This window comes from Protopterus annectens, chromosome 2.part1 (assembly GCF_019279795.1).
Source record: "Protopterus annectens isolate FY-2018-M chromosome 2.part1, PAN1.0, whole genome shotgun sequence".
Classification (NCBI taxonomy): domain Eukaryota; kingdom Metazoa; phylum Chordata; order Ceratodontiformes; family Protopteridae; genus Protopterus; species Protopterus annectens.
Window position 1 is genome coordinate 1,050,996,773 of NC_056729.1, and position 72,089 is coordinate 1,051,068,861.

Sequence of the window (72,089 nt, forward strand, 5' to 3'; positions counted from 1 at the left end):
TATATCTGTATAGATATATACACATATACATATCGACATACATAGATGGATATGTATATGTACATATATATTTTATATATATATATATATATATATATATATATATATATATATATATATACATATAAACACTCAGATATATACATAATGAGAGCAATACATGTCTACACATATACAGATAGAGATACATATGCACATATACATATGGATATCTACATATATATTGACAGTAGTAGGTATATCAGAATAGATATGTATGTATGCACATATAGTTGTACATATCTACATATATACCAACATAATTAGGCATAATAGTACAAATAGAAACAACTCTGATCCAAAACAATACCAAAACAGCAAAATCTTCAGAAGTCAGGAATCGAAAAACATCATCTGGCAACCAATGATAAAACTTGTAAGGATATTTATTTTGTCTCTACATATAATGTAAAAAGTGGAGACATAAATGATGTAGTGGAACATTTTTGGAAATTTTTAGTGAAAGACAAGGTGTTGATGCACATTTTGCCACAAAAACCTTTATTCTCCTATAAAAGAGGAAGAAATTTGAAAGATATGGTGGTACATGGTAAATTTGTAATGCCAAATTTTGTTTACCAAGACCACTAAGTGAATTTGGTACAAGATGTTGCAGTAGATGCAGTGTTTGTAGGAATATAGTTAGAACATTTAATTATATTAACAACATTAGGTTCACAGTAAGAGATAGTTTTACCTGTAGAAGCAAGGGAGTTGTGTATGTTTTACACTGTCCCTGTGGATTATATTACATAGGTGAAACTAAAAGAGAGTTTCGTATTAGGTTATGTGAGCACATTAGAGACATAAGACATAAAAGGGAAAATAAATTTATTGCCACACATTTTAGTATTTATCATAATAGTGATGCTTCATTTTTAACAGGAGCAGTTTTAGAAAGTGTGAAATGTCTTTGTAATGATGAAAATGCTTTGAAATGTAACTTACAATATAAGGAAAGTATTTTTATTTTGAAATACAATACAATGACACCCTATGGACTGAATAATGAAATAAACTGGAGGTGTCTGCTTTAAAACTTTTTTGAACATAATTGTTTAATTAATTGTTTAATTAATTGCTATGAGTATATATATATATATATATATATATATATATATATATATATATATATATATATATATATATACATTCTTTCAGTGTGAATGTATACTCTTGAAAGGTGGTTACACCGAGGCGCTGGAGAATAAAGAATTTGCTTTTGGATTTGACTTTGGTTCCTGTTTTTCGATTCCTGACTTCTGAAGATTTTGCTGTTTTGGTATTGTTTTGGATCAGAGTTGTTTATATCTGAAGGTGTGTGGAGTGGAGTTTGTGCAATTATCCAGGGATGTCGACTGATCCTAATTTGGATATTCCCAAGGTTTTTCGGGAGAACACAGCTTTGCAACAAGGTACTGTAGGGGCTGAAAGCTCTGATTTATTCTGCTCAACAGAGAACTATTGAGCAGTTTTTTTCAGGTTCTAGACCTGCTGTAAATGTTTCTGCACATGTTCCTGTGGATGCACGTCAACCTGAAGTGAGAGACTGTCAATTTTTTGATCAATTTTTGCAAGAAAGAAATAAAAGAGTGCTTGACCCTTTTGTTTCTGTGGGACATAAATTTCAAAGTGTGTCTCCAGAAATCAGAGAGCTGTATCAAAAATATGACAGGTTGATTGAGAAAGAGACAAGGGTGCACTTTAACATTTTAGGTTTGCAAAAATATATTAGCTTGAATATTACACCTAGAGGTCTTAGATTCGTATAGAATCCTAGTACACCATTTGACTTGAATTGTGCTGCTGATAAGAAATTTAAGGAATGCTGGTTCATAGCAGCACACAAGTGTGTAATAGAGTGGCTTCACATTCTGTTGGAAAGGGACCAGCTCAGACATCAGTCTCTTAAACAGGAGCTGGCTTCCCTTTCACATAGTATTAGTTCATCTGTGAGTCTAGAAAATATGAAGTCTTTCATGGAGAAGACTAATGACAGACTGAATAATCTAGAGAATGAACTTGTAAAACAAAAGAAAACAAAATTAATACATGATATCAATGAATATGAAGCAGGGACTGCATTTTCTTACCCTCCTAATTGGACAGAACATAAGCGGAAACAACGTAGGAGGGTAAGATTCACTGATGCACCGTTGTCTTCTTCTTTTGCTTCTTCAGGGGAAGAGTTTAGGTCGGACACCAGTATGGAATTTCCGGAATTATCTAGACCAGCACAACCACGTAGGATGCAACAGAAGTTTAACAATTGAGGCTTGCAGCATCAGGAATGAACATTTCAACAGGGACAGAAACGCCTGAGAAGTTATGAGGAAGAAAATGTCTCTGTTCAGAAATTCAATCAACCTGACAATTTTCGTCAGAATCGGAGGTATGGACAACAATATAACAACAAGAAATTTAAACAGTAATGACTTTAATGATAAAAGTATTGTTCTAAATTTATCTGGTTGTGATTTGTCTGATGAACAGTTTGCTGTGTTATGTTTAGGTTTAAAGTTTATACCTACTGTTTTTCCTAAAGAATATTTGATACAGCAAGATATTTTTAAATTTCTTAGGAAGATAAATTTGAAAGTTCATTTTAGCAGGGACCAAGGATGTTCTAATTCTGCACATGGAGCCTTTTCTTCATGTGAATCTGAGGATAGTTTTTATTCATGTGATGAATGTATAAGTAATGATGATGTGCAATTTCCTATTGTTGGCAATGCAATAGATATGTCTTATGTAGCTTCTTCTAACAAATTTATTCCTCCTTTTATTAACCAGAGAGCTATTCATTATGGCTCCATGATTAAATTTGAATGTGAGAATATATATAGAAACATGAAATTGAATAGATGTAATAGTTTATATAACTTAACTTATAAAGAATGGAGTGCTTTAAAAGAACTATGTGACAGGAAGGATATTATTATTAAACCTTCCGATAAGGGAAACAAAATTGTTATAATGAATGTTGTGCAATATTTTGAGATGTGTATGAATCATTTGCAGGATAAAACAACATATGAAAGAAGCAATATGATTCATTATCAAAAGGCTGTTACAAAATTTAAACACATGTTGGACAGGGGAGTCAGGCTGGGTTTTTTTACAGAGAAGGATGTGAGGAATAGGTTAGATAATGATAGAAAGGACCTAGCTGTATTCTTTTGTTTACCAAAAATACATAAGAACTTACATAACCCCCCAGGTCGACCCATTATTTCAGCCTGCAACTATTTCCTACATAACACTGGTTTGATTTTACATAGAAAATTTTTACCATATGTAGTTAAATCTCCAGTTTATATCAAAGATAGTATGGAATTTTTAAACAAAATATCCTCTATCTCTTGGAACAACAAAATGTATTGGTTGGTTATGGATGTTAAGTCTATATACCTCTATTAGACATGATGATGGCCTCAATGCAGTGAGATCTTCTTTAAAAGACAACCCTTCTGTTGATTTCTTAGTAGATTTGTTGGATTTCTGTTTAAAGAATAATTTATTTTTAATGATGTTTTGTATCGGCAGAAACAAGGTACAGCAATGGGGGCAGCTTTTGCCCCCATGTATGCCAATTTGTTTATGAATTTTTTTGAAAGGAAATTTCTATTTGAGTTAAATTTTATGAAATATAATGTGTTATTTTATTTTCGTTACATAGATGATTTGATTTTTATTTGTGATGGTGGTTTTGATTCAGTTAATGAATTTTTGACAGACTTACATGGTAACCCATTTGGGTTAGAATTTGATGGAATACAGAAGGGAAACAAAATAATATTCTTGGATCTTGTTTTGGAGGGTACAGAACATGGTAAAATTATATCAAATATTCATAGGAAGTTTATAGATGGTAATCAATACCTTCATGCATCTAGTTGCCATCCTGTACATACTTTGGAAGCTCTCCCTTATGGGGAATTGGCAAGGGTATCTAGATTATGTAACACACAAGAAAATTTACAAAGGGAATGGGATATCACACATAATATGTTTTTGAAAAGAGGGTACAGTGTGAATATTTTAAAAAATGCACTTATGAAGGTAAAAAAGGAGAATAATATGGTAAGGAATAAATGTAATAAGGGTGAACATCACCATTATAAGAAATATCATCTGGCAACCAGTGATAAAGCTTGTAAGGATATTTATTTTGTCTCTACATAAAATGTAAAAAGTGGAGACATAAAGGATGTAGTGGAACATTTTTGGAAATTTTTATTGAAAGACAAGGTGTTGATGCACATTTTGCCACAAAAATCTTTATTCTCCTATAAAAGAGGAAGAAATTTGAAAGATATGGTGGTACATGGTAAATTTGTAATGCCAAAACTTTGTTTACCAAGACCACTAAGTGTATTTGGTACAAGATGTTGCAGTAGATGCAGTGTTTGTAGGAATATAGTTAGAACATTTAATTATATTAACAACATTAGGTTCACAGTAAGAGATAGTTTTACCTGTAGAAGCAAGGGAGTTGTGTATGCTTTGCACTGTCCCTGTGGATTATATTATATAGGTGAAACTAAAAGAGAGTTTCGTATTAGGTTAGGTGAGCACATTAGAGACATAAGACATAAAAGGGAAAATAAATTCATTGCCACACATTTTAGTATTTATCATAATAGTGATGCTTCATTTTTAACAGGAACAGTTTTAGAAAGTGTGAAATGTCTTTGTAATGATGAAAATGCTTTGAAATATAACTTACAATATAAGGAAAGTATTTTTATTTTGAAATACAATACAATGACACCCTGTGGACTGAATAATGAAATAAACTGGAGGTGTCTGCTTTAAAACTTTTTTGAACATAATTGTTTAATTGTTTAACTGCTATGAGTATAGATATATATATATATATATATATATATATATATATATATATATATATATATATATATATATATATGTATCCATTCTTTCAGTGAGAATGTATACTATTGAAAGGTGGTTACACCAAGGCGCTGGAGAATAAAGAATTTGCTTTTGGATTTGACTTTGGTTCCTGTTTTTCGATTCCTGACTTCTGAAGATTTTGCTGTTTTGGTATTGATTTGGATCAGAGTTGTTTCTATCTGAAGGTGTGTGGAGTGGAGTTTGTGCAATAATTGTACAATAGGATGTGCATAGATATATATGTACATATATATATATATATATATATATATATATATATATACACACACACACACACACACATATATATATATATATATATATATGTGCGTGTACATACGAAGGGATGTAAACATTGCCATATATAAGTAGCACTATGCAGATGTGTATACAGACATATGTATGAGTATACATGTGTATTTACATGTAGACATATATAGACCTGTTACATGTATATAACCATATTCCTGTCATGTGTAAACCTCATGGTTGTGTATACCCTCCCAGATGTATCTCACCATATGTATCTGCTATGTGTACATTATGATAAAATAACATATGTGATACTACAGTCATTAATAACAATGACTACACAATTTAGGAAGTAAAGGCAATTGTTCAATACTACTCAATTTGTGTATTGACAGCTATATTGGTAAAACAGCTGTCTTCATGGTGGCCATGGAGTAGTGGGTAAGTGTAGTGACTGTAGTGTACAGGGTCCTGGGTTTATGACCTGCAAGGGCTGTTTATTTTGTTGCTGGGCAGAACAAGGGCTGTCAGATACAAAGTAGTTAAGGCAGTTTGGAGCAGCTTTAAGTGGGTTTGTGTGAGTTTATGTGAAGCTAAGCAGTGTTAAGTTATGGGTAAACGTACAGGGGCTTACACAGTGTAGGCTTCACTTACCAGTGTGCAAATCATCTTAGCTGTTATATTGCACCAATGTTGAGACTTGCTAAGTATGGCTTAGCCCTGGTAACTAGGTTGCACCACTCAGTCTGATAACATAGCAGGGTAATGACATCTGTAATAAATGTATGTAATGCCATGTACAATACATGTGCCTATGAGCTGTCATTACAGTAGCAAGGGCTGTGAGTGTCATGAGTGGCACACAGATGTAAATGAGGCCTGTACAGCACTGTTATCCATGTGAATGTGTTACATACAGGGGTAGTAGCCCAGGGTACATGCTGTCACACTGACATGTATTGTATCATGGCAGTACTACTGTTGACAGTGCTTACCCAGGCAAGAGCAGAGTGCTAAATGTAGAACTGACAACAGGCACACCTGCAGGCATAGCTGGACTCTGAGGCCTCCCTGTTGTATCCCTGGTGTGTGAGCTGTGTCACAGTATATACCCCTTACTGGGTAATGGTCCATCATGTGGAATGTAACTGTAGACTATGTCTGTACAGCACATGTTACTGAGGGCATCTAATATGTAGTTATGGCATACATATTGTTTTCAGACATCTATCTGTCAACACACTCATGATAGTGCATAGCTACTTGCCAAGCTGATGACTGTCAGTCCATGTACAGATGTGCAGATGCCAGGTATCCAGCTGGGATATGTACAGGCAACCTAAGCTTGATTGACACTGACATGTCTGCCCAGCTGTGTAAGAAGTGGCACATATAGGAGATGTCGCCCTGTATGCACCACATGCCACAGGTGCCTCCACTACACTACCACAGTCAACTGAACATGCTTGGGTATGGGTCACCATCACAGACAATAACCATGTGTTGTAATACATGATGCATACATGTCAACTTGATCACCTCAGTGGCCATGTGCAGGAGGCACCTGCAGGATTGGCTGATGCATGTCATTCACACCCTGAGGGTCACACCAGCAGTTTCTTTTGATAGATGCCCACTCCCACCTGGCAGGTGGCAGGATAACACTGTACACACAGCCCCTGCACAACCCATTTCCCCTTGGACAATAGCTAGGTATACATCTATGACCACCTACAAGGATGCACACCTGTACTGACACATGTGTACGTGTGCATGACTGAGTGTAACAGTGTCTGTGTGTTACCCTACCTTTACTTGGGAATTCCATGAGGGCCTTCACAACCAAAGCAACACCCATTGCCATAGTCAGTTGTGAATGTTGCTGTATGGGACATTACATGTACCCTGTTAAGCTCCCCTCCATACCGGCTACATGAGCCTTGCAGTACCAGCACAACAGTGTTTTACAAATGGGGTGATAGGCATGGGATACCCATTGTGTTCTGGCATGTGTGTGTAGGTGTGCATGGCCGTATATCTGTAGGCAACAGCATTCCAAGGTCACATACTCCTATTAAAATACCCATTGTCACACAGGAGTGCAGATAGTGTTGTTGCTGCCCATAGGTGAGGCATGACAATGTAACACCCCACTACACATGTGGCATGTGCATGAGATGCATATCCCTGTAATACCACTGGTGTGTAATACTATGGGTTGTATGACAGTTGCAGCCAATGTGTGATGGTGGGTGTGACAGAGTGTCATCATGGGTTTTAGGGAGTGCAATATCCACTGGAGGATGTGGGTGCTGTGTACACTGTCATTACACCAAGGTACATCCAGTATATGTCCCATGTACGATATTATTTTCACCACTGTCACCATCAACCATACAAATAACTGTTACCACAAAATAAGCCAGTTATGCATGTGATGTGTGCAGCCTACCTGTAACACATTGGACAAACAGTCAGGTTAGTTAGCAGTGATAGGACCTGGTATCTAGGAAGGGTGTCTGGCTGTTATGTGTCTGTAAATGTGTATATGATGGTATGTCACACTACGTACTGCCAAATAGACCCATCACATCCCCCATTAGCATACTGTAACATGTAACCTGGGATATGCCTCACCCTAAATGCTGTGTGGTGTGTGCAATGTAAGCCACACACTTCAGTATCACTACATAGCTAGGTAGGGGCTACTCTTAGTGTTGCCAAGTAACAGAGTGCATGGATATGTCGATGGGTCTACATCAGCTTACATGGTATACACACCTCAGCAGGCCACCCATCCATGTGGCACGGGCAATAACCAGTTTAGTAACCTGTGACATGTGTTCAATTGTACCCCAGATATGTCACAGCCATGGTGTCGCCAAAGTGATATACCCCATTGTGGAATATGACTGCATACCATCCTCGTGCTGACACATGTACACCTACAACACAAATGGATAACATTATAGAGACCACATCCAATCAGTGTTACTAACAGCTATAAGGCATCATTGCTGGATGGCTACACTACCTGCCATATATGCATTACACTCTACTCCCTACAACATGTTACAGTGAAGTACTGTGGTACACTGTAGTACAGTTACCATGTGCATCAGAACCATATCAGCCTATCCCTGCATTGATGGTATGGTTGACAGGGATGTGGCACATGTATCATATGCACAGGGCATCCTAGTGCTGACACATGTATACCTACAACACACATGGATAACATTATGGAGACCACATCCAACCAGTGTTACTAACAGCTATAAGGCATCATTGCTGGATGGCTACACTATCTGCCATATATGCATTGCACTCTACTCCCTACCACATGTTACACTGCAGTACTGTGGTACATTGTAGTACAGTCACCGTGTGCATCAGACCCATATCAGCCTGGCCCTGCCTTGATGGTATGGATGACAGGGATGGGGCACAGGTATCTTATGCACAGGGTGTGATGTTGGTTTACCAGAGGCCAAGGGTGTGCCATACATTTGACACCATGTGTGTGGGTGAGGGGTGTACTGTGGAGAGCTGGGCGAGGTGATGTGGTGTTTGTAGGTATGAGGTTGCCCTAGGTATGTTTACATAGTGTGTGGGTAAGTATGCACACAGTTCTGCTATGTGGCTGCCCTACACAGGTGTTTATGGACTGCTGCAGACCATACCTGGCAGAGTGTGCAATTCACTGCCTTCGGCCATGGACTCATGGACTGTGTCTGCCAGGGGTTCTGCGGGCATGTCCAGGTACAGTCCTCAATGTGCTACTCCCACCTTCTGTTGACAATTGTTCGCTGGTACCAGGTCCTTCCTGGGACTGGCCAGGACCACATGCACGTGGCCTGCTGTAGTGTGGTGTGGACAGCACAACCCCTGCACTGCCGGGGCTGCTACTGCCACTGCAGGATCCCCTTGGTGGCCTAGCATGTCCATGTTGACTGCCAGTTGTTGGTGTTGGTGGCCCGTGTCCAAGTGGGCATCTCTGCATCCCTACCACATGTTGGAGCATGGACACACCACTGCCAATGAGGGCCATCTAACATGCATGGGTGCATTGCTTCACAGGTGTGTAGTGGTTGACTGTGCCAGAAGGCTGTACAAGGCTAGTTGAAGGGTATACCTTGGCATCAGGCCAATGACAATGGTCTTCAGTGTGGCCAGGGGTGTAGTGTCTGGATTGGCCCACACAGGTGGGTAATGTATTCACCATCCAGTCATCTGGGTTACTATTGTGTGTGGCCAGTGCTGTCCAATGCTTTCCATGTATGTGTTCTATAGTCCATGACATGGATGGTGTCTGGGATGTGCACAGGTCCCACATGCATGTTCTATGACATGTGGAACTGTACCCGGGTTGTCTGGGCCATGTTGTGTACACAGATTGTTATCATCAGATGTGCCAGTCCTGGCCTCATGTGGTGGGAACTGACAATGGACACTAGGTTGACCCTGCACCTACATTGACAGCATGATACAGGTATTCCCTGGCGTCAGTGGCATCTGTCCATACAGGGCATGTGTTTAAGGCATGGCATGTCCTTTATGGGTCACATTTGATGGCACTACAGTTGTTGCAGCTTTCCAGTGGGGAACTTAGTGAAGGTGCACTGTCTGCAATTATGTGCCTATTGTAGAGATGAGACATGGTGCCATGTTCTCTGTAGTCCTCTGCAATCACACCATGGTCACTATCTTTGTGCAATATGCAGGGTTCTACAAACTAAGTGATTGTTGCCTAGGCGAGTGTGTTTGTGTATGAGACATGGGTTGAGAGCATTCTCTGGGTAATACAAGGGTTGCCTAATTTGTTTACGAGGCCTTGATGTCACATGTAGGGGTATGGATTGGCAACCACAGCCTCTCTGCTGTTTGACATCTGTTATCCTTGTAAGGTGGACATTGTGACATATAATAGGCCCACCATATAAGAAATTTGCAAAACCCACTGTGCAATGAGTCCAGTTTTTACACACTCACAGCCAACTCCATACAGGATACGAGTGACAAACACAGACAGGCACACACACACACACACACACACACACACACACACACACACACACACACACACACACACACACACACACACACACACACACACACACCACATCTCACAGTTGCCATGTCTGGGACTGAACCTCCTACCTAAGTAGTACATCACACTACAGCATTATGCAGTTATAGCACATGTCGCAGAAATTACTGGATTGCTCTTTCCCCAAAGGTGTATTTCAAGGTGAATGACATCAGCAGACTTGCCAAAGAAGGGCAATGGAGGTTGTATTGACCTTGCATGGCCTCAAAAGTATTGCTTCCTACACTCACACAAACACCCATGCTTCCCATGTCTGGGAATAGAACTCCTACCTAACTAGTTTATCAAACTACAGCATTACACAGTTATTGGACAAACCATGGAGATTACTGGGCTACCCCTTCCCCAAAGGTGTATTTAAAAGTGAATGACATCAGCAGGCATGCCAAAGCAGGGCATTTGAAATTGTAGTGAGTGTGACTAACCTAAAAAGCACTGAGCTCTACACAGCCAAACACACACTTGCCATGTTTGGGATTAGAGCTCCTACCTAACTAGTTTATCACACTATAGCATTACGCAGTTATAGGATGTGCCACAGGGATTACTGGGCAACTTCTTCCCTAAGGTGTATTTCAAACTGAATGACATCAGCAGGCTTGCCAGAGTAGGGAAATGGAGGTTGTAGTGAATGTGCATGGCCTAAAAAGCATTGCTTCCTACACAGACAAACAAACACACACACATCCATAGTTGCCATGTATGGGAATAGAACTCCTTTCTAACTAGTTTATTACATTACAGCATTACGCAGTAATAGGTCTCTACCTAACTAGTTTATCACAATACAGCATTACACAGTAATAGGATGCCCCACAGAGATTACTGGATTACCCCTTCCCCAAAGGTGTATTTCAAAGTGAATGACATCAGCAGGCATGCCAAAGTAGGGCATTTGAAATTGTAGTGAGTATGACTAGCCTGAAAAGCATGGATCCCTAGACAGACAAACACAGTTGCCACATCTGGGATTAGAACTCCTACCTAACTAGTTTATCACACTACAGCATTACAGTTATAGGACGCACCACAGAGATTACTGGACTACTTCTTTCCCAAAGGTGTATTTCAAAGTGAATAACATCAGCAGGCTTGCCATAGTAGAGCAATGGGGAGGGCAGTGTGTGTGCATGGGCCATAACCCATTCATCTAGAGGCGCAGACACCACACTCAAACACACACAGGTTTATATTCCACAGGTATGTGTATACAACTGCTAGATGACTACTGCCTTGTACAGTGATGTTGCACAGTTAGCACTAGCACCACAGAGTCTAGAATGCTGATGAATTCCAGAGGCAAATGTCTACAGTGAGTGACATTTACACATCATGTGGTTGTAGCCATTTGGCTGTGTGCTGGGTGGGACAGGTCTCATGATGGAAGGCTCTTTGTCACTATCACTCTCTTCCACACATCTATGTATGTGTATTTTTGGCATATTATAGTGTGTTGTTCTTGGATATATGTGTGTATTCCTATCCAATGTGTGTGCAAAGCATGACTGGTGCATACTGAGTAGTGTATGCACTAATATCTGCAACTGTCAGATATATATGGTCCACTGTTGTTGCCAGACATGGGCTTCATTTCTTTAAGTGTGTGAGCATGCCCAGTATGACCTTTCAGTATTTTGTAGTCTGAGGTTGCCTTAATTTCTCTAAGTGTGAGAGCATGCCCAGTATGACCTTTTGTATTGAATGTGTGAATCCATTCCAGGTAGATTGCACTCCAGTGCAGACTTTTGGGTTCTACACCTACAGCTAGCAAACTGTTTCTGCAGGATATATGTAGATCAGTTGACAATATGGGATCAAAATGGGCAAAGTATATTAGGTTACTGTAGGTAATTGTGTCTGTGCTGCTTCTACTACATGGTCCTGGTGTTAGCAGAGATATTCAGACATGTGTACTGTTATACACTGTGATGTTTTATGTCATCAAGTACTGTCAGGTAGACATATTTGCTTGCAGTGATGTCCTGGGGAACACAGGGTGAATGCAGCTGTGTCCAGTATTGTGGTCAAATGCTTAAATATTCTTGCAAACTCATGCCATTCTGGAGGGGGGTTGCAGACGCTGCTGTGTCTGTGTAACTGGATCAGCACCTTGGTACAGTGGTGGCAGAGGATCCCATACTTTGACATCCATCAACATGACAGTATGGCCTTATCTTGCTGTGGCAGTACCTCACAGCTGTACAGATTTACACAGGTAACCCAGAGGCAGGGATTATAATTCAGGACATTACCCCTAAATATTGTGGTTTACGAGCAGGTTTGTAGCCACCCATTCTTGTATTTGCAGCCAGGGATAGTATGTGCACACGGCTGTGTTTTGGACTTCACACACTCCATGCTACCCACGCTCCCACCCTCACCTCTATTATTCTATCCTCTTCCATACATTATGCAAACATTCTCGGATACATTCCCTATGTGATCACTTCATCACAGCAGCATATTGGCATTGGTCCACAGTCCATGCAGTAGAACATAGTGGACATGTTACTGTGGTTTGTCTACATGGCCTTGCATATGGGTTCTGTAGACTGTGTTATGCTATTATTTGGGAGTCCATGACATAACATACATTGGCAGTACGAGTGACACACAGGCCTTTGGCAAAGAACTGTAGGCCATTTGGTAGTAATGCAGGCCAGCTGTAGCAGGCTGCTGCATTCAATCAGTCCTACAATCCCAGACTGCAAAACAGTATATTCCCCTGGGGTAAGAGGTTAGGTGTGCTAGGTGTTCATGCCAATACTTTCTGTCATTATTGATCCAGTGGTGTGGATGCTGGTAGGGTGCTGTTTACAGCTAAGGACACACCTGCATGGGACACCTGCTCTGCATGCTGCATTCTTTCGCTATTGCCATACACAGGTGGGGGTCATATTGTACTCATTCCCAAGAGCAGGGATAAGACCGGAGAGGTACCTGTGGGTGGTGGTTGGGTGAGCTGGGTGCATGTGTGCTATGGACACTACTTGCATCTAACTCACAGATATGCATGGGGCATTCCACTTATTCTGGCTTGTGCAGGGACATCAGCTGTTTCTCAATACATCATTCCTATGACCTTTGTGGTCTGCCAGTGTTTGGCCAGATGGGTTCTGTAGACTGTGTTATGCTATTATTTGGGATATTATTCTCTACTACAAGCCCAGATAATGTGCTGCAAACCTGTATGGTTATTTCTAAGGGTGTGTCCATTTGACAGTTACACATTATACACTGTCTCTCTGAGGTACTTCCCCCTGTGTACTGCTTGTATATCTGGCCCAACAGTCATGCCATGTTCATCTTTCAGATGGTGACACATATTACTTCCAAACATTTACAATGGCTTACTGCTAGAATGTGTTATACTGGGAAACATTGTATTAGGCACTGCAGTTGTGAGGACTTGGCCCTGTCATCGGCATTACTGGGCAATGGCCACCAAGACAAACCTCACCATGCATACATACTGACCAGTCTCACAGTCTACAACACACATCAACATAGGATTTGGAGGCACACCCTGACTGTTACTACACTACATCATAAAGGGGGCACACCAGACTGTTACTACATTTGAATCGGGGCACATCTGACTGTTACTACATTTCTACATAGGATTATTTCTACATAGGATTGGGGCACACCCTGTATTTTCATGTCTACATACAGGAGGCACACCTGACAATTACTACATTTCTACATAGGATTGGGGGGCACACCTGACTGTTACTACATTTCTACATAAGATTGGGGGGTACACCTGTGTGTTATTACCTGTCTACATAGGAATGGGGGGCACACCTGACTGTTACTACATTTTTACATAGGATTGGGGTGGGCACACCTAACTGTTACTACATGTCTACATAAGATGGGGGCACACCAGACTGTTACTACATTTCTACATAGGATTGGGGGGGCACACCTGTGTGTTACTACATGTCTACATTGGATTGGGGGGGCACACCTGACTGTTACTACATTTCTACATAAGATTGGGGGGTATGCCTGTGTGCTATTACCTGTCTACATAGGAATGGGGGGCACACCTGACTGTTACTACATTTCTACATAGGATTAGGATTAGGAGGTATACCTGACTGTTACTACGTGACTACATTGGATTGCAGGGGCACACCAGACTGTTACTACATTTCTGCATAGGATTCGGGGGCACACATATGTGTTTCTACATGTCTACACAGCAATGGGGGGCACACCTGACTGTTACCACATTTCTAAATAGGATTGTGGGGGGCAAACCTGTGTGTCACTATGTGTCTACATAGGAATGGGGGGCACACCTATTACTAGATTTGAGAGGCATACCTGACTGTTACTACATTTCTGCATAAGATTGGGGAGGCACACCTGTGTGTTACTACCTGCCTACATAGGAATGGGGGGCACACCTGACTGTTACTACATTTCTACATAGGATTGGGTGGGCACACCTAACTGTTACTATGTGTCTACATCAGATTGGAGGGGCACACCAGCCTGTTACTACATTTTTACATAGGATTGGGGGGCACACCTGTGTTTTACTACATGTCTACATAGGAATTGGGGGCACACCTGACTGTTACTACATTTATACATTGGATTAGGGGGCATACCTCACTGGTACTACGTGTCTACATTGGATTGGGGGGCAAACCAGACTGTTACTACATTTCTACATAGGATTGGGGGGGCACACCTGTGTGTTTCTACATGTCTACATAGGAATGGGGGCACACCTGACTGTTACTACATTTCTACATAGGATTTGGGGGGCACACCTGACTGTTACTATATTTCTACATAAGATTGTGGGGCACACCTGTGTGTTACTACCTGTCTACATAGGAATGGGGGGCACACCTGACTGTTACTACATTTTTACATAGGATTGGGGTGGGCACACATAACTGTTACTACATGTCTACATCAGAGTGGGGGGAGCACACCAGACTGTCACTACATTTCTACATAAGATTGGGGGGGCACACCTGTGTGTTTTTACATGTCTACGTAGGAATGGGGGGCACACCTGACTGTTACTACATTTCTACATAGGATTGGGGGGGCACATCTGACTGTTACTATGTATCTACATTGCATAGGGGGACACACCAGGCTGTTACTACATTTCTACATAGGATTGGGGGGCACACCCGGCACTTGTACACATTTGCTGTGACTGTACTGGTATGTCAGGTACTCCATTTCATTCTGTATTCTAACCTATCATGCTGACAAGAGGCATATCAGTGTACTACAGGTCTTAGGTTTTATTGACCTACATTTCAGTTTCTGACTTCTTACCCTTCAGAACTAACATCCCACTGCCTGACTTGTTGTAGTCTGTCTGTGTAGGCCTGGGGGGAGTTTACCCATAGCCATCATTCAGAGGCCTTAGCACAGCCTTTGTTTGTGTTTGTCTACACCTGTCCTGCTGGCTGAGACTGTTGTTGGGTATGTGAGCCTCCCTGACTGGCATGTGTGTATCACATGGACACACATGTGGCCCACCACATTTTCTGCAGTGGGTTTTGTCACCATGTGTAGGACTGGCTACTATGGTGACACCAGAATTTGTTAAAGATCTCATGCTGCCACTATAGCTGTCTACTATCTGCTGGCATTCCATTCACCCACCCAATTCCCTTGCATGCTCACATCCATACCATAGATACAAGTAACAACACATACTACTCCATTCTGCAATTGGTAGGAAGAGTGACTTACCTTGTGGCTGTGCCAGTATTGAGGATGGTGCTGGAGGGCTGCCTATGTCTGATGCACATAGTACACTCCCTATACATGGTTGAACACAGGTAGTGTCATGTTTGCAATCCCTTTTATTGTATGTGCGAGTCAGAGAGCGGTGTCATTCCCTGGGTCCCTACTGTGTCAGTGTATGTGCTATGTGTTAACTCTTTGCCAAGGCCAGGGCATACTGGGCATGCATCCTTCTGCTTACTGGGGCAGGCTCAGGTTGTTCCTCCTCCAAGTCACTCTGTGCCTGTGCAGGCCTTCACAATGGTGGGGGGCTGTGTGGCCCTGCCCCATGCTATTCCTGCTGTAGCTGTTTCTGCAGGATCATATTATGTAGCATGGCACATACGATGGACAATTTGAGTACACGTTGCTGGTGAATACTGCAGGGCTCCACCAGATGTGTCCAGGCACTGGAACCATGACTTGAGCATCCCAAACACATGTTCTATTATAATTCTGGTCTGTGAGTGTGCCTCATTATGGAGTTCTTATTCGGGTGTTTGTGCATTTCTGATGGGTGTCATTAGCCACAGCTCCAGTGCGTAACCAGCATCCCCCACTAGGTGACCTTAAGGGATGTCCCCATTGGCAAATCTCTGGTACAGCTGTGTCAGATGCCAGATGTGAAGGTCATGGACTCATGATAGCTTCCAGGGCAGCCAGCACACACATTCATTATAATGCCCTGGGCATCGCACACAACCTGGCAGTTAATGGAGTGGAAGCCCTTGCGGTTGATGTAGACCATACCCTGCTCACTGGGTGGTGCTTTGATGCATATGTGTATGTAGTCTATAGCACCCACTACCTCAGGGTATTCTGCAAATTGGTGGAAGAGATGCATATTGCTGGCCAACGCCTCACGGGTGTTGGGGAAATATATGTGCTCACCAGCATGTGCTGACATGGCATCCAGGAACCGGTGGAGTACCCTGGATGCTGATGCCTGTGAGATCCCCAGTTGGTCTTTGGAAGGTACCTGTGGCTAGTATACTTAGGTCTACACATTCCTTGGTATCCACTCGGATGGGTTCCCCACTGTTAGTTCTGTGTGTCAGGCATGGTCGGCACAGCTCAACAATTTGCTGTAGGAGGTCTCTGTCCACCCTATAGTGCTTCACTATCTCCAGCTCATGTAGTCCCTGGTAGATTACCCTGGGTCTGTACACTCTTCTCCATCTCCTCACTGTGGGTTGGCCGACAGCATTCTCATCCTCACCACCCTCAGCCTCTTCCAAATGTTGATGTATGAAAGTTGCTGCAGCCCCTATCATTTTCTTGTTTTTGTTTGTTAAAATTTCCCCACTTGTATACACCGGTGGTGTAGAGTATGTGGGAAAAACAGAGGGAAAGGTGTTTGCATAGTTTATAGTAGTGTTCTGGGCTGGGCTGGGCTGCTGCCTGTGTAATTGGCTGAGTCTGATATATTTCACCTGCTTGCTATGCTAGTTCTCCTTGATTACCTTCCTACTGCTGTTTTCCCTTCCCATTGCCTTCCTGTTTAAGCCCTGGGGTGCGGCGTGCAAACACAGTGCTCAAATGTGCACAGAGCTGCTATTTCTTGGTTTACTTTTTTTTTTCCCCTTTCAAACCCCGCATATCCGCTTAGGCAATGTAAAGAGTGCTGGGCAGCCTCAGACACACCCCCTTGCTTAGCTCTGCTAAGTTAAGGGCAAACTCGAGCCACAGGGCTCCAATCCGCTTACAGTATGCCTGACACACACCCCTATGATGTCAGCTAACTCTTAGGCTTGAACCATGCTATTTCTGCATTTACACTGTTGGGTGCTGACTAGCATTGAGGGGAAATCTGAGATTCGGTATCACTCCCCTCATTTGCATAGGATTGCCTGCTAAGGCATAGTTACAGGTCCCACACTGAGCCTCCCCCCTTAGCAACCACTATTCACTGACCATGTTGTCTTCTGCCTGCCTTTGAGTATAATGGCAAAATAGTGATTTTGGTTAGAATGCTTATTTCAGGTTATTTTTTTTATGTATTTTCAGCCTGACCCCGTTTGCACGCTGCTGCCCTACTCTTAAACAGTCGAAATTGGCTAAAAAAAAAAATAAAAGTTTTTTTTTTTTTGCAACTGTTTTCTATGCCAATGGCAATATATTTGGCCATTGTCATGGTTTCCACATAATATACATACTTTAGAACTGTCATGGCTCCATTTTGTAGTTTGCAGAAATGTACTTGGTTACTAAACGAGTACATTTCTGCACACTACACTAGTCCTGCACAGCTGGCTGACAGCTTCCTGGATCACAAATTCACCTCATTTGCATGGTGTTCTCCTGCAAATGGGGTAATTTGCATACAAGAGCTGTGTCCGTGCAGGAATAGTGCAGGAGCACTTGTGCACGTCCCTGCAGCTTATTCCTGGATCGCATGATGGCCATATTGATTCCAGGAGCTCCTGCACTATTCCTGCACGTTGTGCAGGGCTTGCTAAATCCGGGGGACTATATTTTAGTACTTATTATGTACATGCTTAGAAACTACAGTTCTCCTAATTTATCTTTTGTATTGTTTATTGTGTTTGTGTTTACATTATTGTATTTTAATATTGTACCTTTGTATAGAGCGTCTTCTGCGTGGAGACATGCGTGAATGGGCGTACCTTCATTGAAGGTTGTGCGTCAGAGCTGGCAACTCAGCACATAAAAAAATCAACTGCCAATCATTAGCGGATCGGAGTTCCACTGTGGTGACCCCTAACCGGGAAAAGCCGAAAGACACAACAACAACAACAACAACCTTTGTACCTAGGTTGTGGCTGTAAAGGATCAGTAGACTAAATCACTTACCTGGTTATCAAATTGTAAAATAAATAAATGTGACTACAAGAAGCACTATTTTCCTAATACATTCTATTTATTTATTTCCACAAATGTTTGGAAAAGGCAGTGGGCAGGATTCACGAAGGTTTGCACGGAGTCTAAGAGTAGTGTAAGACTCCATTCAGCCTTCGCGATCCAGGAACAGCCCAAAGTCCGTGTAAGAGACCAGCTAAAATGTCTCTTACAAGGAGTGGGCGTGGATAAGCTAATCACCTCACTTGCAGCCGAATAGCATGCAAATGAGGTAGATTAGCAATCAAGGAAGCCCAAAGCAGCCCGTGTAAGAGCCGTTTTAGCTGCAGAAATGTACTCAGTTGACAACTGAGTACATTTCTGCAAAAACCACAATGGAGCCATGTCAGCTCCAAATAAAGGGTACATATGTGTCAGGCAGCATGCCAATGGCCAAATATGTGGCCATTGGCAAGGTACCCCGATACAAATAGGAGAAATAAATATTGTTTTTTTCGGCGATCGCCAATGTTTAAACCCAGCGCAGCCCTGCACAAATGGACTGCGCTCTATAAAAACATAAAAATGAAGGGTATAAACCCACAAATGTGGGTTTTATGCAATACATGGATTTACAATGCAGGGACCAGCAGACCAAAAACAACATGGCCACCGTGTAGTGGTTGCTAAGGGGGGAAGCTGAGTCTAAGACATGTAACTAAGCATTAGTAGGCAATCTGATGCAAATGAGTGTTAGGATACTGAATTCCACTGTCACATAGCAAATGAGCACATTCTGAGTAGTGTAAGAGTTACATAAGGGGGGAGAACAGAGTAGGAGATAGGTGACATCATGGGGGGAATGGCAGAAAGAAATGCAGTTCATTGGAGGCCTGAGTTACATGACAGATGTCAGACACATATCATGGAAAGAGGAGTGCCACAACATAAGCATGGGAAAGTCAAGAAATGGAAGGTGTACACTGTTGCCTACACCAAAGTTTCTTGCTGGGTGTGCATGCACACGTGTGTGCACCATGAAGCACGAGTAGGACAGTATGTGCGCGTGTAAGGCAGACTGAGCAGGTTGGAGTGTGTTGGCAGATGTTTAACACTGTTTGCGCTGGTGTGCGCATGTGTAGGGCAGACTGAGCATGTGTGAGCCTGTTGGCAGACTTGTAACACTGTTTGCATGGGTGTGCGTGTGTTTTAACCCGAATAAGCAGATTCTGAACCGTGTAAGCATGTGTGCGCACGTGTAAGCCACTGTGAGCGTGTTTCTGCTGGTATGCACGCTGCTCCCTCCTGAGGAAGCAGAAAGGAAAAAGGAAGCAACAGAATTAGTAGGAAGCTAGCAGGGAATACTGCTGGAGCTAGCAGGTGAAAACAATTAGAAGCAGGCAATTACACAGGCAGAATAGTAGCTCAGCCCAACACTTAAAACTCTGCAAACAGCAGTGCAAGATGTTTCTCACAAGAGACACTGCAAGACAGGAGTAAGCTATTAGAAGAGAAAACTGAAAAAGCTGAACTCAGAGCAGAAATGTTAGGGGCTGCCATAGCTGTCATAATGAGACATAGGCGACTTGCTGAGGGTGGTGACAATGCAGATGGTGCCAGACAACCCACAGTGAGGAGACGGAGAAGAGTGTACAGGCCCAGGGTCACCTACCACGATTTACATGAGCTGGAGATAGTAGAGCATTATAGCGTGGACAGTGACCTCCTGCAGCAAATAGTGAAGCTGTGCAGGCCACGCCTCACACACAGAACCAACAGAGGGGAACCCATCCCATTGGAAACCAAGGTATGTGTTGGCCTAAGAATACTAGCAACAGGTACCTTCCAGAGACTAACTGGTGATATGATGGGGATATCACAGGCATCAGCCTCCAGGGTACCGCACCAGTTCCTGGATGCCATGTCAGCACATGTCAGTGATCATGTATATTTCCCCAATGCCCGTGAGGTATTGGCCAGCAATATGCATCTCTTCCAGCAAATAGCGGAATACCCTGAGGTAGTGGGTGCAATAGACTGCACGCACATACGCATCAAAGCACCAGCCGGTGAGCGGGGTAGGGCCTACATTAACCGCAAGGGCTTCCCCTCCATTAACTGCCAGGTCGTGTGTGACGCCCAGGGCATAATAATGAATGCGTGTGCTGGTTGCCCTGGGAGCTACCATGATTCCCACATCTGGCATTTGACGCAGCTGTACCAGACATTTGCCATTGGGGACATCCCACACGGACACCTAGTGGGGGATGCAGGTTATGCACTGGAGCTGTGGCTGATGACACCCATCAGAAATGCACACACATCTGAACAGGAACACCATAATGAGGCACACGCACAAACACGTAATGTAATAGAGCATGTGTTTGGGCTGCTCAAGTCACGGTTCCGGTGTCTGGACACATCTGGTGGAGCCTTGCAGTACACACCAACTACATGTACCCAAATTGTCATGGTATGTGCTATGCTACATAATATGATCTTACGAAAACAGCTGCAGCAGGACCAGCATAGGGCTGGCCCAAACAGCCCCCCACCATTGCCAAGGCCATCACAGGCAGAGCGTGACTCGGAGGAGGAACAACCTGAGCCTGCCCCAGTAGGCAGAAGGAGGCATGCCCATTATGCCCTGGCCTTGGCAAAGAGGCAACGCATAGCACATACACTGGCTCAGTAGGAACCCTGGGAATGATACCCCCTCTGACTCACTCAAATAATAACAGGGATGCCTAAAATGACATGACCTGCTCACAAACATGTACAGGGAGTGTAATATGTGCATCCGACAGAGGCAGCCCTGCAGCACCACCTGAGTCATGAATGCCATGTGTTAAGTAATGTAACACCATGTACTATATGCACACCTGAGGACCGTGACTAACATCCTACCCTCACCAAGCATCATGCCACAATATGACAATGAGATGATCAAGTGCAATAATTGGCTGAAGTATTGCAGTTAGTCAAAGGGGAACCAATGTGTGCCAGCCTGGGATGACATGCTGAGCATGACATGCTGCTCCACCTGCTAGGACTGGCATGCACCTATCAGTGCAGGCCGTATGGATACTGGCAAAGGCTGTTGTTACCCACAGCGTGCCCTGAATAGGTAAGGCTCGAAACACAAACCTACCTCCATAGGTATCAGAAGGGATAAGAACCTAGATGTAATGCTACCCAATGCCAGAAGTCTAAACAGCAAGATGCATGCAGTCTAAACTCACCCAGTATGGAGAATGTTGATATCTGTGCAGTAACAGAAAACTGGGTCAAGGCTCACAACAGCACCCTAACACTACCAGGTTACACCTCATACTGTGCTGTACAGCCTCAAAACATGGAACAAGCTACAAAAGGAGGGTGACTAGCAATAATTGTCAAGGATAATCACACACCCATGTCGGTACCACAACAAGAAGCAGCATGGACTAGCCATGGTCAAGTAACAGTGGCTAAAACTGCCCCCCAGTTTATAGCCTGCTACAGACTACCATCCCAACACCAGGAACTGCACCTGGCCTATGTTGGAATACATGAATATATCAAGTCCTCCAAACCACATTATATTGGGTGACTGAAAATACCCAGACATAGACTGGGAGCATTATACTAGCTCCAACGCTGTAGGACAAAAGTTCATAGAATCCATAAACCAAAATGCCCAGGAACAATGTATCACTCCCACAAGAGGGGTAAGCATACTGGATACAGGTATGACCCTGACCTTGAGCAGTATCCTACCTTCACCTAGAATGATGCCACAATACAGTGATAAGATGATCAGCTTTAATAATTGGCTTAAATTCTGGTGTCATTCAAAGGGGATCCAATGTCTGTCTGCCTGGGATGACATGCTGGACAAGCCACGCTGCTTCGCAAGGGACGGCTTGCACCTGTCACCCCTAGGCTTCCGGATATTGGCAAAGGCTCTTGCCACCCCCATAGTGCCTTTTTTAGGCAAGGCTCAAATTCTAAACCTACCACCCTAGAACACAAAAAAGGAAAAAACTAAGGGTAATGCTGCTCAATGCCAGAAGTCTCAATCTCAAGATGCACGCACTCGAGGCCCTTCTCAGTATGGAGAACATCGATGTCTGTGCTGTGACAGAAACCTGGTTCAAGGCTCCTGAGAGCACCCCAGCACCATCAGGTTTCGCCTCATATCATGCGTTCCGGCCCCAAAATATGGACAACACCAAGAAAGGAGGGGGGTGTCCATATTCATAAAGGACACCCACACCTCAAGGTTGGTAGCAACGCATGATGCATCGGAGACCATCCAGGTGATATTAACCATAGGCAAGACTGCTCTGCAATTTGTAGCATGTTACAGGCCACCCACCCTCTCAAACTCAGGAACCTCACATGGCCTTCCTGAAAACATTGGAGGAGATAAATGTATCTCCAAACACCATCATACTAGGTGACTTCAACTACCCTAATATAGACTGGGAACACTACTCAAGCCCAAACACTCTAGCCCAAAGGTTCCTGGAGTTCATAAACTCAAATGCCATGGAACAACTAGTCACCATCCCCACAAGAGGAGAAAACATACTTGATCTCATCATCACGAACATGGGATCACAATGTTCAACACCGGAAGTATACCCCTCACTGGTGAGATCAGATCATAAACTAATCTCGCTGGAGGTCCTCATCCCCCCCACCTGAAATAAAAAGACCACAGTGAAAAACTTCTCAAAAGCCGACTTCACACTTCTAAAAACTAGTGTGGTCTCCTTTAAGGCCCCTGAGCCAGTGGTAAACATTACTCAAACCGCTGAATCACTTACAAATGCCTTCTACCAGCACCTACAGGACTGCATGGATCAGGCAATCCCAAACAAAACTAAGACTCTTTGTACCAAAGGCAAGCGTCCAGTCTGGGTGGACCCCAGCCATAAACAAGCTCTACAACAAAAGGAGGAAGCTACTACAAGATAGAGCAAAATCCTTGAAAGGTAAGACACCTTTGATCATTATAAGTAAAAAACTAAGAGCTCTCATAAAATCATCCAAGGCAAATTTTGAGAGAAAAATCGCCAAGGACTCAAAAGACAATCATAAGGCCTTCTTTAGCTATGTTAGAAACCTAGGAGGAAACTCCCAGATATGCTCAGAATTAGTTCAAAATGATGTGAAGATTACTGAACCTACACACATTGCCAACATACTGGCTGACAGGTTCAGTGCAAACTTCTATCCCCCCTCCCCCCAAAAGGAAAGATATCTATACCAGAGGATTGTAGCCCCCCAAACATCTCCAACGCCCAGGTGAGAACTGCTCTCTCCAAGGCAAAAAACACAGCATCCATGGGACCGGATGGTGACCCCAGCTGTGTGCTCCACAAACTCAATGAGGAATTAAACCCACAGTTAGGACAGCTGTTTAATCTTAGCCTCACCTCAGGATACGTACCCAAGGAGTGGTGCACGGCGACTGTGGTCCCACTTCAGAAGAGCGGTGCCTCCACTGACCCTGGAAATTACCGTCCCATTAGCTTGACAAGCCTTATCTGCAAAGCCATGGAGAGGATCATAATGGAACTCATAAATAAAGACATAGAGAACTTGCAGACTTTGGATCCAACCCAGTTTGGCTTTGTCAAAGGCAGATCATGCCTTTTAAACTTGGTTGACTTTTTCGAGACAGTCACCAAGGCCATTGATGAGGGAAAGGCAGTCCATACAGCCTACCTCGACCTGGCAAAGGCCTTCGACACAATACCCCACTCAGGTATCATCGAAAAACTCATCAGTTTGAATGTGAACCCATACATCACAAGATGGGTTGCAAACTGGCAAAGTGACAGAACCCACAGGGTCAGAGTTGCTGGAGCCATGTCAGACTCAAAGCCTGTCACAAGTGGTGTCCCACATGGCTCAGTCCTGGGTCCACTCTTGTTCGGCATCTACTTTTCTGAAGTACAAGCAAACACAGGAGGGTTATGGCTGACAAAGTTTGCAGATGACTGCAAACTGGGCGCCATAGTCGAAAACACATCTGACACAGATATCCTTCAGAAGGGCCTCACAGAAATGGATAACTGGTGCCAGAGCCACGGCCTAAAGTTAAACGCCAAGAAATGCATAGTCATACCCTTCGGGAAAAACAAGGTTACCCCTAGCTACCATATAGGTGGCAATCCATTGAGCACAGAAGAAGTCATCAGGGATCTGGGGACCCAGGTTGACAGTAGCCTTTCGTTTGACACTCATGTTGCTAAAGTAGTTAGGAAAACCTTCTACATTGCCCACCTGATCATAAAGGGATTCACATCTAGATCAAGGGAGGTCATCGTCCCGCTGTACTCATCACTCATTAGACCTATGATTGAGTACAATGCCCCATTCGAATGTATCTGACCCGACACCTGCAGCAGCTGGAAAGGCCCCAAAAGTTCCTCACCAAAAGGATAAAGGGTCTCAAAAATATGTCTTATGCTGCCCGACTGAAAGAACTCCAGCTCCATTCAGTCTCATACCGCTTGCTCAGAGGTGACCTGTGCCTGACATATAAGGCCATGTCAAACCCAGATTTGATGAATATGCTTCACCTCAAAAAATCTAGATCCCTCAGAACCACAAGGGTGGGAGACTTAAACCTTGACACAGTTATTAATAGAATGTGCTGGAGGGACAGATTCATCAACCAGAGACTCCCTATGCTGTGGAACAAAATTCCGGTACATGTGAGGCAGAGCACCTCGCTGGCCTTGTTCAAGAGGAATCTTGACCAATGGATGGGAGATCGCGATATACCCCAGGGATTACTTCAGTGTCACTGCTTGACAGAGGCACAGCAAAATAATAGGCATAGTTTTATTCAAACTAAAGGGGTGGGGAAAGCCACATAACTATGGGCTAGGCTTATAAATGCCCTTGGGCAGATAGCCTAGTATGAACCTATGAACCTATGAACCTATGGATGTGATAATCAGCAACATGGGTACTGGATGGCAAGATGAGAAGTGTATTGCTCACTGGTAAGACCAGACCATAGAGTAATCACACTGGATATACACATCCTGACCACAGTCCCTGGCCAGAAAACCACAGTGAAAAACATGTGTAAAGCAAAATTTGCACTCCTCCAAACTGATGTGGAATCCATTAAAGGTCCTGTGTAGGTGCAAAATATGGGCCACACCTCAGAACCTGTTATACAGGCATTCCATGAACACTGCCAGGAATGCTTGGATTATGCAATCCTAAATTAAAACAAGACACAATGCCATACATGCAGGCATCTGGCATGGTGGACACCAGCCATAACCAAACCATGCAAGAGAATGAGGAAGCTACTACATGACAGAGCAAACATAAAAAAAGAAGTAATCACTGATCAGTAGTATGGCAATAAAATATGTCCATACATACAATCCACTAAGTCCAGCCACAACAAGTTGAATCTGTGAATCTTGAGGCAATGATACACCTGCCCCAAGTACACAGACAACCCCCAACTCCCCCCAAGAAATACAAATATATGTGAGAGATGCAACCATCTATCCAAACTGGAGGCTGAGCTCCCTCAACTCAGTACTCCCAAAACTAGTCAGGTGGAGAAGGTAACCACACACACCACAAACCCAGTCCCACATAGACCTATCACAACTGCAAACCAAAGACATAAACACAGAAAAACATTCCGGGAGGCCCAAATTACAAACACACCACACCAACAGAGGCCTCCAAAGCAGACACCCAATCAAACAACCTCCAAACATAGCACATGCAACACATAGTACACAAAGCTGGTGTGCCAAACAGTCACAGGCCAGAAGGAGAAACAACATGCCTGATACAGTTGTAATAGGTGACTCCATAGTGAGACACGCTGCTGTCCCGCACACCAGACTGAACAAGGGAAAGAGTCCAGTAAGCTGCCTGTAGGCTGCTACAATACGCCACATAACACAAGTATGCAGGTCACCCCAAAGCAAGTAGAAATATGATGCAGTCATAGTCCATGCTGGTGTGAATGACCTGAGATGTACCTCTCCAGACTACATGAAAAGAGACATAGATGAGCTCCCCAATTATGTAGTCCAGGCCGGTATGACACTAACCGTTTGCAGCATCCTACCCTCACCAAGAATGATGCCACAGTACAAACATGGAATGATCAGTTATAACAAGTGGCACAATTACTGGTGTCATTCCAAGGGGATCCAATGTCTGTCTGCTTGGGATGTCATGCTTGACAAGCCATGCAGCTGTTCCAGGGATGGCTTGCATGTGTTACCCCTGGGCGTCTGGATATTGGATAAGGCTTTTGCCACCTCCATAGAGCCTTTCATAGGCAAGACTGAAAAGACTAACCCACCACCCTACAAAACATAAGTGGAAAGAAACATAAGGGTAATGCTGACCAATGCCAGATGTGTAAACCTCAATATGCATGCTCCCGAGGCCATCCCCAGTATGGAGAACATCGATGTCTGTGCAGTGACAGAAACCTGCTGCAAGCCTCCTGACAGCACACCAGCACTACCAGGTTATACCACATATCATGTGTTATGTCCCCAAAACCTGGAACAAAACATAAAAGGAGGGTGAGTATCCATATTCAGCACAGACACCCATACGTCCAGGTAACTGATAATGCACAAGGCATTGGAGTCCACCCATGTGCAACTAACCATAGGCAAGACTGCCGTACAGTCTGTAACATGCTACAGACCACACTTTCACACACAGGAACCCCACCCAGCCATCCTGAAGACACTGGACAGTATGAATGTCCCACCAAATACCAAACAAGGTACTCACAAATTACCACATAGGTGGTAAACAATTATGTATGGAAGGAGTAATCAGGGACCTAGGGACACAAGTGGACAGTAACCTGTTATGTGACACTCACATTGCCAATGTGGCTAGGAAGACTGTCTATATTGGACACCGTATCATGAAAGGATTCACATCTACGTCAACAGAGGTCATTGTGCCCCTATACTGTTCTCTTATCAGACCCATAATCTAGTACAATGCCTCATTTGGGATGTACCTTATCTGACACCTGCAGCAGTTAGAAAGACCTCAAAGGTACCTCACCAAGAGGATAAAGGGTCTCAAATATATGTCATATGCTGCCTGGATGTAGACACCCCAGCTGAATGCAGTCACATACTGCCTACACAGAGGCATTGTATGTCTGTTGTACAAGGCCATGTCCAACACAGGAGTAATGGACATGCTCCACCCCAGAAAACTCAAAGCCATCGGAGCTGTGAGAGTGAGAGATGTCAACCTCAACACATAATGAAATAGGATGTGCTGGAGGGACAGATACATAACCCAGAGGCTCCCCACACCCTGGAACAGAATCCCACTCCATGTTAGGCAGAGCCCCTCACTGACACTCTTCAACAGGAATTTTGCCAAGTGGATGGATGATCGTAGAGTTACACTGGGGGTCTTCACTGTGTCACGTCCAGACAGAGGCACAGCAAAGCAAATCATAAATGGCCATAATATTCACATAGCAAGGGGTGGCGAAAGCCACACACACTCTGGCTAGTCTTACAAATGCCCTAGGGTGGATAGCTTAGTATGAACCTATGAACCTATGAAGATACAAATTGTACAGGACACTAAGGATAATCCCAAGGCTTCCACAACTGATGGTAGGAACCGTGTTGGGAATTCACAGATATGCTCTAAATCACACAAATATTACAAACAACATACCAAACACACCCACATATTGCCAACATACATCCTGACAGGTGCAGTGCAACCCCCCCCCCCCCAAAATGCAAAATATCTATCCCAGCAGACTGCTGGCCCCCTGACATTGCAGATGCTGAGGTAACAGCCAGCATCTACAAAGCAAAACACACAGCAGCAATGGTATGAGATGGTGTCCTGGGCTGAGTCCAACATGGACTCCAAGAAGAATGGAATGCCAAATCACACTACTGCTCAATGTCAGCCTTACCACAGGATATGTACCCAAAGAGCAGTGCACAACAACAGTGGTCCTTCTCAGCAAAGGTGTTGCCTGAGTGGATACTGAAAACTACCACCCCAGAATCCTGAGAAGCTCGGTCTGCACAGCTATGGAAAGGATCAGCATGTATTGCAGACATAAAGATATTGGGGACCTACTGACACCGGACCCTACCCAGTGTGGCTTTCTTAAGTGCAGATCCTGCCCCTAAACATGTTTGACTCATTTGAATCAGTCATTAAGGTCATTGATGAGGGCATTGTGGTCCACACAGCGTAGTTGGACCTTGCAAAGGCTTCTATACAATACCCTACATGTTCATTATAGATATGCTCACCAGCTTAAATATAAACCCCTATGTCAGTAGAGGGGTTGCAAGCCAGATCAAGGACAGAACAGACATGGTCAGACATGCTGCAGCCATGTCAGACTACAAACCAGATATAACTGGCATCCCACAAGGCTTGGTCCTGGGACCTCCCTCGTTTGGTATATATGTCCCATAGGTACAGGCCAACATGGAAGGACTATGTCTGAACATGTTTGCAGAGGACTACAAACTTCCCACCATATCTGACCCTCCAGCTGACATAAGCATCCCACAAAAGGGCCACATAGAAACAGACAACTGGTGCCATAGCCATGTCAGCAAGCTAATTGCAGAAAAGTGTATAGTCAACCCCAGTGGATATACAGTAAGTGCCCACCAATTACCACATAGGTGTTAACCCATTACGTACTTAACATGTAATGTGAGACCTGGGGACACAAGGTGATAAATATCCTGCATTGGACAAACATGTGGCTGTAGTGTTTACAGAAACATACCATATACCTACCTAATCATGAAGGTTGTCAGATCTAGATAAGGGGAGGTCATTGTGGCTCTGCAGTCATCCTTCATCAGCGTTACAATTGACTACAATAGCCCCCGTGGGATGTACCTCAGCAGACACCTCCATCAACTGTAAAGTCCCCAACAGTACCTCACCAGGAGTATCAAAGAGCTTGCACAGACGCCATGTGTTGCCTGATTAAACAAACTGCAGCTACACACACTGCCATACTGCCCACCCAGAGGCAAGCTGTGCCTGATGTATAAAGCCATGTCCAAGCTGGAATCAATAAACATGCTGCACCTTGTACAATCTGAATGGCAGTGAGCTATGCACATGACAGACCTGAACCCCAGCACTGACATACATAGGACAAGCTGTACTGCATGATCCATAACACAGAAGCCACCCCCACTGATGAGTAAACTCCCAGTACAGTCTATCCATAGAGTCGCCCATTGATCCTCCTCAAGAGGAATCTTGATGAGTGGATGGGAGATGGTAGGTTTACCCTGGGTATCACTGTTATGTCACAGGTAGACAGAGGCACAGTATACTAACCATGACATATGTCATGGAAAACTCCACTTACAATGTGTGTCGAAGGACAAACACACTCTCCGACTAGCATTAGAAATGGCCTAGGGCACATCACTAGTGTTTGCAAATGTACACCTATGTTGTGGAATACACTACCAATGTTGGACGAGCCTGGTTTAAGTAGTTCATATCTGAACATAATGCAACATGGTCAGATGTGCACAACTGGCCCCTAACCAGGCTGTTGTGCTCACTATGGAAATGTAAAGTAGTGATAGGACTAAAGCCCAGGATACTGTCCACCACAGTCAAAGTACTGAACCAGTACACTATACGGTACTGCAGTGTTAGGTCAGTATGAAAAGATGTTGACAACTGTATGCAAAGTATCCCATGCAAATCCTGCAGGCACAGTATAATCCCTGTTGTGTTCACACACAAAGCAGTCAGACAGTAACTACACAACATGACACACAACACACAGCCATAAATGTGAGATATTTGTTGAAGTTCACACTCATCCACAAATGTGGTGGGCTGCAGAGTTCAACATATGGAAAGCTCACACTGGGCATGCTCACACACTTTGATAAATGAGACATATGTCAGACAACATGCCATGGGAAGGCTGAACTGGGCATGCTCACACACTTAGGCCAAATTTCAGATTAGCAGTTGGCCACACATATCTGGTACTTCTGCGTGTTATTCCAGGAACCAACCACATTACAGCAATCTGCCCAGTGCACACAGTTAAATTACTACAGAGACATACGTGATATAGTGGATCCCTCCCATATGCAAACATCTTCCACAGATACACAAGTTGTTCATACAAACAGGGAATGCTATGGCAATAAAAACCTGCAAACAGTCTATCAGCAACAAATAATGTGCATTTGACAATTAAACATATGGGTGTGGAGGTCAACACTAGGCTGTTTGCCCTAGGGAATGACAGCTTAGCCAGAGTGTGCTTGGCGTCTGCCTCCCCACAGGATGCACATTCCCCTTTCTAAACACTGATGATGTCAGCACCCTATAAGTACAGCAGGAGAAGGTAAGCTTTCTAGTAATGCGAGTAGCGTTCTCTGCTAATGGGTCCGTCTTTAGTGTCATAATATAGTTAGGTAGGGGTTTGAATCCTGCAAATACTCAGGGTGTGTGGCTCTTTGTGAGTGGAGTTGGTGTGTGTGCAAGCCTGTGGGAGGGAAATGTCCTTTTTGGCAACTGGGAAAACACACTACAGGATGCACATTCCCCTTTCTAAACACTGATGATGTCAGCACCCTATAAGTAAAGCAGGAGAAGGGAATTCTCCTAGTAATGTGAATAGCGTGTTCCGCTAATGCATCTGTCTCAAGTGTCATAACATAGTTAGGTAGGGGTTTGAATCCTGCAAATGATGAGTGTGAGTGGGGTTGGTGTGTGTAAGGGAAATGTTCCTTTTGGCAACTGGGAAAACACATTACAGGATGCACATTCCCCTTTCTAAACACTGATGATGTCAGCACCTTATAAGTATAGCAGGAGAAGGAAAACCTCTCAGTAATGCATATAGCACACTCTGCTAATGCGTCTGTCTCAAGTATCATAACATAATTAAGTAGGGGTTTGAATCCAGCAAATGCTTAGTGGGTGTGTGTGAGTGGGGTTGGTGTGTGTGCAAGTCTGTGTGAGGGAAATGTCCATTTTTGCAACTGGGAAAACACACTACAGGATGCACATTCCTCTTTCTAAACACTGATGATGTCAACACCCTATAAGTACAGCAGGAAAAGGGAAATCTCCTAGTAATGCGAATAGCGTGCTCCGCTAATGCGTCAGTGTCATAGCATAGTGAGGTAGGGGTTTGAATCCTGCAAATGATGTGTGTGAGTGGGGTTGGTGTGTGTGAGGGAAATGTCCCTTTTGGCAACTGGGAAAACACACTACAGGATGCACATTCCCCTTTCGAAACACTGATGATGTCAGCACCCTATAAGTATAGCAGGAGAAGGAAAACCTCCCAATAATGCATATAGCGCTTTCCGCTAATGCGTCTGTCTCAAGTATCATAACATAGTTAGGTAGTGGTTTGAATCCTGCAAGTGTGTGTGTTTGGATGAGGAGGGTTAGTGGGTGTGCAATTTTGTGTGAGGGAAATGTCCCTTTTGGCAACTAGGAGAACACACTACAGGATGGACATTCCCCTTTCTAAACACTGATGATGTCAGCACCCTATAAGTACAGCAGGAGAAGAGAAGCCTCCCAGTAATCCGAATAGCACGCTCTGCTAATGCATCCGTCTTAAGTGTCATCGTGCAGTCTATTAATGGTACCATGATTGAGCCTGTTACCAACACTAAACTATTAGGAGTCACTATTGATAGTAGGCTTGATTTGATATGCATATCAGTCAAACCATAAAGACTGTAAATAAGAAACTTGGTTCCTTGTATAGAATTAAAAACTTCCTAACCCCCACTGCCAAGCTAACCATCTCCCATACGCATTTACTTTCCACATTACTGTATGCCTCTCCTGTGCTCTCATTCCTTAACAAAAGTGAGATCAATAAACTCTCTGCTGCCTATAATCACATCGCCAGATTTGTAGTAGGAGGTCCTTACAGAACTCATCACTGCATTAACCTAAGGAAACTTGATTGGCTAGAATTACCCAATCTTCTCAAACTAAACCAACTCACAGAAGCGTTTAAAATTATTAAGCAACCGGATAAAACCCCCTCCTTGCAAAATCTTCTGACTCCATACTCTAATCTTAGCTGTCTTCGCTCCTCACATAGAGTCCTGGTCCAAACCATCAAATCCAACAACTCTGCCGGAGAAGCCCTCTTTGCCAACTCTATAGGTAAAGTCTGGAATTCCCCCCAATAACTTAAGACTTACTACATCCCAATATCTATTCAAAAATAATCTTAAACAATTTTTAAAGAACATTGGCTGTGCCCATGTAACAACCCAGACTAGTTCTCTCTTACACCCAACTAGTAGTATTCTCCACCTGTTTGACTAGGTGTTTTTTGCCCCTTAGTCTAAATAATTTGTAAGCTCACACCCACTAATTCCACCACCACTGGTACTTATGAAGTCAAGCTCCCCATTGCCTGACTTGACTCTATAAGTAATGGGATATCAACCTAGAATATCAACTACAATGTATCTAAAACAATTGTGAAGTATTTTTGTGTATCTCTAATTCTGTTTATGTGTATCTCGAATTTTATTTACTTGCATTAGGTAGTGTACTTTATCTGCATATAAATGAAAGTGTAACTTTTTCCTCTGTGGAGCTTTTCTCCCCGGGCCTCCGCTGAAAATGGACATGTATCCAGTCGGACCATCCCGGTCAACAAATGTAAAATAAAATAAAATAAAAAATCATAATGTAGTTAGGTAGTGGTTTGAATCCTGCAAGTGTGTGTTTGGATGAGGGGGGTTGGTGTGCGTGCAATTTTGTGTGAGGGAAATGTCCCTTTTGGCAACTAGGGAACACACTACAGGATGCACATTCCCCTTTCTAAACACTGATGATGTCAGCACCCTATAAGTACAGCAGGAGAAGGAAAACCTCTCAGAAATGCGAATAGCGCGCTCCGCTAATGTGTCCGTCTCGAGTGTTATAACCTTGTTAGGTAGTGGTTTGTATCTTGCAAATAGCAAGTGTGTGTGTTTGGATGAGGGGGTTTAGTGTGTGTGCAATTTTGTGTGAGGGAAATGTCCCTTTTGGCAACTAGGAGAACACACTACAGGATGCACATTCCTCTTTCTAAACACTGATGATGTCAGCACCCTATAAGTACAGCAGGAGAAGGGAAACTTCCCAATAATGCGAATAGCATGTTCTGCTAATGTGTCTGTCTCGAATGTCATAACATAGTTAGATAGTGGTTTGAATCCTACAAGTGTGTGTGTTTGGAGGAGGGGGGATTAGTGTGTGTGCAATTTTGTGTGAGGGAAATGTCCCTTTTGGCAACTAGGAGAACACACTACAGGATGCACATTCTCCTTTCTAAACACTGATGATGTCAGCACCCTATAAGTACAGCAGGAGAAGGTATGTGGCATGGACACTGACTGAGTCATATGTGTCCATGCCTCTGACTGACCTGTATGCTTGTGTTATGTGGTGGACCATAGTGCCCCACAGACATATCACTGTGACCTTCACCTTTTCCAGCCTGGTGAGCGTGACCTCACTGTACCGGACAATAAAGGTACCTAACACAACTGTGGCAGGTGTGTTGGTCTAGCCGTACAGGCTGTGACTGTTTGGCACACAGGATTTGTGTGCTATGTGTTATGCGTGATGTGTTCAGGCATAACGTATGCCTGTGGGCCAGCTGCAGAGGTGTCTGCCATTCACATGAGATGCTATTCTTAGGCTCCATGAATGGCCCAGTGTGTTCACGTGCTTGTATTGCTGTCAGTGTAGGTCTAAATCAGACTGGTATTGTAGTCACTGTAGTATTCCATGCCACCTGACAGGTTATGCCAGTACTGGGTTCAGAGTGCTTAGTCCCCAGTTTGGCTATGTGGATCCATCTCATACATGTGTTGTACATCCATGTGTAGGGGAGAGGGCTGACTGTGTACATGTGGCAGCTGTCACATTGCAACATGACCCACATATTCCACAACTGTACCATAGAGGTGACTGACAACTGACCTTTGCACATGCTACCATAGTATTGTGATTGCCATGGTGATTAACAGCACATAGGGCCAATGGGGAACAAGGTACATAGGTTCATAGGTTCATAGGTTCATACTAGGCTATCTGCCCTAGGGCATTTATGAACCTAGCCAGAATGTGTTTGACTGTCGCCATCCATTGTAAATATATCTTGCCATGCCCTTTTCCGAGGTTAGTATACTGTGCCTCTGTCTAACAGTGACACAGAAGTGATACCTACACCTACAATGTCCCATCCACTCATCAAGCTTCCTCTTGAATAGAGTCAATGAGGGACTCTGCCTAACCTGGACTGGGATTTTATTCCAGAGTGAAGTGAGCCTCTGGGTTATGAATCTGTCCCTCCAGCATGTCCTATTTATTTCAGTGCTGAGGTTCAAGTTTCTCAAGCGTGTAGCCTGATGGGATTTGGATATTCTCAGGTGCAGCATGCCCATTAATTTCGGGTTTGACATGGCTTTATACATCAGGCACAGATCGCCTCTGAACAGGTGGTATGCCACTGAGTAGAGCTGGGGTTTCTTTAACCGGTCAGCATATGGCATCTGTTTGAGCCCTTTGATCCTCTTGGTGAGGTACTTTTGGGGTCTTTCCAGTTGCTGCAGGTGTCTGGTAAGGTACATCCCAACAGGGGAATTGTACTCAATTATGGGCCTGATGAGGGATGAGTAAAGAGGCACGATGTCCTCCCATGATCTAGATGTGAATCCCTTCATGATGGGGTGGGCTATATAAAATATCTTTCTAACCACTTTGGCCACGTGGTTGTCAAATGAGAGACTGCTATCAACTTGGGTCCCCAGGTCCCTAATTACTTCTTCTGTACTTAATGGATTACCACCTACGTGGTACTTTGTGGGCACTTTGTTTTTGCCAAAGGGGATGACTATACACTTTCTTGCATTCAGCTTGAGGCCATGGCTCTGGCACAAGTTGTCTGTTTCTATGAGGCCCTTTTGGAGGATGCTTGTGTCAGCTGGAGAGTCGATTATGGCGCCCAGTTTGCAGTCATCTGCATATTTGGTCAGCCACAGTCCTTCCATGTTGGCCTGTACCTCCGATAAATATATACCAAACAAGAGAGGTCCCAGGACTGAGCCTTGTGGGACACTACTTGTAACTGGTTTGGAGTCTGGCATGGCTCCAGCAATTCTAACCATGAGGGTTCTGTCCTTGAGCCAGTGTGCAATCCATCTAGTGACATAGGGGCTTATACTTAAGCTGGTGAGCTTCTCTAGAATGCCAGAGTGGGGTATTGTATTGAAGGCTTTTGCGAGGTCCAGGTAGGCTGTGTGGACCACCTTCCCCTCGTCAATGGCCTTGGTGACTGTTTCAAAGAAATCAACCAGGTTTGAGAGGCAGGATCTGCCCTTAACAAAGCCATACTGGGTGTGATCCAGTGTCTGTAGGTCCCCAATATCTTTATTTATGAGGTCCATGATGATCCTTTCCATAGCTCTGCAGACCAAGCTAGTGTGGCTTATGGGGCAATAGTGTCCAGGATCCGTTGAGGCACCACCTTTCTGTAGAGGAACCACTGTTGCTGTACGCCACTCTTTGGCCACATATCCTGTAGTAAGGCTGGGATTGAACAGTAGTTTTATGTTTGTTTGTAGCTCTTCTTGGAGTTCATGTAGGACACAGCCCGGGACACTGTCTGGTCCCATTGATGCAGTGTGTATTGCTTTGGAGAGGGCGGCTCTTACCTGAGCATCTGAGATGTCAGGGGGCAGCACTCTGCTGAGATACATATTTGCCCTTTCAGTGTGTGTGTGTGGGGGGGGGGTGCGCTGAACCTGTCAGCTAGTATGTTGGCAATGTCTGTGGGTTTGGTGTTTCTATTGACATTTTGGACTACCTCTGAGCATATCTGGGTATTACCACCCAGGTTCCTAACATAACTGAAGAAAGCCTTGTGATTATCATTAGTGTCCTGTGCAATTTCTCTCGAAGCTGGCCTTAGACAATCTTATGAGTGCCTGTAGTTATTTGCTAATACTGATCAGTGATGCCTTCCCTTTTTGGGATTTTGCTGTATCATTTAGTAGCTTCCTCCTTCTATTGTGTAGTTTGTTTATGGCTGGGGTCCACCAGACAGGACGTCTGCCTTTGGAGGATTGGGTCTTGGTTTTATTCGGGATCACATGATTCATGCATTCCTGAAGGTGTCCATAGAATGTGTTTATAGAGGAATCTGTGGTCTGGTCTGTAGTTTCCACAGGCCCGTCTATGTAGTCACCCTGTGCATCAGCAACATGTTAACCTGTACCTGCACTGATGTTACAGATTGCAGGAGGTGGCACAGTTTCATCATATGCACAGGGTGTGAACTTGGTATGCCTGAGTCAGCCACCGATACCACCGATTGACATGTATGTGTATGTGTGTTGATGAGGGACAGCAGTACAAGGTGGGGCAATGTTGATGCAGTGTGTGCGTGTATGCGGTAGCCCTAGGTGTTGTCAATTCTCATGTGTGTATGGATGCACACAGTTCCACCTCATGGCTGCCATATACTGGTGTTTGTGGACAGCCACAGACTGTACCTGCCAGGTCATACAGATCAGTGTCTCTGGCCATGGACACGTTACCTGTGCCTTGCAGGGGTGCTACGGACCATATCCGGTACAAACCCAGACTGGGTACTGTCATCAGAAGCAGGTGTTCATTGACTGGACACAGATCCCTGTCGGGCCTGGCCAGAGCCACGTGCACGTGGTCTCCTGGGGCGGTCTGATGACAGCACAGACCCAGCATTGCTGCGGCTGCTGCTGGCACTATGGGGGCAACCGCAGCCGTGTTGTCATCTGCAATGACTGCCAGCTGCTGCTGTTGCTGGCATATGCCCACGTCGACGCCTCAACCATCCACCATCGCCCTGGCTCATGGACATGTAGTTGTGGAACCGGTCTAATATGTCCCCACAACATCTGTCTATGACATCGGTGAAATTACGGATGGCAGCCGCAATGTCACGCATACTGTCAGTCATGGCTGTGTGACATGCTGTCAGCTCCCTCAGACCCTGTCTGGTGTACCGTTCCATACGTGACTGTGCCTGCATGACAGCCCGAAACATAGCTGAGGTTGTAAGACCTCTGTGGGCATGTCTGACAGGGGCAGTATGCCCACGGATGCTCCCACGAGAATCCCTGGACATCTGTCTGTGTGGTACCATCTCAGGGCCATGCCCATGGCTGCTGTGTGGGGAGGCATGTGCCACAGACACCACATTACCCTGGTCAATGCCCACTGTATGCTGTCCATCACCTAGGGACATTGGTGACAAAGGGTGTATTGGCAGGATAACTGTGCGCATTGATGGGGTTGACAGCTGTGTACTGTCAATTGGCTGACCAATGATGGACCCTGGCATACCTTCCTGTGCCATTACACAGATGTCTTCATTATCAGTACCCATGGCACCTGATTCAGTTTCCCTGCTGCATGACAACAGAGCAGCACCAGAACCTGTGGGAGGGAAACAGGAAACACAGTTTACAATGTCTACACATTACCAGTGATGTACACATCCACACATGCACAGGTCCAGACATGCACACATGCACACATGCACCCATGCGCACATGCGCACATGCACACATGCACAGGTGAACACATGCACAGGTGCACACGTGCACACATGCACAGGTGCACACATGCACACATGCAGACATGCACACATACAGACATGCACACATGCACCCATGCACAGGTGCACACATGCACACATGCACACATGCACACATGCACACATGCACACATGCACAGGTGCACACATGCACACATGCACAGGTGCACACATGCACACATGCACACATGCACACATGCACACATGCACACATGCACAGGTGCACACATGCACAGGTGCACACATGCACACATGCACACATGCACATGCACACAGTTGCACACAATTGTACACTACTCAGTATGCGTGATATCAACACACAGACACAGACACACCTGCATGCATACAAAGAGCACTACTAAGTGAGCCTAATATTACTATTACTATCAAGACTATTACAGGTATTGTTAATACACACTCACCAGCATGGATAGGCTGCATTGCTGTTACACCGGAGGGACCTGCAGAAGTGAGGAAACTAATGTCAGTGGGCACAACTGTGCCATTGTTACTGAGTATGATACAGGTCAGTAGTACAACAGTTGCCTTTCACAGGTCAGCTGCTAATATTGAGGATATCATGATGACAGCTACAAACCAAGGACACACCTCACACATGCATTAACTACCAGTGTACACAACCGTCAACTATACATATGGCATATTACCTGCACGCTCATAGACTTGCTGCTGTGTGGCTCCAGCCTCCATCATAATGCATGTCTGCTGCTGTTGTTGTTGCTGGTGGACTGGAGCCACTACACTCATAAGTAGTCCCTCCAGTCTGGTGAGTGGGGGCTGTGTAGCCACCCCACCACCTGTGGCAAACTGTTGCCTGTGGATATCCGACGCACGCTGGTGGACATTTCTGATTAAATCACTGCAGTGATGTCGTACCTGCTCATATGTCCTATTATGCGTGCCTATGTCATTTACCCGACGGACCAGGTCTTGCCACAGTGCAGCCCTCTCCTGCTGATTCTGGCTGGTGTGGGAAAAGAGTATTGCATAATCCCGCACCAGGCTCTGGTGTATCTCCTCATCCTCAGCTCCGGAGTAAGCGGGATTTCTCGGGTGAGCCATGTACCTGAAAAAGAAAATAACCTGATATCAGCAATATATGTCAGCAGAATTTGGCACACATACTACACATGCTACTCGACTGTTATGATACAACATATCTCACATATATAGCATCTGTCTGTCTATTGGTGGATACCCATGTAAATGGCCAGGTATCAGTGCTCAGCCAGCAACTGTGCAACAGTACCTGGCACACTCCATACGACATACTACCAAACCCCAGCAGTCAGAACACTGATTCAGGTCCAGAGCACCTCCTCACTCTGGGGGGTTGTATCTAGGTACTGTATGGCCTACATCATCAACTACTGTAAGCTGACCACACACTAATTGCCCTAGATATACATATCCCACCTCCACCACCAGCACAAACGACTATAGTGAATAACATTGCAGATGCAAACTTTACACTTTGTAACAGTGACATGGTATCCATTCAGCCCACTGGGCCAGTGGAAGACACAACCCACAATGCTGACCCCTACACAAATGCTTTCTACGGACATCTCCGAGAATGCATGAATCATGCAATCCCATATATGACCAAGACACTCTCCAGGAAGGGACAGCATCCTGTCTGGTGGACCCCAGCCATAGACAGATTGTATTACAAAAGATGGAAGCTACTGCAAGACAGAGCATAATTCCATAAAGGGAAGGCATGTCTGAGCAGCACTAGTAAGGATCTATTTTCCCTCATACAAACATCCATGGGCAACTTTGAGAGGGAAATCAAGAGGGACACTACAGATAACCAGAAGGCCTTCTTCAGTTATCTTAGCAACCTGGTCAGAATCCCTCCTCTATGCTCATAGTTAGTACACAACAACAAATATTTCATTGGAACCACAGCTATTGACAACATTGTGGCAGACAGGTTCAGTGCAGGTGTCACCCCTCCCTCTCCCCCAAAATAAGACATAGTTATCCCAGCTGACTGTAACCTCCCTGTCATCACAGATGTCCAAGTGAGAGCCGCCCTCAGGAAAGCAGAATACACAACATGACTGGGACCTGATGGTATCCCTGGTTTCATGCTACATGAACTCTGACATAAGCTAAACACACATAGAGAAGTGCTATGTAACACTAGCCTGACTACAGGATATGTACCTGTACACTGGCGCACAGCAGCAGTGGTTCCACTCCACGAAGGAGGCACCTCAACATACCAATACAATACAACACAATACAATACATTACAATACAATACTATACAATATGCTATTGCCCCTGGGACTACAGCAGCATACTGTTCTGCTACCCTGACCATTGTGACGCATGTGGTGTGATGGTACCTGCTGCTGTCACACAGTTACACAGGGTGACTCATATGGCATATTACCTATCTGACTAACATTCAGCAGGGGTATGTGTGACATGTACTCATGGGGAGTCTTGCTTCTTAACACTGTGTGGTTTATTGCAGGGTATGTCTTATCTGTGGGTAGGAACTTTTACCTCCACATGTGCTCTCTATTGCAGTGGCATGGACGACGCACAGCAGTCATTTAGGTTGTGGATGGTGTGAGGTGTTACTATGGTTGTTGGACATCTGTCATGGGTGTGACTTACGTATATAAATCCAGGAGTGGTAACCTCTATGTGGGTAGTATGTGTGTACTCTGTGGTGTTGTCAGTCACTGTGCATTGGTAATGTGTTTGAGTGCATTGTCACAGTAAAAAAACAAATGCAGGAAAAAAGTCAAAAATAAAATACCACGAAGAGGCAAGGTTACAAACTTGAAAGACTCAAGAAATAGCGTACGTTAGTTTATTGTCTGCTTTCATCCGTAGACTTCATCAGTGGCGTGGCAGGTTAAACTTCAGAAATAGTGTACGTTAGTTTATTGTCTGCTTTCATCCGTAGACTTCATGAAGTCTACGGATGAAAGCGGACAATAAACTAACGTACGCTATTTCTTGAGTCTTTCAAGTTTGTAACCTTGCCTCTTCGTGGTATTTTATTTTTGCATTGTCACAGTGTTGTAACATTAGTCTGTATGACCTACCACTAAGCCACGACTCCCATTGTACATGTCACTGTGTCCTTCTCCATATCTGTAGCTGTCATGTGAGGTGCATACCATGGCATCCATTATGTGCTGTGGAGTGGTACACTGACGTACATGTCCATAGCTGACACACCATGTCTGCTGACACATACCATGTGCAGGTATTCCAGGAATAGTGTGCCACTGTGAATATCATTGGGGGGACTATTGTACACATTTATGACCCTGTTCACCCCTGACACATGCAGTGGTAGGCAGCCAATCACATATCTGGTGGTTACTGGTGTAGGTGATTTGAAATTGGGTATGGTACTCCAGTTTTGACACTGGTGTTCATTCCATGCCTTTGTCACCAGGCACCTGTTGCAATACACCTGTACACATGTGCTTCACTCAGAATATATATACATCTCTCTCTCTCTCTATATATATATATATATATATATATATATATATATATATATATGTATAGATATATAGATATATCTATATGTATATGTAGGCTTGTGTTATAAGTCTGTTCGTGTTTTGTTTAATAAAGTACATTGGTTTATATTCACTATCTCGGCTGCTCTGTTTCCTGGTCTTGGATTTTCATTATTTGGTTCGTTCCTTCTCTCTGTTTCTGTATACATATACACATATATATATTGATGTACATATATTGCTATAGATATGGAGGGGGGGGCACAGAGGGGGTGAGAGTAACAGAGGGGGTGGGACAGGGGATGTTGAGGTCGTCATATACAGTCATACCTGTAGATAGTCAGATCAGTCTGTCTATGTATATGTATCTACATATATCTATATCTGTATGTGTGTATTACATATATATGTTTGTACATATTCTATCTATCTACATCTGTCTATGTATTCCTACATCTCTCTTTATGCATGTATACATATATGCATATTATATATATATATATATATATATATATATATATATACATACATACATACATATTTTGACATACATACGTATCCATATGATAGACAGGTATATCAACATGTTTGTCTACCATACAGTATACACACACTAACATACTGCTAAACAGACATAACTGTGAAACCTACTTTGTACATTGCAATACAACCTACAGTCAACCTACATTGATATGTGCACATAGATGCTCTCACATACAAATGTATGTACAGCCTTCACTGATAGTTGCTGTATGTCCCCTGCCCTTTGCACATCTTCATATACATATGGATACACAGACCAATGACACATATGGAGGGTTCACAGTATGTAGACCTTTATAGTATTACTTTACATTACCTGTGTTTGTCACAGCTGCTTGTGGTGCTCTCTGGTTTTGTGTCCTGCTGCTCCACTTGCCAGTTGTCAGCTTTCAGGTGGCTGTTGCTGAACAGTTTTGTTTGTGTCTGTTTAATTTTGTTTTTCTCTGTCTCTGTCTCTCTCTCTCTGTCTGTCTCTCACTTCCTCCTCAGGGTGCAATGAAAGTATTGCATGTGTGGACTAGGAGTACAGCATACTTTTGTAGGTATCTGCATATGTCCTTGTGATGGCCACTGCACCAATTGTTAGCCAGCATTTGCTAATTGCATGCAGCCAGTTGAGTACTGATTGCAGTTCTCACTGTGATTTCAGAACAGTGCTATAAAAAGGTATGTGAGATAGGCGTAACCCTTTCAGATTTTAAGGGCAGGGACCATGCTGGTATGCTGTGGACAATGTTCTATGAGTGTAAAGGTTGGCATCCCTCTCATATTTCCAGATGTGTTGTAGATTAACATTCCTCCATTCATTTCTCCAGTTTCCTGTACTAACTGTGTATGTACACTGACACCTACGACTACTACTACTGTTAATGTGTGTGTGTGTGTGTGCTTCCCTTGCACTTTTGCTTGCACTTTGTTGCTATGGCTTCAATATTTGCCCTTTACAGTCACTACTTGTATGCCTGCTAGGTATCCTGACTGTAGTGTGCTGCTGTGGCTTTCCTATTTTCCATGTACATTCACACCTTGGAATGCTTGCTATATCTGCTAGGGTGTTACAGCATGCAGTGTGGTCTGGCCATGGTGTGGGCCTTGACATCTATTAGGGTATTTGAGTATGCTGCTGAGCAGGCCCCAGAGACTCTCAGGTGCATCTGTTATCTGCCTCATGGAATGGTACATATCAGTGAGGTACACCCATTAAATTGTCTGGTATGCTGCAGTTGTGACTGTGGGATAGCATGAGCATATGTATTACTACACTTTTTCTGCCATGCAAGTGGTGCATACTTTCAGGACTCCATAGTTACCATTGCATGCATTGTAATACCTTTCTGCCTACTGTTTGTACATTTCACATGGAGTCTGTGGGACATCCCTGTAACTCGTTCACTGTTGCTATGTCTAGGCTCTTAACTATTCAAATATGGTGGTGTCAGACCTCTCATGTGTACAAATATTTGCAGGTTGTCCACATTTCCGCCTCATATTTTGGTCAATATCTCATGCACAGCTTTTTCCTGGCAAATCACTCTGGGCTCAAGTCAGAATATAGTGACAAACTTTCAAGTTTCAGACTTCATACCCTTCCAAACATCCCACAAAATTCAGAACCTGTTACTCTCTGAACTGTCTGAGTTTGTTGTAACATTATTTGTAATGTGTCCTTGGTTTTGGCCCTTTGCTCCACATATTTTATTACTTGGTCCGGATGTGTTCCTGTAAGAGGTTGTGGGGTATGGGCAGTGATTATCCTGCTGTGAGTATGTGTGTGGCTTGCAAGGTGCTACAGTGACATTATTACCTACTAGCTACCAACTAGCATGGCTGTTTCTGTTCACACACTACTAGTATGGAAATCCACTAGTTTTGACAGTAATTCTAAATGACATGCTTTGTGTACTACACATCCTATATTCCCTTTACATTCATTCCTTCTATTACATGATATATTTATTTTAGCACAATGCTCTTGTATAACAATCATGGCTTACTGGTAAAGCATGCAGACTACTGTTTCCAAGGTCCTGGGTTCGGGACTGCCAGTGGGATTTTATTTTACTTCTGAACTGACTACAGGACCTGTCAATCAAAGTGACTAAGGCACTTTTAAGCAGTTGTAACCGGGTTAGCGCTGATTTGCGCAGAGCTCACGCATGCGCACTGGCGTTTAGCTCCGCGCGCACACACACGAACACCCACTTACAACCGCTTAAACGTGCTTACTCTTTGAAAGAAATGAAAATGGGGAGACAGGAAAGTGGTGAAAAAGGGGTCACAAAGAGGGTAAGACAGTAGGGAAACAAGCTTGGGTTTTGCAGGAGGGATGTAGGTAAGGCCCATAGCTGCCCATTTCTTCATCAGCAACAGCTGTGCATATGTTTGTAATTTGGTGTGACATTTGATACCTTCCACCCCTGAGAGAGGTGTAAGGACAACAATAATACTTATTGTACAGCCAATTGTTATTGATAGTTTCCATGTCCGGCAGACATATGTGCTGAATGGGCAGCTATGTATGGGGCATAATTTTTTTGTGGGTACAGAGTGCCCTTTTTTTTTTTTCAGGTGAGAGTGGTATGTCAGGTGAAGGAAGTCGGTATAGCTGGGGAGGTAGGTTGGGTAGGTCAGCAGACAAGACAAACAAGACGCATACAGGGGCGGTGTATGACACATGTGGGGGGGTTACACAATTGACGGGGACGGAGGTTTGGATATCCAGAGCCCATGAGCCCACAGATGGCAACAGTGGAACTGATATCCCCACCCATGGGCTGTTGCCACTGTTCCTTCACTGCCCAGGATGGGGCTGTGCTGGGGGCTGTGTAGGCCGGGCAACAGGCATGCCCGTATGTTGTGCCACCTGTGCCTCAAGCTGGCGTAGGGGCTCAAGAACAGAGTCCCGGATCTCCCTACGCACCACAGTTCAGACGCTACGGAGGGTGAGTGGTGGTTCTCCTCCGGCCACGCTTGCAGAGGGGGGACGGGCCCATCCCCTGCAGCGCTTCCACCCACAGGTGGCACAGGGCCACCGGAGGAGGGTCCAGACTGGGCACTAGTGCCAGGTGCACTCGCCAGCTGAGGTGGCAGAGGTGGGTCTGTTGGAACCCGCCTTCCCTGTCGTTCTATGTTTTGCATTATGTCATGACAGTTTTGGTTAGTAACATACAATACCATTGAACAGCGAGCATAACACATGCATAATTTGAACAGCAATACACAGTCCAACAACACGCAGGGTTGATTGATGGCAACAGGCCATCAGGTTTGGATGTATGAACAGGGCCGATGCATCAACGGACATGCAAATATTTATGACCCATCAGGACAAATGTCCAGGGGTGTTAATTGTGATTGCATATACCAATTTCACGTGGAATGGATTATATGTGGTTATAGGGTGGGGTGAAGAAAATATTATTAACACCTTCGAATACCAATACATATGCTGTACATTTCTAATAGCTACAGATATATACACACTACTGTTCTAACTACAGTTTCCTATATGATAACTACTTCACTTTGATGATAGGACTGTTACTGCTACATCAATATACATTTTATTGTTATTCATACACGTTCATATCTGGCTTTGTTCAGCTACATCATCCTGCTACATTTGCTTTATATAGCTATAGACAACTGTGGATGTTTGATATTTCAGACATTCATACTATCTGCATATTGCAGACTGAGAGCAACATATCCAGATTTTGGGATACACATTCCAGCTGCAGCAGCACTTTGGACACATTTCTCAGTTTGGTTCTACTTGTCACATTCATTTCATTCTGTACTGACTGCAGTATACTTTATTCAGGGGTTATTACTACTTTATTGGTGGATTCATAACTCCTTCTCACACCCTCTCACTTGTTTTCATTTTACTATTCAGGATGGTACTTACTTCTAGGCTTTATTGACATGTTTTACCTGTAGTTATTACAATCCTTTCCAGCAGTCTCACTTCTGTCATGTTTCAGTATTTCAACAGGGATATATTTCACACATGTGATTTGCTCATCTTCTGCAGCTGTACTTTTCAGCCTGCTGCAGGTTATGCACTATTATATTACAGGTGGGGCATCTTTATTTCAGACTTTATTTGAGACATTTTCATTTTTCTGTTTGGATTACAGACTGCAACACACTTTTGTAATCAAGCAATACTTGCAAACACTTTTACACTGTTACTTGCACATTTTATTACTTAGTGACTATACTACACTCTTTTGCTAACTGTCATACTTTGATATTTCTTTACAGTTACTGGGGGTGGATTACTGACCTGCCTGGTGGCACAACCGCACCAGCCTATTGCAGTAGGCTCTGCGGTTCGCAGAACGGACACCTGCAGCTGTAATATAAATGAAGTAATATTGAAATACACATCCATAATATCAGCTAATTTAATTTCTTACATACATAATTAAATGTAACTTACTCAGTAGTGGGGCGTTGGGCATTTGCTGGGCCTCCTGTATCCAAAGGTTCAATTGGTCCTGCTTGCATCTCTTCAGGTCCGCATGGTGGTGACGGACCTGCTCACCAGTCCTTGGAATCCCTGTGGCACTGGTGAGATCATGAACCAACCGGTCCCACGCCTCAGCCCTATATGCTCCCCACAGGACCTGGCCCTGCATGAGTTGGGCCTCATGATTGTGGACTAGGAGCCAGACCATGTATCTGGACTCCTCAACACCCCACCTCTGTGCTCGAAAGCAACTACCCTCACCTACACCTGACATTCTGGCTGCAAGTCAGTTCTACAATCGTTTATGCTGTGCATTCCCGCCTATGGGGCTTATATATGCCGTTTTTCCTGCACTTATCTGTGATTGGCCATTTGGAATTGTATTCACTTCACAAAACCTGCTTTGTCATGCTCCACTTTCTATTCATTCCTATATATTTGCTATTACTGCATTTTTGAGTACAGCTGTCGTGGCTTAATGGTTCAGTACCTTGACTACAGTGCATGGTATCCTGAGTTCGAACCTGGCCACTGTTTTTTTATATTTTATGACTGTCTAGACAGGCTAAGGGGTGTGTCTGTGTAAAGGCAGTTTTGTTACAGCTTGCTCAATGTTGCCCGTCGGTTAGCATGTTAGCACGGTGCGCAGCTCCGCGCAAACGGGGTACGCTGGCTTATGCCTCATTTGGCTGTCAGCACGCATATCACGCTCAGCTCAGCTATGGGCACACAGTTTCAGTGTGTTAAACCACTGCTCACCTACACGCACTCAATATGCACCAGTTAAACCACTGCTTATCTACGGGCAGATGCACTCACCCTGTTAAACTGTAGCTCAGCTATAGGCACATCTGGCATTTTTTATTGTTTTGTTACCTCACATTTCATCAAAATAAATGGACTATTTCATTACATTTTACATAAAATGTGATTTTATATGTGTACATGTTTGTCAGGGACTTGTTTCGTGCTTATTTTGCTAAAAATAAAAATTGGTGTTGTGGGGGCTCGAACCATGAATGCCTGTTCTTCAGCTGACATCTCTGCCACTATGCTATTGCTTCTTGGTTTACTTTGCATAGTTAGTTCTTATATGCTTTTCCACTGACTGCTAACTGTAGCTGCGCTACGGGCAGGCCAGCAAAAAAGCACTCACGGGCAAACATCTTTACAATTTAAAAAAAATTTATAACATGTTCATTTATATATTTTCTGTTCATAGTCTGTGGGGGCATGTGTTGTGTTGTGTTTATTCACATTTCCATGGACTCTGTCGTGGGTGTTTACTTTGGGCACTTTTACTCTTCTGGGGGCGTGTCCGCTTACAGGGCTCGGCCTACGGACACGCCCCCTACTGTCTTACATGGACCGTGTTAGCCTTAGGTGTGATTCAGCATGCTCTCATGAATATGCAGAGCATGCTGACATCACTCCGTTTAACTGCAGCCTCCGTGTAAGAGTTATAACTCTTACACTGAGGCTTCGTGAATCCTGCCCAGTGTGTTTACTACATTGTATACTTTGCAAACTCTCAGAAACCGCAGATTTCAAGGCAAATACATAATGTAGAAATTATATTTTTAGCCCTTCATGCCAGTTTATTTTCTGTGAATGCATGGAAAGGTCCATAAGATGCTGTTATTGTTTTCATTTCCTTTCTTCTCTCCTAGTAAGGCACAAATGGAGAATAACACTGCCAGATTCATATATGTAAAAAATACAAGTTACTAAAATAAGATTTTCAAATAAAGAAGCTTGAATAAAAAATGCAATTCAAGCACCAGTCTTACCTTGTTACATTTAATAATGAGTTATACTTGTCTTGAATAGTATGAGTCACCTCATGAGTATTCCCTTGAAATGCTTAAACTCTTTAAAGTTTAATAAAAATAGACTGTGAAAAATTACTTATCTGAAGGACAATGATGCAAAAGGAGCTAGACAGAACTACAAGTGTGAAACAGTACTAATAGAAGACAGAAGTAATGATTTAGTTAAATGTGTATGCCTACTACTGCAGATAAATTAGGCAGGATTACACATTATAGCATGAGGCATTGGATGTTGGGGTGTTTCAGAATTCTAAAGAACTGCATCCATTTAAGCTTTATTTCAACAAAGCATTGATTATTTTATGTGTAATACTTCTTCTATCTTGCTTTTGGTTCTTATTTTTTTTTCTGTTTTTAATTGTTTTAGTTATTTTTGCTTGCCGTTATGAGTTCTACTGTTTTCACACAGCACCTGCTATCTGCAGCAATGAACTGTTGCTGATCTACTCAGGTCTGTTTATATACTTACACTGAAATAACTAACTCCCTCACAGCTACGGTGATGTAAACGTGCAGTTTTCAATGACAGCTGTTGAGTCATACTCATGAGTACAACAGTGATGAAGAAACATGATTAAAAATGAGATAATAGCATGCCCAGAAAAAAGTAGATAGGCAAACAATAGTTTCCTACTGCACTGTTTATGCTTTGTTATACTATATCAGAATGGACTAGATCCTTTATTAGGATTCAAAGTATCAAGGATATTATCCCCTGTCATTAAGACACACTATCTGTGTGTGGAACATCAATAGGTATGAAATGAATCTGTGTGTGAACACTTACTTTATGATGCTGCTCTACTCATGTGTAAGCATGCTACTTGTAATGGCTTACAAGACTTCTGATGCACGTGCTCCACTTGTGTCCTGTGAAATCATTCCTCATGATGCAATGTGTATAGTGTAACCAGTGATGCTATCTATATTAGTAAGTGATCATTTATCTAGGAGTTTGCATCTTCAATTTAGTCAATCTAAGAGTTTGCATTAAATTGTTGTTTGGTATAACATGTCTTTTTGTTGCATTTGTCCTGGCCATGTGGCCCTGAATGTGGCAGAAAAGAGTTTTCAGATCAGTTTGCTTACCTGATTAACAAATAATGAATTAATAAATGAGTGAGTGGGTGATGAGTGAATACATGCATACATGCATAAATAAATAAATAAGCAAATAAATAAATAAATATAAGTTGCAAACATGTTTATGTCTGGTTGAGAAAAGATTCTGTATGCTGAATTCAGAATATTCAGAATATACATTTGCTTGCAAAATAACAGCAAGTGCTTTTAATGCTTACTGAAAGAAGGGATGGTTATATTCTTCATTTTAGCTGGAATTCTGTGAAAAAAATGGAAATCTAGGTAGCCTCCCAATAATGGAAGATGATTTGATTCATCTTCCTGAAAAGGTAATACCATAAAAACTGTGGCAGAATCAAACAAGTGGGACAAAAATAAGTCAGTTTGAATGATAGGCAAATGAAAAAAATAAGTAGTTTAGTCAGTTATTTAGTTAGTTTAGCCAATGTTTCAATAAAGTAAAACAACTGCTAGACTAGGTATGCAAGTGTAGTTTATGTTTGATATCATAATCTGTAAGGAGGGGAGGTTGGCATAATTGTTATGGTATTTACTTTAGAGAAACAAGGTACAGGATTTGATTCTCATATACAGTAATTGTCTAGGCTTAAAATGGCCTACAAGGGCAGTTAGCTTAGTGCTAATCTATAAACCTATGGAATTCAGTGGTCCAGATTCTGAAACATTGGTGTAGCAAATCCACATGGCTCCTGTCATTCCACCCTTACTGCTCCATATAATAAAAATTCAACTAGTTCCTGAGATGGCATCATTCTGAGGGGTGGAATCTGCCAAATTCAATACCTCGGCTATTACATTCTGTGAAGCACTGTTACCCTCTGGAAAAAGTCATGTGATTCTGAAACATTCTGGTTTAATGACCTGCATTACTTTGTCTAGATATACCCCGGGATTCATGAAGCTTGCGCCAGGAGCAGGCCTAGCATAGGCAGAATAATGCCAAATATGGCCGTCGAGCGATTCAGGTACGATCCAATTCCACGTGCACTACCGGCATACGCCAGAACTGCGCAGCCCTCTGCATAGGTATGCTAATCACCTACGCACAGTGTCGCACCATGCAAATGAAGGCATATAGCGATTCATGAAGTGGTGCAGGTGTAGCGTAAGCCCACGGAAATGTAAACCAAAAAACACAGTTTACATTTTCCCAAACAGAACATCGGAGCTATGGAAGCAGACTAGACTCGTGTATTACAAAGTTAACATATGCCAATGGCTAAATACACAGCCAATGGCATAAGAAAAGATGCACAACACCTAAAAAACAACATTTAATGTCATGTCCACAGTAATGCACAGTACAACCGCAGGGCATGTGTGCACAAACAGGAACACAAAGAAAATATATACAAATGTCATAAAATCGCAATGTAATACAAATCAGGTTTTCGCCATAATACGCAATGGTAGGCATGGTACACCACAACCAAGGTGCAAGAGTTGCTAAGGGCCTGCGATAGTGTTCGGCGTGGTAACTATGAATTAGCAGTCAATGCCATGCAAATAAGGCAGGTAATACTGAATCGCAAACGTCCCGCCGGATGAAGGATGTACCATACGGTGCAGCACTATAACACAGAGGAGTGGATCAGAGGAGATACATGACATCAGCAGAGGGGTGTGCCACTGTAGCAGTAAGCATATTGGAGCAATGCAAATCTGGCCTGGCCATTGCTAAGCAAAGCTGCAGGACAGGGGTGGGGTGGAAGGTAAAGGAACGTTTAGCTGAGAGCACATATGGTGCCCAAAAGCGCATGTGTACGGGGATGAAAATGTGCCCGAAACCCGGTAAGCGGATGCACGTGCCACGAACAATAGCACAAACAGGAAGGTCAGGGGAAGAAAAGAAGTAAATGCTGAAGTAGGGTAATTGGAGTACTACTGAGTAATTAACACCAATCAACTCACAGCGGCCAATCGACGGCAACTGACACGTCTGCTTGCAGAAACCTGCAAAACAGGATAGGGGACGCATTGGATTGCAAAGAAAGAAGGGGAGGCATTGGATTGCAAAGATAGGAGATCTGTCATAGCAGAGCAAAGCAAACCGACAGTAGACCAGCAATAGAACACATTACGCGAGATAAGCCAGGTCTAGGAAAGTACAAATGAAAGCAGGCTGCTGGATGCATGCCAGAAAATGGTAGGTGGAATGTGTAGAAATGTAAAGGGAAGGTCAAGAGGTAATCCACGGCAGCCAAATGTAATTCAACACCAAAGGCACCACAATAGTAATTCCGGTAGTAAAACACATAAGGTACCCTGTAGCTACAATCGTACATACACACCCTATGCCATCATCGGTGTTCACAGCACAATAGTATAAAGCGTGTAAGCACCCCACACACACCTGTGTATTCCCAAACACTGCACCATATGTGTAAACACACGGTGAACTTTTAAAATGTACATGTTGGGAGCTGCCATAGCTGTGATTCATCAGCATGTGTTAGAGACTGACGGTGTTGTGGAGGATGATGCCGACAACCATCGCAGGCCCCGGAGGAGGAGAAGAGTGTTCAGACCAAGGGTAACCTACCAGAGGCTACATGATCTGGAGATAGTAGAGCATTACAGGGTGGACAGGGACATCTTACAACAAATAGTGGAGCTGTGCCGGCCATGCCTGAGAACCAGAAACAACAGAGGGGAACCCATCCCAGTGGACACGAAGGTATGTGTAAGCTTGCAAATACTAGCCACAGGTACCTTTCAAAGGCCAACTGGAGATATAATGGGGATCTGACAGGCATCAGCATCCAGGGAACTACACCATTTCTTGGATGCCATGTTACCACATACAAATGAGCATAAATACTTCCCCCGAACTCAGGAGGAGTTGGCCAGTAATATGCGTCACTTCCACAGTGTGGCACACTACCCAGAGGTATTGGGTGCGATAGACTGCACGCACATACATATCAAGTCAACACCCGGTGTGCATTGTAGGCGCTACATAAACCGCAAGGGATTTCACTCCATCAACTGCCAGGTCATGTGCAATGCCCAGGGCATTATCATGGATGTGTGTGCTGGCAGCCCTGGAAGCTACCATGACTCCCATATCTGGCATGCCTCACAGCTGTATCAGGTATTTGTCAGGGGGGACATCCCACATGGCCACCTTGTGGGGGATGCTGGCTATGCACTGGAGCCGTGGATGATGACTCCCATCAGAAATGCACACACACCCAAGCAAGAATGCCATAATGAGGCACACGCACAAACCGGAATCATCATAGACCGTGTGTTTGGGATGCTGAAATCATGGTTCCGGTGCTTGGACACATCTGGTGGAGCCTTGCAGTACTCTCCAGGCACGTGTGCCCACATCTTCATAGTATGTGCCATGCTACATAATATGATCCTGCGGAAACAGCTGCAGCAGGGACAAAATGGTGAAGGCCCTCATAGCCCACCGCAATTGCAAAGGCCATCACAGGCACAGAGGGATTCAGACCATGAACACACTGTGCCAGTCCCAGTAGGCAGACAGAGGCATGCCCAATATGCCAATGCCTTGGCAAAGAGGGAACGTATAGCACATACTCTGAAGTGTAGGCCCCTACGGACTGACACAGCTCTCCACCTGCACACACAGTAAAATGGATGGCACACAAACACGACCACCTATAAATTGTAATGTATAGGTGGCCCACTGTGTGAATCCTACATAGGCAGCCTTCAAACATTGTACACACAACAGCTATTGGAACACGGAATGTCAACACCTGAACAGTACTTGCGCCTATCAGCATATGTTGGTGCTGTGTGTATAGATTCCCAAGTACATCAGTAGGTACACACCCGATTGTCAGAGGCCATACACCAAACGGGACAAACAGTGTCCGCTGTCATCACAACATCGAGTAACCAACTGTCACTTAGTGGAGCACAGGCAATCGTGGGAGCACATGTGTGTAAGCACTGTTCTGCACACACTCAGCACGGATTCCCTGCTGCGTTAATGAGGGGCTCCACATAATGTAATCATGGATGTTGTGTCAAGGCATGGGGTGTACCCATGACAGGTATTAGTCACCCCAGCATGCTCCACCTACGGTCGTTTGAAGGTGTAGCATAGTATAGTGTGTGGCTCACTGTGATATACATACCCAATGCCGGAGCACATCCAGTAAACATCACATGGACATACCATTAACTGGACTCATCAATATGTAAACTAACTGAGTTACCCATGTGAATGCCGTATGGCGTAACAGCCATAGTATACTCCACATACAAAATGACATAACACGTGTACAAATCCCAGATATCCAAGTGTTAAATGCAGTGACCATCATGCATGTTCCCGGTCCCACGTCCTGCAAGGGATGTAACGTAATCCCGAAGGCACAAGTAATGCATGTTGGATGCAGGTCATCAGATCATGTTTAGCACACGTTAGCAGGAATATGCGTTGCCCACTGCTGGTAAGCGAAGTTTAAATATGACTATACGGATATGCATGAAACAGGGCTAAGCTTCTCCGAATATCGTGCAGATCACGGTCAATGATGTCCAGAACAGGTGAAACCAGCATTTTTCACCCCTGTACTAATAGCGCCTGCTCTGAAGGGTAAAACGACCACTGCCAGGAGTAGAACATGCAATCATGTATACAATCACCTAACACTATTGCTAGCCAAGATGTACCTACGGTAGGGTTGCCACCTCTTCAAATGACCAATGTGGGACATACGTCAGATGTCTGCAGGCCGACACATACACCTGGCCAGTACAAAAATCAGAACTTCACTGTTTCGCCTAGATGAAAGCTTATTCTTGTAATGTTTACTTACTTACCTATTCTGTTTCTATAACATATAGGTGGTTCAGATACAGAATAACTGTGTTATGCAACTATTACATAAACTATAGGAAATAAGTATGTCCTAAAATCTCAGGACATTTACCATGTTTAGAAATATTTTGCAGGGCACAACTGCCCAAAGAGGGACTGTCCCTCGCAAAGTGGGACAGCTGGTAACCCTAACCTATGGCAGGTGTGTAATGTGACAGGTACAGACACAAACGTGCGGAGTCCAGGAAACAGTATACACCGACAAGTACACAATGAAAGGTGTAGCTTGCCTGTCACTTTCCCTGTCAGATATATATATATATATATATATATATATATATATATATATATATATATATATGTATATACACATATATACATAATACAGATAGTAAGGGCGATAGAGTGATATATGTCGATATATACGGATTCACCGATATCTGCAAATATATAGATAGGTCAATGACATTCATAACACCTTGGAGGTGCAAATAAATAGGATACCGCCAACTATGGAATGTGTAACATACCGACACGCATAACCACGAGGCTGAAAGACCGAAAGAACACAGTACTGGAACAGTAGAACCGCGAGTATTACTATGACGATATGAAGGGACATTTAGTTACCGCTGCCGGTGTTGCAGTCCACGTAGGTACTGTGTTCAACTGTGTTTGTGAGTGCCGTAGTCCATGTATGTGTGTGTTGAGGGTGCCGTGTGCGTTTTCGTGAGACTGTAATCTGTGTGTGTGTGTCCGCATCGTGTGTCTGTTAGTGCCAACTCAAAGGTAGATCATTACGGTAGGTGTGGGTATAGCTAGTGTCCCACATTAGGAGGGACAGCCCCTCCCTGGGCAGGTGTGTCCTGACATAAAACATTACAAAGGGCAAATGTCCGAGATTATAGGACATTATTATGTCCCATATATTATGTAATAGTTGCATGAAATAGTTATGCCTGTATGTAAGAAACGTAAATGTTACATGCAATATGATAAGTAGCCAAAGTCCCACAACAATAGGTATGTATTGAGGATAAAAGTATGTGCTATCTTGTGTACTGACCATGGCTATGTGTCTGCCTGTAAACACCGCTGTGTGTCCCGCAAATGTCCAACAATGGCCATATGAAAAGGTGGCAACCCATGGCAAAGAGATTCTGTCACCAACACAACTGCAATGACTGCAAATATCTGGGACAGAAATGCACGGGATAGCTGTCATTTAGAAATATCCCTTTACATATCGCTGCAATTCCGGAGGTATGGAAGTATCAACCTCACCTGCATACTATATAGAAACCAATTAACAATGGCCCAGTGTAAAATACCATAACATAAGTCTACTAACTGATAGCTCTTTAATTAGGGAAGGGGCCCACACACACATATATATCTGTAATATGTAGAAATGCAAGCCCCACAAACCTGTATATGCTACGTACACCCACTGACATCCCCCACACTAGAAACTATAGCAATACAGACTGTAATTACAGCACAAACATCCAGTCAGTCAATTACATCTGCAGAACCGTCAACATACCTTGTGAGAGGCACAATTAAAGGCGCCATGCAAAATTGTAGCCGTTGTATAATGGAACAAACAACAGTGTTACAGGTTTTGTTTGCAGTAGTCCATTATCAGATGGTTGGGATGACAGGTACACCCACATGTTGAACCACATACTCTAGCCATCACATACAATCCACAGGGGACATGAATCCAAAGTATACTTGTCTCTACACATACAGTTGCAATTACACACAACAAAACACAGTACAGGCCGTCTCCCAGAAGGTAGGGCAAATGGGCAAAGCCCAAGTGGAAAATTCAATTATACCCCACTGTTGTCATGTAATTGGCGAATGGAGTAGCTGCACAGCTGATGTGCAAGTAATTAGTCACTCAGGAACACCAATTGGTGGCAGGAAACCACGTTACAAGTATCGACATATATAAGGATGACTTGCCAGACATTCAATCCATATGCTCGTACCATATAACTGTTAAACAGTGTAAGAGAGATAGAGACAAAAGTCTGGAATGATAACGAGGTATTGTTTTGTATTAATTATTTAGTGTATGTATAGCCTGGTTTGCATTAATTAAAAGTGTCTGCAATGCATAAAGTGGGAAAAGGTATTTATGTAGTGATGTCTTGCTGAGCATACTAATGCTTGTAGAAACTGTGCGTCCAGCAGTGGGCCACAAGGTAAACATCACAGACACCACAAGGGATGCTACATGAGGGCTTTAAACAGAACAATTCCATACAACCCGCCGTCAGTGGTAGGGTATGTCAAACAAGTATGTGCCATAGCAGGGGATAGTATATGTTGCTATACTGTCACAGTAGGCATGTGTATGGACATATAACGACAATGACATGTCTAAGGTGGTCCCGCTGTGCAACTATGCTTTGCATTATGGGATACTATGTAAAATATGTGTAATGTATAGTATTGTAGGTAGATATGTCAGATATTCTACACAGCATAACAGGCATATCATGCATACCGAAGGTATCGTCTATTGGCATGTACAATAACAGGATACATATGGCTTGTAGTCATGGGACATTGTAATAGCATGATAGCTAATCTAAATGGAAAGGCTACCAAGTACCCATGCACAAAGGACATGTAATAGCTTCACAGGTTCATAGTGGGGTAGTATGCAGTCTGGCAAGTCTATGTGTAAGCGCAACTACAGTGTTCACACCAGTGGCACCTCTCTAGGGTAGTGTCCTGTGAACAGCAGAGCCATGTGTTACCTGCACCTCTGCACAGTACAGCCACTGCAGTGATCCCTGGCGTACATGTGTCTCCCATCCACCAAGTGAGGTATCACATGAACAGTGCTATTGAGTGTCCCTGCGTAATGTACATAGGAATCATGTTCCAAAGCATGGTGAGTGTCCGGTTTGGGAATGTAACCCTCAAGCACATCCCACACATCATTGCGTGTGTGCACATATCCATGAGCATGTTGCTCACAGTGGCTTTTGCTTATGTCGCGTATGTGGAGTATATCCATTAATATTGTTGTGGACATTGTCCCTGTCTGTTCAGCAGAGGTCACTCCTGAGTATGTAGTATGCAAATGTGTACAGACATGGTGTCCGTAGTTCAGCCGCATACTTTAACTGTCGCAGCTCAATAAACATCATGGCATGTTAATGTTGTGGTATGTAAAGCTGTAGCTGTTGTGTAAGGTACACCTTAAATGGGGTGTTGTACCCTTGAATGTGTGTAGAAGTCTGGAGTTCAGAGGTACAATGGGTGCCTATGTACCAGCTACTCACCCAGTACAGATAAGTGTGGCCACGTAGAAGGATATCCACGCCACAGTGGCAATATGGTAATCACAGGAGTGGGTGCAACATAAGTGTGTACTACGAACATGTACAATGTGACATGTATGTAGGGGACAACCACCTATGTGATAGTCAGTGGGTGAATGGTGTAATGCAAAGGTGATGTTCATGCACCTTGTGTCATGCAGCTTGAGGCCATGATATTCATATCAGGTATTCATCACAGTGACACCCGTATGGATGGAGTCAGTATCAGCTGGTGGATCAGTCATGGCACTTTGTATGCAGGGGGTTGTAAAGCTAGGCAGGGAAAGTCCCTCTGTGCTAGCCTGTACCTCATGGAAGCATATACTGAACATGAGGGGCCCTGTGACTGAGGATTGCAGTATGCCAAGTATAACTGAAATGCAGTAGATACTATGGTATGCTACCCTCATTGTGCGTGTCCTGTCCATGAGCCATGTTGCATAACATCCTGAGACATAGGGTACGATGTGCAGGTGGATGTGTATGTTGTCAATACCAGAATAGAGAATGGTGCTGAAAGGCAATAAGAGGACAATGTAGGCTGTGCGGACCCCATACCATCATCATCTACCCTGGTAACTGTATGAAAGGAGTCCACCAGGTGTAGGAGCCATGCTCTGGCCCTAACAAGTCCAAGCCGGGTGGCATCAAAGGACCGGAGCCCAACAATGTCTCTGTGAATGACGTCCATGATGATGTGCCCCATAGCCATGCAGAACAGTCCAGTCAGGTGTGTAGAACAATAGTCCCACTCGTGCATTGTGGCGCCACCTGTGTGAAGTGTGATAACTGTTGCTGTGTGCCATTCAGGGGCCACAATGTCTGATACAAGGCTATTACTGAATATGGTGGCCTGGTGGGGAGACATGTTGTTCAGAGGTTTGTAGACATCACAGCCTGGGATTTTGGAAGGTGACATGGGGCCAGTGTCCCAGGACATATAGAGTGCAGGTTAGTACTATGTAGGTGTGACCGCAGGGACACTGCAATGTTCCTGCATGGATTGTGGCCCTGTAGTGAGTGAGAGGATGTAATGTTAGCATTGAATCCATCCGTCAGCATGTTGCCAACATCAGCTGGTTCTGTAATGTTCCTGAATGACTGTTGTATGTGAGAGCAGATGTGGGTATTGCCATTGACTACTGACATACCACCATAATGCCTTGTGGTACACCCCGGAATGTGTTGGAGTAATGTTTACGTAGCTAGTCTTGGAGTATGTAATGAGGGATCCTGTGGCCCTACCGAGGCTGACCAGTGAGCTACCCCACCCATGAGATTGTACACCACTGTGCAACAGCCTCCACCCGTTGTTGTAAATTATGTCCATGGAACTTGACCACCAGAGTGGCGTCTGTTATCTGGTGGGTACCATCATGGCTCTGAGTGGAATATCATGATCCATGCAGTTGTGTACGTGCTAATGAAGTGCACTGGGGTATTTTTCAGTGTTTGTATGTGCATTGTCCATCTGCACAGGTGTCATGACATTAACTACCGCTGTCATAAGATGTCTGTAGTAGGTGTTGTAGTACTCATGTACTGTGTATGCCGTGAAGGGTGTGGTACCGGGATGTGGCTAACAAGGGTGATTAGCATATGTTCAGAATCCACCAATGAGGGGATAACCCTAGGTGTGGAACACCAGTCACATGTTGGTAGTGTTCATGTCAAGGATAATGTTGGTCTTGGAGGTGGTGTGTATGGGTTGATCCAGCCGAGTGCAGGTTATGACTCACGGATGTGTCGGTACATGAGTGGCTATCCCAGTTAAGTGTGGGCTAGTGTCAGTCTCACATCAGTAGTAGCTGTCTGAGCCCTACTGTCCAGTACACCAACAAATGAGGTCTGGTAACCATGGGGTATGTTGTTGAATCCGTAGCTTGTTACAATGTGTATAGTGGTTCCAGACACAGTTAGTTGCATGTGGAGCACCTCTGATGCATTGTGCTAAGTAACTAGCCAGGATGTGTGTACAACATAGTGGAATATGGGAACACCTCAGCCATGGGTGTGCCAGTCCAGGTATGTGACTGAAAGGTATGGTCTGTCTATAACCTGTCATTGCAGGTGTGCTCTGCAGAGCCTAGAGGCAGGTCCCAGTCACTGCAGAGATATTAAAGTGGTGCATTATAAGGTGTGCCTTGCCTGCGTGCGTCACAGAGGAAGATGTCAAGCATTGTGTCACATGACCCTATATTTTGCATGCCAGTTCCCGTTCTGCTGGTGAATGTTATTGGAAACTGTGCAAGACAGGCTGTATAGAAGCAGCAATAGCCTTACATGTGATCTGTACTCCCAGGGCTGACAGGTGCAGGTCATCTGTGCCAAAGCATTGTGTTGTTTGACCAGGTCAGTCAAAGTGGACAGATACCAGATGCCTGTGGAATGACAGCAGAAGCATAGGCAACTGTTGAAGTGACACAGTCAGTCATCGTACAGTGGTATCAGGTCCGGATGAATGCATAATGCTCCCCAGGGCTTGGCCCACACCTTCAGGGCTACAAGACTGCTGAGCTATTGCATGTCCCTGCACATGTCTGTGAAGTGGCATCTCAGGGCAGTCACACTAACATGGAGAATGACAGTCACATTGTACCTGGTGAGGTGTGGCATGGGTGCATAGGTTATGTTGCAGAACCAGTTACCCAACAGCAAGATGTAAGCAACTATTGCCTTGTGTAGCCTGCTGAGTGGAACAGCAGTGTGACCGCCTACAGACTCACCTATGACTGGTGTGTTGTGTATGTTATAACACCCTATTGGCTGTATGTGATGGGCACACATGAGTCTGTGGGCTATAAGTTGGTGATGTGTTCGGTGATGGGGCTGCCTTTGGTACCTACACAGAGTATGGAGAGGTACTGCACAAGTTGTCCTCATATGTGTGGCCTGTGGTGGAGATCATGTGAGACTATGATGAGTGGGGTGTGTTGCAAATGTTACACATCCCCACATGACTGTCAGGTGCAGTCAGGGTTGGTGACAACATTACCCCCAGCAGGGCTGCATATGTGCGTCCCCCACAGGCTGTAGTGTCGTATGTTGGGAGGTGAGCATTGAATGTGTACATGAGACAATTGCTCAAGTGCCACATGTACAACATATCCATCATATAGACAGGCAATAGCACTGGTATGTGACAGTTGGACATGCCTGTATATACAACCATGTCTCACAGGATATGTGAGTTATGTGTGTACAACAGCTGTTGTACTGTAAGCAAGCTGGAATAGTGAGGACAGACAGTGTACCTGTGGGAAATGGTGTGGAATGGGTGCTATATTAATCAATAGCTCATGACATGTTCACAAGTTCTGAATAAGTGCTGAGCATGAACATACAATACAGATAGGGTGTTGGATAATATCAACCCACAAGTGGTGACGACAGTCATAATGGGTGGCACCACACTATAAGCCTGCTGGGTATGGTCTGCATGTTCATGAACCATTATCAATGTAAATGTTAGCAGTACAGATGTACAAGACAGTATGGATGTTTGATTACAAATACCTTTGTATGTCACAGGAGTGTTCTACCAGTGGCCTGTTGTCAGACTCACAACGACAAAAGGTGCCAGAGTGACATGTGCATATCCCACCAGTGCCAGCTACAGTAAAACAGGGTTAATGTGTTGTACCCCACCCTCATTGTAGCCCATACCACACAGACAAATGTCAGGCATCTGTGTATGTAAGGATGTGAATGGCCATGATCTATGAGCAATAGCTGTGAAAGTGTTGTGAACAACATACAGAATGGGCTGTGTGGGTGAGGTGTGTGACATATCTGCACATTCTGATGGATGATATCAGCATTGTCACTGCTAGGTGAACATCCTTGTACCCATTAACTACCACCTAGGCTGTGCTCAACATTATGGACACTGTGTAAGGGATGGTGATGTGCAGTACACCTCCCTGACATGGTGACGTCGCCAGGCCTTTAGGCAGTCATACGAGGTACCCATGTCATGACAGGGTGCCATCCATGAGCACGGAGATCATTGGACAGGCATACACACCACTTGGGTGACCAATATTGGATCACATATCACCTTTAAGGGGTAATGGCCATGCGTGGATGGGTGATACCAGCCTTCACAATCCTCACCTCCACTATGCAGCATGCTGTCTACCTTGCATAAAGACATGTGCTACACTATGATGATGGACATGCTACATGTCCATATGCTGATCTGAAAGACATACATCATGGACAGCCACCGTTCTAATACTAGGATCACCACATGCTGGACAGATCCCTGTGCCATACATGTGACATACTCCCACCATACCAAGCAACACTGTTCATCAAAGCTGCACATGTCATCCCTGTCATACTTGGTGTGATGGCCGCATGCTAGATGTAGTATCAACTGTCTGGATCAGTAATGTGGCATTGTTACACCTCGCAGTGGCATAATGGCTGTCAGATACAGCTAGGAAACCTTGCCCGTACATGCTATAGTTAATAACCATCCCTGCAAGTGACGTCCGACTAGCCATTGTCCCATGTCTATCACATGTGCAACACAGGCAATCCCCGGCAGGATGTTGAACAGCTATACAGTGCTGTGTAGATGTATATGGCAAAACACATGCATGTACAAGTTTCCATGCATATGTGTGCATTGTCACTGCTCAAGTCCATTAAGACTGTGTCTGTGTTGATATATGACATATAAACAGCATCAAGGTCAACAGCATTACCGTGGACACATCCAGGCATGTGCAGATAGGTAAGAACACCAGTGCAGACAAACAGACATGCCCACATCGAGACAGCATTCACATGGAGTATGAACACTGTAATGAGGTGACACACATATATGGTGATGATATCCAATGCATAACGGGAGTTACATGTGTGTGACACAAACATGTCAGTCATGTCAGTGTCATGATGATTTGCAAAGATAACTGTGCAGATGTACTATATGTCATAGAAATGTATGTGCAGCAGTATCTCTGTACATCTCTGAAACTGTGACCTGTCACCATCGTTATGTCTTACAGATAATGCCTCTTACACGCCTTCCAGCATACAGCCGCCTGGAGGATGATGTCCTCATCCCGTACCTCCATGAGAACTACGAGGTGTTGTTCAGCCATGTGCCACAGCATGCCCAGCAGTGGGTCGACCTGTGGCAGGATCTTTGCAGGTGGGTGAACGATGTGGGTGGCCATAACAGCACCTACCAGCAGGTGCGCAGACACTGCACGGACTTGATACTACATGCAAAATAGCATGCCACTGCAATCGCCAGGGAACAAGGTGGAACAGGTGGTGGGCCACCAACCCAGCCTCCACTCACACACACTGAGGAGCTACTGGCCAGCCTGGGGACACCCTCAGAACAGCATCCACAAACACTAGCTGCCATTGTGGAGGTGGGTGTCTCCCAACCAATGATCCTGGAGTTTCCTGGTAAGTCAGTACTGCACATATGGCTACTATATCCCATTTACGTGCATGTGTCACTGTACATTATGTAATGTAACAACATATGCCTGGTATGAGGACACACATGCTGCATACTACAGTATGCTACCCTGTGTATGCACACATGTGCATACTATATGCTATTGTACAGGTGAATGTGTTAACATGCACAGTGCACCCTGTGGCTGTCATACAGTCATGGATAATGTTCATACTGCTGTGTCACCCCTATACAGGTACCTCTGGCATGCCACACAGACATGAGTCCATTGCAGGTGAGACTGTTATCAGTATCAGGCATGTTAAAGCATAGATCTATTTGCCATGTGGCCAGTTAACACTTGTACACTTGATGTTCGTTCCATTCATGATATACAGGTCACATCACCCATCATTCACACAGGTCACACATGTGCAATATATACAAATGAAATGATACACCAACATTAAACCAAAATATTTGTCATTGCTACATGTGTGGACAGCTGTGCATACAACGGTGGAGGTGTTCTACAATGGAGGCATATGTACTATACATTGGAACAACACATGTGGTACGCAAACAGTACCACACAGTGAGCTGTGATATGGGCAGCCCACATGAGTCACCATTGTGTTATATGCCCCTGCAATGGGTGCACACATTGTGATGTGCCATCTGACATGTCCAAGACACGTAGTGTATTGGCTGCAATAATGTCACACTATCCCATAACCCATACCCCACATACAACCTGTTGTCTTCACAGCCCTGTGGATGGTGACATATCTGACATTTATGGGTGTATGTCATATGGGACAACACAGACATGTGTGATAGACAGCCATCACACACATTTGTCCAACACATGTGCACACATGGCCATGGGGGATGGCCAGAGATACGTAACCACACAGTAGATGTTATGTGTATACACCCTGTATCACATTGTCCACACATGGTCTAATTATAGCCTTAGTTGACCGATTATACAGTTGATGTGGTACACTGGACATCCTAAATGCCTGTGCACAGCCAGTGGAGGTGTCACTGACGTCTACCATATAAGATGTGTTGAACATCACACCTGTGTCATAGCATGACAGTAGTCACCTCTACAGCTTCCAAAGACATTGATACAACATCAAGCCACAGATACTGTACATTTCCCTTGCTGCTGTAGGGGATCACCATTAGCTGTGCATCTCATGTGTGTGGTACATCAATGTCATGTGGGACATGGTGAATTGACAAGTCCACTATGTGTGGACATGGTTGCCAGGCAGCTAAGACTCTGTAGTTGTTGTGCAGGGGTGTCATCTGTAGGACCTCCAGTGACCTGTCACATGACACAGCATGGTTTGGTGTGTATACACCTCAGCATCGTGGGTCACAATCCACAGTTAAGTCATGGCTATGCATGCAGTTATGGCTATGCAATGTGTACATATTATGCACTGTATAGCAATATAGATGCCTCATGATGCCATGCAATGGCACAGTGTCTGTACTTCACACTGTAGAGCAGTGTAGATGGCTCACACTACCCTTCCATGCACATGCACATTTACTAAACATGCATTCTATCTGTAGGGCATACAGACAACACTGCAATGTGATGTCCATTACGACGCTGTACATGTGTCAGGGCACCATCATGTCAGACATGTATGCATGTTAATGCACACATCAGCAGATTACATTTCAAGGTCACATCAACCATGTGTACTGTTATCCTGTTCTGGTCCACATGGTGTATCACGGGGATGCATGCATACTACCGTGATTGTGTGAACGGCATGGCTACTGATATGACACCTGCTTGCTGTAGTGTGCACCCCAGGGGGTATGCTTACTAACACTATTAATGTCTGTGCTGAATGTCGTCTGCTGTATCACAGGCGTACTGCATGCCATCTGTCAAATCACATGCATGGTGACTGGCTGTGTCTGTGTGTGTGTGTGTGTATTGTAATTTAGAGTCTTTCTTTGCATTCACAGGTGATGTAGGTGTGTTACCCTCCTGCAGTCCATCTGATAGTGCCCCCACAAATACTAGCAGTGATGAACATATGCATGAGGTACAGGCAGGGTTGTCAGGGGCTGAATCTGTGCCAATGTTTGCCATCTCAGCTATGCCACCCTCTTCTCCGCACACAGTTCTACTGCCAATACATACCGCATCACCAGTGGCCATAGAGGAAGGACAGTCAGCATCTGTTAGCATGGAACAGGAACATGTGGTGGCTACAGAAGGTGTGTCTCCACACCATGGTGTCAGTGTAATGTCTGCAGATGTGCCACACAGGCATGTGGCTGGTGCTGCTCGTAGGAGGACCTCTGGCAGACATGCACCTGCAGGACAGAGTGCAGCAACTGGTATCACCAGACGCATGTTCCAGACTGTAATGGCGGCACAGGCACATGCTGAACGGCAGAACAGAGAAGGGCAGAGGCTGCAGAGGGCTGCTATCCGTACCCTAAATGGCAACATCCAGGCATTGGCAAATGCTCAACAGCAGATTGCTGATGCTCTGGACAGGTGATTGGGTGACATGGTCGGAATCCTTGACCATGGCATGGCAATCCATGAGCATGAGCTGTCTGTGCTGGAACATTTGGTAGGAGTAAGGCATAGGCCACGTGGATGTAGGCCAGCTACACCACCTAGTGCAGGTCGACGTGAGCATGCCACCTCACATGCCCGCTCCCATAGTGCCGGTAGCAGTAGCAGTGCAGCCGCTGCTGCGCTATCCACACCAGGACACAGCAGGCCACGTGGACGTGGCCCTGGACATTCCCAGTAGGGACACGGTTCCAGTGGACATGTGTCATCGGACAGTAGCCAATCTGTACCTCCGCCTAGTAGTGCTCGTGCAACCCCTGGCAGGCACAGGTCATGTAGCCGTGGCCGGACACAGTGTGCTGTACAACCTGGTCTGTACAATCTGGAGCTGTCAATAATACCCCTGTGTAGGCCTCACAAAAGGGAGAACTGTGTGCACACATACACGCACACAGCAAACACATCTGTAGGGCACCACAACAAACACATGCATACGGAACAGACATGTCCAATCATATCACCGGCCCTTACCCTCACACATGATGTCACTCACTGGTGCAGCCTATGCCCCTGGCAAACATTTTCGCCCTGTGCATATGATGAAGCCTGTGCCGCATCCCTGTCATCCACACCATCGGTGCAGGGACATGCTCAAATGATCTGATGCACAGGGTGAACAGAATAGTGAGAAGTGTATATTACATTCGTTTTGTACGACTAGTGAGGGAAGTGTATATTACATTAGTTGTGTAAGAATAGTGAGAGACGTGTTTATTACATTAGTTGTGTACTGTTGACACATGCCAGACATACCATGTAGTACAGGTGTAGCATGCATTGTTATATGTTCACAGTATGTGTCTCGGTAACAACAGTAACAGCATGTTGGTGATGATGCCCTGGTTCCCTCCTTATGGTCTACTTGCATGTGCCTACAGGTAGCAGTGTTTGCAGTCTCCCATGTGTAACTGTGGAGTACTCACAGGCACGTATGGCAATCTCAGCATGCTATACTTAGCCTCAACCGGACAGCTGGAAAGTCTAACATACCACAGAAGTCCACAAATATACTGATCCAGCAGCATGCGTGCAGTTTAATAGGCTACAGTGGATAGAGACGTGACATCCATACCAGGTCACATCACAGGTATGTTGACATGGTGCAGGGGTTGTACACAGTGGTCTGGCCAATGATAATGTTAGAGGCCACTTGATAGCATGAGGCCTCACTGTGTAGCAGTAATACCCTGTCACATTACAGGAACATGCCCACACTCACGGGGTCAACAACACTATAACGCACACCCCATAGTGTTGAGGTGAGGACACTTGCCTATGTGGTCATCACCCTAACAGTACTGTGCACTCACACGATGAGACACAGAGAAAGGACATGTACAGGTAGCCAGTACGGCTGAGACCGATGGCATCAACAGGGTAGTAGACAGCATCACCATGAGGGGTTAGGGATCCTGTGTGTTCTGTATGGTAGCATACACCCTCCCTCCATGCACCAGACAGCCATACATACATACACACACACACACGCACACACACACACTGTGGAGACCACAACTGTCATACACATACAGATTGCTGATGTGTGTGATACACACACCACACCTGCCTACGTCATGCTTTCCACACTGCAGTATGTACAGATGTCTACAACAGTGTACAGGGGTGTATAACAATTGGGATGTATTCCCCACCATATGTGGCATATATGGTCACACATGCAAACACACATGGCAGTACTGTGAATGATACACCTGCTATATGATGATACGTCTGACAAACATGCAGCAATATTGGCCGCATTATGTGTACCAACGCTATGTCCAGCAATTGTGCTGCTATATGCGCACGGGAGGATGTAAGTGTTACAGGTGTCAAGTGACGTACAGTCGGTAACACCCGACCGCTGTGTCGGTTTTATGTCTTCACTGTCAAGTAACAGTAACATAGCGTATTGTTTGCACATGTAATGGTAGAATGGCGTGTGACACACCTGTGAGCCGTTCCTGGTGAACATCCATCTACACTGGTGGATCACCACTTTATGTACACACATCCATCCATACCTGATGTACATCCTACCGTACTGTCAGTATGTCACCATATACAGGTGTCAATGATGGGCCTGCATTGCAACTGCATGTTATAGTTAGGCACAGATGAGTTACTTACATCAGCTACTGCACATGCATGGTAGCTGCATGCACACTACAGTTTGTACATGTGTGTTGGTCCTAAATGCCTGTCATGTAGCCATGTTTGTATGCATTGCAATTGGTGGACATGTGTGTTGACATACATAACACATGGACTGTATATGATAGGATGGGTGTCATGGGTAACTAATACAGAGGGAATGTGTCCTTGGTCAACATTGCTACCTCATGTACTGTTGGCATTCAACAGCCATGGACCCACCTTCCATTTGCATGCGCATGATTGCTGAAGCCACTTGTCTGCACGGAGGACAGCAAAAGCTATGCTATGTACATATGTGCTGTGTGTGTGGTCCATGCACATATCCACTACAATTACATGTATGACATATCCAAACATGTGTGTTCATTGGTGTACAGTGACAGTCATCCGTCACAGTTGTGTAAGACCCAGGGCCCCTGGTATGTGTAGAGCCGACCTGGTTATGTACAGTGGTATCATTGCAATGCATAACACATGATGGAACCCTGTCGGTACATGTGTAGTCTGCACAGTTGCTGTACACCTATGTACAGTCTACTGGTCATGAGTCACACTGTGTTGTGTTGATGTATGGCTGTGTATTGCTGGTCCAACGACATGGTGATGTCTGAGGGCTACATTGTAGACTGCAGTGTGTACCTCTATGATCTGCACCTGAAACATCTGTGATGGCTACTGAGTGTGTACTGGTCAATACATGTAAGTGGCCTTCATGTACGTGGGGACAGTAATACCATACTGTGCCCTTCCGAGTTTAGTATCCGTGTGCATGCAAGACAGCTCTTTGCAACTGCTAAGTGTGTGAGCATGCCAAGTACGCCGTTGTGTAGTTGGACACACAGTACATTTCAAACTGCGCCCTTACATGTTTAGAATCCATGTGCATGCAAGATGGCCCTTTGCAAGTGCTAAGTGTGTGAGCATGCCCAGTACGCCGTTGTGTAGTTGGACACACAGTACATTCCAAACTGCGCCCTTACATGTTTAGAATCCGTGTGCATGCAAGACGGCCCTTTGCAACTGATAAGTGTGTGAGCATGCCCAGTACGCCGTTGTGTAGATGGACACACAGTACATTCCAAATGGACGTGTGATACTAAGAGTGTGGGCATGGCCAGTGACACCTTGTGTCGGTGATGTGCCTCTGTGTATGGGCATGGCCATTGACAACCTGTATAGCAATGGTGGACTTCTAGGCAACAGATGTCCATTTTCAATGTCACGATGGATGCCTACATTGAACACACTGGTTGACTGCCTTGCAGGGTGTACTGTCTGTGGCACGTCCAATATCTATGTAGTGGTGTTGTAGTGCTCCATAGATATTTAGTTGCCTGATCACATCACTGCCGTGTGTTTGTCTACATCTACCTTGGGACAGTAATATGCTTTCAGACTGCTCACTCTCTATACATTCCCTATCGGCATCCTTGCCTTTGCGGATGATGTCACCCACCTAGAAGTATGCCTCTGGGAGTGCTGTGTTCAGTAATCTCGGTATCGCGTTCTATACATGCGTATTGCTGTAGTGTGATAAGGTAGTTAGGTGTATGTTCGACTCCCAGCCCTGCCAAGTGTGTGCCTCTGTGTGTGTGTTTCCAGCTGCCTGGGGACACAGTAATGCTTTTAGATGCCTCACACCACATACATTCCCTATCGGCTTCTTTGCCTTTGCGGATGATGTCACCCACCTAGAAGTATGCTTCTGGGAATGCTGTGATCAGTTATCTTGGTAGCGCGTTCTGTAAATGCGTATTACTGTAGTGTGATAAGGTAGTTATGTGTATGTTCGAGTCCCAGCCCTGCCGTGTGTGTGTGTGTTTCAAGCTGCCTCGGGACACAGTAATACTTTTAGACACCTCACACCACATACATTCCCTATCGGCGTCTTTGCCTTTGCGGATGATGTCACCCACCTAGAAGTATGCCTCTGGGAGTGCTGTGTTCAGTAATCTTGGTAGCGCGTTCTGTAAATGTGTAATGTTGTAGTGTGTTGGAGTAGGTAGGTGTGTGTTCAACTCTCGGCCCTTCCAAGTGTGTGTGTGTGTATTTTTCCAGCTACCTGGGGACACAGTAATGCTTTTAGATGCCTCACAACACATACATTCCCTATCGGCGTCTTTGCCTTTGCGGATGATGTCACCCACCTAGAAGTATGCCTCTGGGAGTGCTGTGCTCAGTAATCTCAGTAGCGCGTTCTGTAAATGCGTAATGTTGTAATGTGTTAGAGTAGGTAGGTGTGTGTTCAACTCCGGACCCTTTCAAGTGTGTGTGTGTTTCCAGCTGTCTGGGGCCACAGTAAAGCTTTTAGATGCCTCACAACACATACATTCCCTATCGGCATCTTTGCCTTTGCGGATGATGTCACCCACCTAGAAGTATGCCTCTGGGAGTGCTGTGTTCAGTAATCTTGGTAGCGCGTTCTGTAAATGCGTCATGCTGTAGTGTGATAGGGTAGTTAGGTGTAAGTTCGATTCCCAGGCTTGCCAGATGTGTGTGTGCATGTTCCCATCCGCCTGGGGACTCAGGTTGTGCTTTTAGATGCTTCGCAACACAGATGTATCCTGCTGATGTCTTTGTCTTTGCGGATGTTGACACGCACCTAGTAGAATGCCTGTGTGTCTGCTGTGTTTAGTAATCTCGGTAGTGTGTTCTGTAAATGCGTCATGCTGTAGTGTGATATGGTAGTCATGTGTAGGTTTGATTTCCAGCCCTGCCACATGTGTGTGTGTGTGTGTGTGTGTGTGTGTGTGTGTGTGTGTGTGTGTGTGTGTGTATGTCTGTATCTCTCTCTCTCTCTATATATATATATATATATATATATATATATATGTATATAATCTATTTTCTGCCCATACCTCTGCTCTTGCATGGACAGCTGACTGTTACATGTATCGCATATTTGCATAGCTTTCACATACCAATGGGGTATGTTGCAACTCCCAACATTGTCCATGTAACGTCGTGTTACTGCCGGTGTTACACGCCCTTACAGGCATTTGCTGTATATCTTGGCAGACATCTATCCTTGCTGTACTCTCACTGTACTCGTACACGCTGGAGGGTTCATGTATCATGGCCTAGTTTTGATGTGTGTATGTCTATTTGTGCTGTGTGCATGGCTCTGGATATGTCCCACTATCATCATTTGTAAAGGTGACAGCTCTATAGGTTCTTCATGTAGACTGCTTTGTCATTTGACATGTCAGCACATACCTGCAGACAGTACTGCACGTCCTACTGCAGCGCATTTCATACCTTCTGCATTATCTTGCAGTCGATATTGCTGTTTCCTCACACATGGATCTGTTTCTGTTCATACCACTCCACCTCCTAGAGCAGGTTGCTGGACAAGGCCTTATCTGATAGTGGGACACATAGGGGCAGTATTGACATGTTGCTCTTGCAAACGTAGATAGTTGACACAATAATAGGTTTTGCATTAGTATGGCTTTTCTGTCGGATTTGGTGTCTTACTCACATGTTTGTCATTATTTCATGTCTTCAGTTATCATGAAAGTGCCACAATGTTACTGTTGTTACGTGGAACTCACCAAACATATGAGGCAGAACTCTGCACATTCTGCGTAAATCTGTACAGTCGCGAAGTATGTGTCTGTAACAAAATATCAACTTTCTGACACCAATACACACACTGTATGGCGGCATCA